The sequence below is a fragment of the Oncorhynchus keta genome, unplaced genomic scaffold (assembly GCF_023373465.1).
Source record: "Oncorhynchus keta strain PuntledgeMale-10-30-2019 unplaced genomic scaffold, Oket_V2 Un_contig_4700_pilon_pilon, whole genome shotgun sequence".
Lineage (NCBI taxonomy): Eukaryota > Metazoa > Chordata > Actinopteri > Salmoniformes > Salmonidae > Oncorhynchus > Oncorhynchus keta.
This window is the reverse complement of record NW_026287905.1, coordinates 425,145-484,819: the sequence shown is the minus strand read 5'-3', so window position 1 is coordinate 484,819 and position 59,675 is coordinate 425,145. Positions and strand designations below refer to the sequence as shown.

Genomic DNA, 59,675 nt, shown 5'->3' with positions numbered 1-59,675 from the left:
TCTAAGAATATGTAAGGAATCCAGATAAATCTAAGAATGTGTAATGATTCCAGGTAAATCTAAGAATGTGTAATGATTCCAGATAAATCTAAGAATATGTAATGATTCCAGATAAATCTAAGAATATGTAATGATTCCAGATAAATCTAAGAATGTGTAATGATTAATCTAAGAATATGTAATGATTCCAGATAAATCTAAGAATATGTAATGATTCCAGATAAATCTAAGAATGTGTAATGATTCCAGATAAATCTAAGAATATGTAATGATTCCAGATAAATCTAAGAATATGTAAGGAATCCAGATAAATCTAAGAATGTGTAATGATTCCAGATAAATCTAAGAATATGTAATGATTAATCTAAGAATATGTAATGATTCCAGATAAATCTAAGAATGTGTAATGATTCCAGATAAATCTAAGAATATGTAAGGAATCCAGATAAATCTAAGAATGTGTAATGATTCCAGATAAATCTAAGAATATGTAATGATTCCAGATAAATCTAAGAATATGTAAGGAATCCAGATAAATCTAAGAATATGTAAGGAATCCAGATAAATCTAAGAATATGTAATGATTCCAGATAAATCTAAGAATGTGTAATGATTCCAGATAAATCTAAGAATATGTAATGATTCCAGATAAATCTAAGAATATGTAATGATTCCAGATAAATCTAAGAATATGTAATGATTCCAGATAAATCTAAGAATATGTAATGATTCCAGATAAATCTAAGAATATGTAATGATTCCAGGTAAATCTAAGAATGTGTAATGATTAATCTAAGAATATGTAATGATTCCAGATAAATCTAAGAATATGTAATGATTCCAGATAAATCTAAGAATGTGTAATGATTCCAGGTAAATCTAAGAATGTGTAATGATTCCAGATAAATCTAAGAATATGTAATGATTCCAGATAAATCTAAGAATATGTAATGATTCCAGATAAATCTAAGAATGTGTAATGATTAATCTAAGAATATGTAATGATTAATCTAAGAATATGTAATGATTCCAGATAAATCTAAGAATATGTAATGATTAATCTAAGAATATGTAATGATTCCAGGTAAATCTAAGAATGTGTAATGATTCCAGATAAATCTAAGAATATGTAAGGAATCCAGATAAATCTAAGAATATGTAATGATTAATCTAAGAATGTGTAATGATTCCAGATAAATCTAAGAATGTGTAATGATTCCAGATAAATCTAAGAATATGTAAGGAATCCAGATAAATCTAAGAATATGTAATGATTCCAGATAAATCTAAGAATATGTAATGATTCCAGGTAAATCTAAGAATGTGTAATGATTAATCTAAGAATATGTAATGATTCCAGATAAATCTAAGAATATGTAATGATTCCAGATAAATCTAAGAATGTGTAATGATTAATCTAAGAATATGTAATGATTCCAGATAAATCTAAGAATATGTAATGATTCCAGATAAATCTAAGAATGTGTAATGATTCCAGGTAAATCTAAGAATATGTAATGATTCCAGATAAATCTAAGAATATGTAATGAATCCAGATAAATCTAAGAATATGTAAGGAATCCAGATAAATCTAAGAATATGTAATGATTCCAGATAAATCTAAGAATATGTAATGATTCCAGATAAATCTAAGAATATGTAATGATTCCAGATAAATCTAAGAATATGTAAGGAATCCAGATAAATCTAAGAATGTGTAATGATTCCAGATAAATCTAAGAATATGTAATGATTAATCTAAGAATATGTAATGATTCCAGGTAAATCTAAGAATGTGTAATGATTCCAGATAAATCTAAGAATATGTAAGGAATCCAGATAAATCTAAGAATATGTAATGATTCCAGGTAAATCTAAGAATATGTAATGATTCCAGATAAATCTAAGAATATGTAAGGAATCCAGATAAATCTAAGAATGTGTAATGCTGCTCTGCCATTATCAATGTCATGTCCCCCATCCTTGACTTTTCCTAAATAGCAGTCGTTAGAATTTGAGTATCACAAAGCAGTTTGTTATAAGAAGTTTGAGGATGTCACTTTTCCCCCCCTTATCCCCTTCACCAGTTGGCTGCCATCTGACAATGGCCCATCCCTCTTCAATGGCTGTGTGAAGTTACTGGACATTGGCAGGAACTGGAACACGCTGTCGTACACACAGATCCAGAGCATCCAAAACATGCTCAAGGGGCAGGATTGGGGAGTAACGGATTGCATGTAATCTGTTACATGTACGGGATTACAAAAAACATGAACTGTAATCCATTACTTTACCAGCAAAAACATTAATCAGATTAGATTACTTCAGAAAAGCTAGATGATTACATTTAAATTCAGAAAGGATGTTTGTGAAAATATTATTTGACACCTGTTTTCTCAATGATATTCAGTATTGACAAAAGGCGCAGGTTTAAATATGTTCCACCTGAGCGAGTCTGACCACCAATCAGAGACCACTATGACGACACATCAAATGACCAATCACAGACCACTATGATGACACACCAAATGACCAATCACAGACCACTATGACGGCACGCCAAATGGGTTTGATGGATCGCAACAGCTGCATAGTGCGAATCCCAGCCTATGAAACAAGTGGGGCCTTTAATGCTCAATCTAATTCATGTTGATAAAATAATCCATAGGCCTAATGGACACAAGCTAAAACTCACACTTGATACTCACATCCATTTTTGGACCTAAAAAGTATATTTACAGTACCAGTCAAAAGTTTAGACACTACTCATTCCAGGGTTTTATTTTACTACAGAATCAAAACTATGAAATAACACATGAAATCATGTAGTAACCCCCCAAAAAAACCCAAATCAAAATATATTTTACTTTTCAGATTATTCAAAGTAGCCACCATTCGCCTTGATGACAGCTTTGCACTCTCTCAACCAGATTCTTGAGGTAGTCACGTGGAAGGCATTTCAATTAACAGATGTGCCTTGTCAAAAGTTAATTTGAGTAATTTCTTTCCATCATGCGTTTGAGGCAATCAGTGGTGTTGTGACAAGGTAGAGGTGGTATACAGAAGATTACCTTGTCACAACACAAATGATTGGTTGAGGTGGTATACAGAATAAAGCCCTATTTGGTAAAAGACCCAAGTGCATATGATGGCAAGAACAGCTCAAATGAGCTGTTGACAGGCAGTGTGGACGGAACGTTTTATCAACAGGTGGGAGTAAATTGGACACCGCTGGCACATTCAACGTGTCCGGGTGTATGGTTGAGTAGATACATCTAAAAAAATAAAAGACCTTGAAGCTCGTGGGACTTTTGTGTTTTTATTGACATGGTATTAAACAGCGGATCTATTTGCCCTTCTTGGCCTTGATCTTCCTCAGGTAGAACTCCAGCTCCTTGCCCTCCAAAATGTAGCCATCCACCCTGCCGCACTGGCCGGGCTTGGAGGCAATGCAGGCTGGGAGAGAGAGAGAGAGAGAACAATCATTACCGAGTCAGAGAAGAAACACCAATTAGAAGTTAACAGAAGTCCAATCAGAAAATTGACAATGGGATTTTGTCGTTGAGGATTCAGATGTCATGAATACATTGACCATCACGTTTTAATGCAGTGTTCCTTACATCTGTTTGTTAACAAGCCCAGCACCACACAACTCAGCTGAGGGAAGTTCGGTCAATAAGGTGTTAGTGCTGGGGAGGAACGATTCAGACATTTCTGACCAAGACTAAAAAGCATTATTAGATACCCCTCACGAGTGTTTCTGCATGTCTGGGAAACTAAGCCTGCATACGCTGTGAGTACCCAGATGAAAACCACAATAACTAGTACCTGGAGTATATGTATCAAGCACTTCAGACTAGGAGCGCTGATACAAGTCACCTTTGACCTTTAAAACCAGCACAGTGCTTGCTGCCCAGTAGAAACAGAGGTCGGAGACTCACCGAGGAGTTTCCCCTGCATGAACTGTTCTTCCAGGAGAGGGCTGATCTTGCAGTTCTTCTTACGCTCGTCAAACTTCTTCTGAATCTTCTTCGACCTCTTCTTGTTGATCACCTCTTCCTCCTCGGGAGTCTAAAAAACAGGAAATCAAAGACGTTAGGCGATTAATGATGGGCACCAATGGAACACCAGTACGATTTCAAGTACATTGTACTGCACCGTTGAGTCTGCACGAAAACATTTCACAGAACCGTTTATACCTGCAGTTGAACCCCGGCCTGCTAACACCACAATTTGTCTCCAAAATTAAATCTCCAGTATATTTAGTTTCACTCAGTTCTGGTAATAAAACCCAAGGTCATTCAGTAGCAGAAATGGACAACTGCATCTCCATCAAAATACCAGAGATTATAAACACATTGACAATGTTTAACAAAACAAATAACAAGGGAATAGTGGCTTTGGGACTCAGCTGTCAGCTAGTGTCTGTTAGTGAAAGCAGTACTCTTTTGGGACTCAGCTGTCAGCTAGTGTCTGTTAGTGAAAGTAGTACTCTTTTGGGACTCAGCTGTCAGCTAGTGTCTGTTAGTGAAAGTAGTACTCTTTTGGGACTCAGCTGTCAGCTAGTGTCTGTTAGTGAAAGCAGTACTCTTTTGGGACTCAGCTGTCAGCTAGTGTCCGTTAGTGAAAGTAGTACTCTTTTGGGACTCAGCTGTCAGCTAGTGTCTGTTAGTGAAAGTAGTACTCTTTTGGGACTCAGCTGTCAGCTAGTGTCTGTTAGTGAAAGTAGTACTCTTTTGGGACTCAGCTGTCAGCTAGTGTCTGTTAGTGAAAGTAGTACTCTTTTGGGACTCAGCTGTCAGCTAGTGTCTGTTAGTGAAAGTAGTACTCTTTTGGGACTCAGCTGTCAGCTAGTGTCTGTTAGTGAAAGTAGTACTCTTTTGGGACTCAGCTGTCAGCTAGTGTCTGTTAGTGAAAGTAGTACTCTTTTGGGACTCAGCTGTCAGCTAGTGTCTGTTAGTGAAAGTAGTACTCTTTTGGGACTCAGCTGTCAGGTGTCGCCAGGTGTTAGTGGATACCGACGCTGTGGCCAAAAGCCGCACATTTAAAGGAATTAGATTGCCATTTGGGACAACAGCAAGCTGTCAACTGTTCTACGCAATATAGAAACGGAACATCCATTTTTACTAAGATGACAGTTCATAAGGAAATCAGTCAATTGAAATGAATTCATTGGGCCCCAATCTATGGATTTCACATGACTGGGAATACAGATACCTTAATAAAGAGGTAGGGTCTGGATCAGAACCAGTCAGTATCTGGTCTGGATCAGAACCAGTCAGTATCTGGTCTGGATCAGAACCAGTCAGTATCTGGTCTGGATCAGAACCAGTCAGTATCTGGTCTGAATCAGAACCAGTCAGTATCTGGTCTGAATCAGAACCAGTCAGTATCTGGTCTGGATCAGAACCAGTCAGTATCTGGTCTGGATCAGAACCAGTCAGTATCTGGTCTGGATCAGAACCAGTCAGTATCTGGTCTGGATCAGAACCAGTCAGTATCTGGTGGGACCATTTTCCTGATGCAGCACGACACATCTCCTTCACATGGAGTTGATCAGGCTGCTGATTGTGTCCTGTGGAATGTTTTCCTACTCCTCTTCAAAGTCTGTGTGAAGTTGCTGGATATTGGCGTGCTTCTACACCTGCATTGCTTGTTGCCGTTTGGGGTTTTAGGCTGGGTTTCTGTACATCACTTTGAGATATCAGCTGATGTACGAAGGGCTACATAAATACATTTGATTGGCGGGAACTGGAACATGTGGTACAAGTCGACCCAGAGCATCCCAAACATGCTCAATGGGTGACACGTCGGAGGAGACGTCGGCGGAAGAATGGCACGACGACGGGCCTCGGGAGCTTGTCACGTTATCTGTGCATTCAAATGGCAGCCAATAAAATGTAGTAGCTTATGCCTGCCCCATACCATAACCCCACCACGGGGAACTCTGTTCACAACGGCGACATCAGCACACCGCTCACCCACACGACAATACACGCTCGGCCCGGTGCAGTTGAAACACAGGATTCATCCGTAAAGATGCCAGTTGTCGTCAAAGGTGAGCACTTACCTACCGAAACCCCTTATGATAGAGAAATGAACATTACATGCCCTGGTGGATATTCTTGCAGTCAGCACCCTCCCTCAACTGGAAACACCTGGCGTTGTGTTGACGACACTGTACATTTTAGAGAACCCTTTTATTGTCCACAGCACAAGGTGTACCTGTGTAATGATCACGCTGCTTGATATTCCACACCTGTCAGGTGTCAGATCTTGGCAAATGAGAAATGCTCACTAACAGGGATGTAAAGGATTGTGAACAAAATTGAGGGAAGGTACCTTTTATTTCAGCTCATTAACTTCTTTGGGGTACACACCCCCTTCTAAATCTCCACCTAAAGACATACCCTAATCTAACAGCCTGTAGCTCAGGCCCAGAAGCAAGGATATGCATATTCTTTGTATCATTTGAAAGGAAAGACAATTTTGTAGAAATGTGAATTGAATGCAGGAGAATATAACAGATCAGGTAGAAGAAAAATAAATATACGTTTTCTGTTTTTTTGTTGCTGCATCATGTCTCAGCCAAACATACTCATAGGATGCTGGGGATGGTTTGAATGAAGAACACAAGATGGCAACAAAAGCTGAGCAAAGTTTTAGACAGATAAACTTCAAAAATGAGCGAGCTACATGATATTGAGCGTGAAGTCACCCAGGTGTCCCACACAAATGCACTCAAGTGGCTGAATTGGTACAGCGATAAATGTTTAAGGAAAGTTCTATATACAAAATACAGCTATTCTAACAAACAAAATATTTAAAAAATAATAAATAAAAACAAACACAGGTAACTATGGCCCATAGCAGTCTCCTGCTGTAAAGCAGAGGCTTACTGAACAGGTCAGGTGATGGGGGCATTTCCTGTGACAAAGGTCACGTGATCAGTAGTCATTGGGCCAAAATAAGTGAATCAACGATAGACCGGTACTACCATTGGTGCGCAACAAGGTCACTGATTGGTGTCTTCAAATCGGCTTGTTCAATACGTCCCGGGAAAAGAACCATCAAGTATGGTTGTTAGTAACAACCAGAGGACTGCAACGAAACCAACCGTGACTGGATAAACGGTTGTTTAGTGTGTGTTATTATCACGAACGCGTCGTCCAAAGTTGAATGAGACAGAAATCACAGTGTTTTACAAATATTTTGTGTTAGGCTATAAAAATGGTTTTATCAAACAAAACAAAGTTTTGTAGTTAGGACACTTGTCATTGCCACCAGACAAAGATCTTAAAATTTATTTAATTGTTATTTCTGACTTTCATGACGCTAATGCTTGGTTGGAAAATGCTAGTAATACTTGTGTGCGTGGTGCTGCCCTCGGAAAATCACATGGTTTGCTTTCGCAGTAAAGCCTTTTTGAAATCTGACACGTTCATCTTTTAAACGATGTAAGATACATGTATTTCCCAGAATGTTTAAAACAACGAACGTTAGCGCTCTGCAGTGTCACCGCACGTTGGCCTGGTGGGACGTTAGCGTCTCACCTACCCTACAGAGGTTAAAACATTGAACCAACACTTTACATGTTGCAGTTATACACCTTTGTTCAATTCAAACCCGGTGCACTACCCAGGAGCCACTTGGGTCTTTGGTACGTACCAGCTTGGCTCCCTTCTTGCGTCCCAGAGGAGTGGCGAAGTGGGCCTCATACCACTGCCTGTAAGGCAGGCTGTCGACGAGAACGATGCAGTTCTTCACCAAGGTCTTGGTTCTCACCAACTCGTTGTTGGAGGCGTTGTACACCACATCAATGAGCCTGGTCTTACGAGTGCAGCCTGCAAAATGAACACAAGGCCGCATCAATATCAACATTCCCACCTGTGTGTAGTGGTAATATTACTGCAGTGATGAAACAGGGGTTCAAGCACAGTCTAAGTCTGTAGAAATAAACAGACCCATGAGCATTTTTAAGTAGCTTTAAAATGGCAAAATTTACAAACGCAACGTGTTGGTCATGTTTCAGTAACTTAAATATAATCTGTATAACCCTAAAATTTTTAAGGTATCTGTATTCCCAGTTGTGTGAAATCAATCGATCAGGGCCTAATTAATTAATTTCAATTGCAAGTTTATTTTTACTCAGTAAAATATTGGAAATTGTTACATGTTATGTTCAGTTTACATTTCAAAAGTAGCATTATGGCCAAATGCACACATGTAGGTGGTAAATCAAATGAAAATTAATAGGAGCTCTCAAAACACATTGCGTTTCATGAGTGAACCTAGCTTCTGTCTTTCTCAGAGTCACAAATATCGTCACAAACATTCAGTAGCAGAACTGGACATGAATATCGTCATTGAAAGACTCACGACACCCTTACAGATTTAACCAGTGTGTACAGCTGAGACCCATAGCAGAACAACCGTATGGAAACTTACACTCAGAGCCCCAGGAGAAGTTACCCACGTCGACCCTCAGAGCGCGGTACTTCTTGTTGCCACCGCGGGTCCTCACCGTGTGAATACGGCGAGGTCCAATCTAGAAGAGAAGCATTTTTCTTTAGTGGAAACCAACTAAATCACGAGTGATTGCATTATGTATAGGGATACCTGGTGGCCACATGTGCCCCATTGTTTGGCATAGGTGTGTCAGTGTAACTATGACAGTCCGGGTCATTGGTAGGTCCTTAAACTTGAACCAAAACGGTCAAAACAGACCTACCTATGGTCAATTTGTAATCATCCACACCACAAACAATCAAACCCTTTTTTTACTAGCTACTGTCCACAATACCGATACACGTGGTCAGCGTCTTCACCTTTGTGTTTGCAGGGGGGCGACCCAGTTCATACTTCCTCTTCTTGTGGTAGGGTTTGCGTTTGCCGCCGGTCTTGCGGCGTTTATGCCAGTTGTCCCTAGAGATACCTGGGCCACAGAAACAAGACAAGAGTGAGAAAGATGCGAACTCTGCAACAAACAAAAAGCACTAAAGTCTAAGGAAGCCATTGTGTTAGCGAGTGTCAGTTCTCCAAGGTGGTTATCCGCACAGTAATCTCGGAAACCTAATTGTCATCATATTCACTCAAACACAAAGCTTCTCCGAATAGAGTGCACCACTACCTAGGTACCGCTAGCACGTTAGCACAGTACTAAGAGTAACGTTATCCCGTTAAATCACCGATCATAGTCCTGTAGATACACATTTCTTCGTAAGCATGCAAAGATTTAGTCGATATATAGATCAATTAGTAAAAGAGGTACTAAATTGAGAATGTAAAAAAATATAAACGTATCCAGAGGCCTAACGCTAGCTTACAACTAAAATCCCGAGGAAGACTTGGCAGCAAAATGTCTACCAAAACGCAACATGGCCATGTGTATTAGGTTTAAGGTACACCAAACTAGGTAACTACTAAAACAAGCGAAAGTGCAATTTGAGAACTATCCGCAAACGCTCACTTGCAAGTCAGCAAGACTAGCCCATGAGAGCAGCCATCTTGTAACATGACATCCTTTTACAATAATTCAGTGAAAAACAATGCTCTATGGTGATATTGGTGCAATTCAACAACATTCCAGTAAGATATTCAAATAAAAAGTAATCTGCCAAACCATTATAGTTATATTCCTGATGTAAAACAAGTGATGGACAAGGATTCTCTCAGCGACCGGAGGATGAAAACACGTACCCATTCTCAGGCGACGGCTGGAAAGAGAACACGCAAAGGTTCATGGGGAAGTTTGAAGGTGTCAGATATCGCGAGACTGTACGATAACTCTAGAAATCCATGAGCGCAAACTGAAACGTTGACTGCCGCCATCTGTGAGTGTCCACCACCCAGGATAAACTAGAAAGCCCCAAAACTATTACTGCAGAGATTTATACTTCGAGTACCAGTCAAAAGGTTGGACAAGCCTCAATCCAGAGTTTAGTTTTGACTATTTTCTACATTGTACAATAATATGGAAGGCATCAAAACTATGAAATAACATAGAATCATGTTGTAACCAAAAAAAAGTGCCAAATCAAAATATATTTGAGATTTGAGATTCTTCAATGAAGCCCCCATTTACCTTGATGACAGCTTTGCACACACTCGTCATTCTCTCAACCACCTTAAGTTAACCCTAATTATTCCTAAAACTAATAGCATTGTATTTTGGACAAATCATACACTAAACCTCAACTACATCTTGTAATAAATAATGTGGATATTTAGCAAGTTGAGATGACTAAACTGCTTGGAGTAACAAGTATGTAACCATGGTTATGCGAGCTATATGGATCACTCCAATATATTGGTATCACTCCGCGGCGGAGGGATACAGCCGACGTGAGGATTTACAGATTTACTCCAGTGTGCACCTGTGTCACTGCTGGGGTCCGCCCCTATACATAGACCCAATGGCCGCGACACACGTTCGCTACATCATTTCCCTCTAGCACCGTAGAGGAGAAGCAGCAGAGGCAGGAAAAGGGTGTGCCAGGGGTCCTGCCGGGGCCCGCCTTTCGTCTGGCGGTGACGGTTGACAGGTTGTCGTTCCTCAGCACGAGGCGAAGGGGCAGGAGGGGACCCCACTGTCGTTCCTCAGCACGAGGCGAAGGGGCAGGAGGGGGACCCCACCGTCGTTCCTCAGCACGAGGCGAAGGGGCAGGAGGGGGACCCCACCGTCGTTCCTCAGCACGAGGCGAAGGGGCAGGAGGGGACCCCACCGTCGTTCCTCAGCACGAGGCGAAGGGGCAGGAGGGGGACCCCACCGTCGTTCCTCAGCACGAGGCGAAGGGGCAGGAGGGGACCCCACTGTCGTTCCTCAGCACGAGGCGAAGGGGCAGGAGGGGGACCCCACCGTCGTCCGTCTGCCTTGGACCCAGGGCCTGAGGTGGAGGCATGAACCATCTCAGAGTCTCCCTACGAACCTCATCAGTCCGCTCCAGAATGTCATTAACCCCTGTGCCAAAAGGTCAGCACTGGGGTGATGGGGAGAGTGGAACATATGCCATGGAGAGCAGTTGGCAGAAGGGATTGTGGGCCAGCCAGAGATGGCGCCGGTAGGTAACCACCTGCATCATGGCCCGCTCCCCTCTGCCCAGGCACGAGGTATGAAGAGCCCCAGGGGGGATGCCACCATCACACCTGTCACAAAGGGAAGCAATAATAAACCCAGCCAAGCCAGGGAGGCCACGGAGCAGAGGTACAACGCCCTGGGAGAGTTTTGTCATGACCCACTTGGAGGGATAGGAGCCCAGTGAGGGATACATTACCCAGTACCTCTGCAAAAATGGGGAAGTCCTTGTGGGAAAAACAGGCAGACAAAACAGCAACCAGGTAATGGATCTAATACGCGAGTTTAAAATTATAATTTGTTGACGCCAACTGTAATATTACCTCGCTGGTTTAATATCCAAGCAGTAGAAACAGCACCATATGATGGAGTAACTCTGTTAAGGAACTCCAAACGTAATGTCTCAATGTAGTGGAAGTCCACCACGACACTCTTACAATATGTATGTGGGGGGGGAAAAAACTTTAGGGCAATTAGCAGATAACCCAACAGCATGTTAGGCAATTCACAACACAAGCCAGGAGGCACACGGAGTCGTAGTGTAACGTTAACGAAACACAAGCACGACAAACCACGGACGGAAGATACAGATCAACCGCTCGCAGCTGAGTGCAGCCTCTCAAGAGGAGGGGCTTGACCATGTGGCCAGCTGAGTATACGTCCACGCAAGATATTACACTTACCAAGCGAACTTCATAACGTTTGAACCTCAAACCATACGGACGTCCGCTGAGAACATTAAAGAGAACATGTTTCGCGGCCATGGGGTCTATTTATAGGGGCGGACCCCAGCCGTGACACAGGTGTACATGGGAATAAATCTGTACATCCTTACGTCAGATGTATCCCTCCGCCGCGGAGTGATACCAATATATTGGAGCGATCCAACATAGTGAAACGTAACCCTGGATTGTAAACTGTCATGGTCAAAACATATTGATACAACAGTAGCTAAAATACGAAGAAGTCTGTCCATAATAAAGCGCCGCTCTGCCCTAACAATATCAACAAGACGACAAAAAAAATATTTAAAAAACACCTTACAGCGAGGACTGTGAAGCAAAACATACATAGGCATAGACACATACATACACACACGATAACACACGAACTATACAAACACATATTTAGTACTGTAGATGTGGTAGTGGTGGAGTAGGGGCCTGAGGGCATAATGTTTTTAAAATTGTATAACAACTGCCTTAATTTTGCTGGACCCCAGGAAGAGTAGCTGCTGCCTTGGCAGGAACTAATGGGGATCCACAATAAACCCCAGGAAGAGTAGCTGCTGCCTTGGCAGGATCTAATGGGGATCCATAATAAACCCCAGGAAGAGTAGCGGCTGCCTTGGCAGGAACTAATGGGGATCCATAATAAACCCCAGGAAGAGTAGCTGCTGCCTTGGCAGGAACTAATGGGGATCCATAATAAACCCCAGGAAGAGTAGCTGCTGCCTTGGCAGGAACTAATGGGGATCCATAATAAACCCCAGGAAGAGCAGCTGCTGCCTTGGCAGGAACTAATGGGGATCCATAATAAACACCAGGAAGAGTAGCTGCTGCCTTGGCAGGAACTAATGGGGATCCATAATAAATACAAATTATGTAGTCACCTGGAATGCATTTCAATTAACAGGTGTGCCTTGTTAAAAGTTCATGTGTAATTTCTTTCCTTCTTAATGCGTTTGAGCCAATCAGTTGTGTTGTGGCAAGGTAGGGGTGGTATACAGAAGATAGTCCATATGTCAAGAACAGCTCAAATAAGCAAAGAAAAATGACAGTCCATCATTACTTTAAGACATGAAGGTCAGTCAATACAACAGTCCATCATTACTTTAAGGTCAGTCAATACAACAGTCCATCATTACTTTAAGGTCAGTCAATATGGAACATTTCAAGAACCTTTAAAGTTTCTTCAAGTGCAGTCGTGAAAACCATCAAGCGTTATGATGAAACTGGCTCTCATGAGGACCGCCACAGAAAAGGAAGACCCAGAGTTACCTCTGCTGCAGAGGATACGTTCATTAGAGTTAACTGGCTCTCATGAGGACCGCCACAGGACAGGAAGACCCAGAGTTACCTCTGCTGCAGAGGATACGTTCATTAGAGTTAACTGGCTCTCATGAGGACCGCCACAGGACAGTAAGACCCAGAGTTACCTCTGCTGCAGAGGATACGTTCATTAGAGTTAACTGGCTCTCATGAGGACCGCCACAGGACAGTAAGTCCCAGAGTTACCTCTGCTGCAGAGGATACGTTCATTAGAGTTAACTGGCTCTCATGAGGACCGCCACAGGACAGTAAGACCCAGAGTTCCCTCTGCTGCAGAGGATACGTTCATTAGAGTTAACTGGCTCTCATGAGGACCCCACAGGACAGGAAGACCCAGAGTTACCTCTGCTGCAGAGGATACGTTCATTAGAGTTAACTGGCTCTCATGAGGACCGCCACAGGACAGTAAGACCCAGAGTTCCCTCTGCTGCAGAGGATACGTTCATTAGGTTAACTGGCTCTCATGAGGACCGCCACAGGACAGGAAGACCCAGAGTTACCTCTGCTGCAGAGGATACGTTCATTAGAGTTAACTGGCTCTCATGAGGACCGCCACAGGACAGGAAGACCCAGAGTTACCTCTGCTGCAGAGGATACGTTCATTAGAGTTAACTGGCTCTCATGAGGACCGCCACAGGACAGGAAGATGAGTTACCTCTGCTACAGAGGATACGTTCATTAGAGTTAACTGGCTCTCATGGGGACCGCCACAGGAAAGGAAGACCCAGAGTTACCCTGCTGCAGAGGATACGTTCATTAGAGTTAACTGGCTCTCATGAGGACCGCCACAGGACAGGAAGACCCAGAGTTACCTCTGCTGCAGAGGATACGTTCATTAGAGTTAACTGGCTCTCATGAGGACCGCCACAGGACAGTAAGACCCAGAGTTCCCTCTGCTGCAGAGGATACGTTCATTAGAGTTAACTGGCTCTCATGAGGACCGCCACAGGACAGGAAGACCCAGAGTTACCTCTGCTGCAGAGGATACGTTCATTAGAGTTAACTGGCTCTCATGAGGACCGCCACAGGACAGGAAGACCCAGAGTTACCTCTGCTGCAGAGGATACGTTCATTAGAGTTAACTGGCTCTCATGAGGACCGCCACAGGACAGGAAGATGAGTTACCTCTGCTACAGAGGATACGTTCATTAGAGTTAACTGGCTCTCATGGGGACCGCCACAGGAAAGGAAGACCCAGAGTTACCTCAACTGGCTCTAATGAGGACCGCCACAGGAAAGGAAGACCCAGAGTTACCTCTGCTGCAGAGGATACGTTCATTAGAGTTAACTGGCTCTCATGAGGACCGCCACAGGAAAGGAAGACCCAGAGTTACCTCTGCTGCAGAGGATAAGTTCATTAGAGTTAACTGGCTCTCATGAGGACCGCCACAGAAAAGGAAGACCCAGAGTTACCTCTGCTGCAGAGGATACGTTCATTAGAGTTAACTGGCTCTCATGAGGACCGCCACAGGACAGGAAGACCCAGAGTTACCTCTGCTGCAGAGGATACGTTCATTAGAGTTAACTGGCTCTCATGAGGACCGCCACAGAAAAGGAAGACCCAGAGTTACCTCTGCTGCAGAGGATACGTTCATTAGAGTTAACTGGCTCTCATGAGGACCGCCACAGAAAAGGAAGACCCAGAGTTACCTCTGCTGCAGAGGATACGTTCATTAGAGTTAACTGGCTCTCATGAGGACCGCCACAGAAAAGGAAGACCCAGAGTTACCTCTGCTGCAGAGGATACGTTCATTAGAGTTAACTGGCTCTCATGAGGACCGCCACAGAAAAGGAAGACCCAGAGTTACCTCTGCTGCAGAGGACAAGTTCATTAGAGTTACCAGCCTCAGAAAATTGCAGCTCAAATAAATGCTTCACAGAGTTCAAGTAACAGACTTTTGACTGTTTCAAACATTGGAATATTCCCCATATTATGAAAAGTAAAACACCAGAAGTCATGTTTCTTCCACATTAGTTTATTATATACAGTACAGCTGTAAATAGTTGGCACCGTTGTAGATATGGTATACTTAAGCAATAAGGCCCGAGGGAGGGGGTGTGGTATATGGCCAATATTCCACAGCTTAGGGCTGTTCTTAGACACGACGTGACACAGCCCTTAACTGAAGTATATTGGCCATAAATCACAACCCCCCACCCCCCGAATTGCCTTATTGCTATTATAAACTGGTTACCAACATAATTAGATCAGTAAAAATCTGTTTTGTCATACCCATGGTATACAGTTGGATATACCACAGCTTTCAGCCAATCAGCATTCAGAGCTCAAACCACCCAGTTTATAAATGATAATAGGCTTGGCAGCAGCTTCAGATAGTGATGCTAATGCTGCGTTCATTACATTAGCCAATCAGCGGTCTCGGTAAGTTCAAAGCACATGAATGCACACAACTTGTTGCTCCCAGTTTACAAGTACTATTTTCGGCATTCCCCCCCCCCCACTTGTAATAAATGCTGCATAAACACAGGTGGGCGTGGCATAAAACTGATATATGGGGCGTGGCAGGGGGCGTGGTCACTCCTCCCAGGGACTCATGTCAGTGTCAATGGCAACACAGTTGTAGGCAGCATAGCGCAGCTTGTCCTCACACACTTTTGCACTGCAGGGGACACAAAGTTAGGGAATTAGCTTTTACTAGAGAATGTGGAAGAGTATAACCATTGCACTTTCATATCTACAATCTCCGTTATATGGAACCAAAGAAACCACTTTCCTTCTAAATATTCTGATAACAGTAGAGAGAATTGCCATTAAAACTCACCTGGGGTAGTTGGGTAGATACAGGGTACTGGAGCAGGTGGAGGACTGTGGCAACGCATCTGTAGTCTCAGAGCTAGAGGTCAGGGAAACCAAAGACGTTATATTGCATCTGTAGTCTCAGAGCTAGAGGTCAGGGAAACCAAAGACGTTATAATGCATCTGTAGTCTCAGAGCTAGAGGTCAGGGAAACCAAAGACGTTATAATGCATCTGTAGTCTCAGAGCTAGAGGTCAGGGAAACCAAAGACGTTATAATGCATCTGTAGTCTCAGAGCTAGAGGTCAGGGAAACCAAAGACGTTATAATGCATCTGTAGTCTCAGAGCTAGAGGTCAGGGAAACCAAAGACGTTATAATGCATCTGTAGTCTCAGAGCTAGAGGTCAGGGAAACCAAAGATGTTATAATGCATCTGTAGTCTCAGAGCTAGAGGTCAGGGAAACCAAAGATGTTATAATGCATCTGTAGTCTCAGAGCTAAAGGTCAGGGAAACCAAAGACGTTATAATGCATCTGTAGTCTCAGAGCTAGAGGTCAGGGAAACCAAAGATGTTATAATGCATCTGTAGTCTCAGAGCTAGAGGTCAGGGAAACCAAAGACGTTATAATGCATCTGTAGTCTCAGAGCTAGAGGTCAGGGAAACCAAAGATGTTATAATGCATCTGTAGTCTCAGAGCTAGAGGTCAGGGAAACCAAAGACGTTATAATGCATCTGTAGTCTCAGAGCTAGAGGTCAGGGAAACCAAAGACGTTATAATGCATCTGTAGTCTCAGAGCTAGAGGTCAGGGAAACCAAAGATGTTATAATGCATCTGTAGTCTCAGAGCTAGAGGTCAGGGAAACCAAAGACGTTATAATGCATCTGTAGTCTCAGAGCTAGAGGTCAGGGAAACCAAAGATGTTATAATGCATCTGTAGTCTCAGAGCTAAAGGTCAGGGAAACCAAAGACGTTATAATGCATCTGTAGTCTCAGAGCTAGAGGTCAGGGAAACCAAAGATGTTATAATGCATCTGTAGTCTCAGAGCTAGAGGTCAGGGAAACCAAAGATGTTATAATGCATCTGTAGTCTCAGAGCTAAAGGTCAGGGAAACCAAAGACGTTATAATGCATCTGTAGTCTCAGAGCTAAAGGTCAGGGAAACCAAAGATGTTATAATGCATCTGTAGTCTCAGAGCTAGAGGTCAGGGAAACCAAAGACGTTATAATGCATCTGTAGTCTCAGAGCTAGAGGTCAGAGAAACCAAAGATGTTATAATGCATCTGTAGTCTCAGAGCTAGAGGTCAGGGAAACCAAAGACGTTATAATGCATCTGTAGTCTCAGAGCTAGAGGTCAGGGAAACCAAAGACGTTATAATGCATCTGTAGTCTCAGAGCTAGAGGTCAGAGAAACCAAAGATGTTATAATGCATCTGTAGTCTCAGAGCTAAAGGTCAGGGAAACCAAAGACGTTATAATGCATCTGTAGTCTCAGAGCTAGAGGTCAGAGAAACCAAAGATGTTATAATGCATCTGTAGTCTCAGAGCTAGAGGTCAGGGAAACCAAAGATGTTATAATGCATCTGTAGTCTCAGAGCTAGAGGTCAGGGAAACCAAAGATGTTATAATGCATCTGTAGTCTCAGAGCTAGAGGTCAGGGAAACCAAAGATGTTATAATGCATCTGTAGTCTCAGAGCTAGAGGTCAGGGAAACCAAAGATGTTATAATGCATCTGTAGTCTCAGAGCTAGAGGTCAGGGAAACCAAAGACGTTATAATGCATCTGTAGTCTCAGAGCTAAAGGTCAGGGAAACCAAAGACGTTATAATGCATCTGTAGTCTCAGAGCTAGAGGTCAGGGAAACCAAAGACGTTATAATGCATCTGTAGTCTCAGAGCTAGAGGTCAGGGAAACCAAAGATGTTATAATGCATCTGTAGTCTCAGAGCTAGAGGTCAGAGAAACCAAAGATGTTATAATGCATCTGTAGTCTCAGAGCTAAAGGTCAGGGAAACCAAAGATGTTATAATGCATCTGTAGTCTCAGAGCTAGAGGTCAGAGAAACCAAAGATGTTATAATGCATCTGTAGTCTCAGAGCCAAAGGTCAGGGAAACCAAAGATGTTATAATGCATCTGTAGTCTCAGAGCTAGAGGTCAGGGAAACCAAAGACGTTATAATGCATCTGTAGTCTCAGAGCTAGAGGTCAGGGAAACCAAAGACGTTATAATGCATCTGTAGTCTCAGAGCTAGAGGTCAGGGAAACCAAAGATGTTATAATGCATCTGTAGTCTCAGAGCTAAAGGTCAGGGAAACCAAAGACGTTATAATGCATCTGTAGTCTCAGAGCTAGAGGTCAGGGAAACCAAAGACGTTATAATGCATCTGTAGTCTCAGAGCTAGAGGTCAGGGAAACCAAAGATGTTATAATGCATCTGTAGTCTCAGAGCTAGAGGTCAGGGAAACCAAAGACGTTATAATGCATCTGTAGTCTCAGAGCTAAAGGTCAGGGAAACCAAAGATGTTATAATGCATCTGTAGTCTTAGAGCTAGAGGTCAGGGAAACCAAAGATGTTATAATGCATCTGTAGTCTCAGAGCTAGAGGTCAGGGAAACCAAAGATGTTATAATGCATCTGTAGTCTCAGAGCTAAAGGTCAGGGAAACCAAAGATGTTATAATGCATCTGTAGTCTTAGAGCTAGAGGTCAGGGAAACCAAAGACGTTATAATGCATCTGTAGTCTCAGAGCTAACAGTCAGGGAAACCAAAGATGTTATAATGCATCTGTAGTCTCAGAGCTAGAGGTCAGGGAAAGACGTTATAATTCAAAAGGCATCTGTAGTCTCAGAGCTAGAGGGTCAGGGAAACCAAAGACGTTATAATGCATCTGTAGTCTCAGAGCTAACAGTCAGGGAAACCAAAGATGTTATAATGCATCTGTAGTCTCAGAGCTAGAGGTCAGGGAAAGACGTTATAATTCATCTGTAGTCTCAGAGCTAGAGGTCAGGGAAACCAAAGACGTTATAATGCATCTGTAGTCTCAGAGCTAAAGGTCAGGGAAACCAAAGATGTTATAATGCATCTGTAGTCTCAGAGCTAGAGGTCAGGGAAACCAAAGACGTTATAATGCATCTGTAGTCTCAGAGCTAGAGGTCAGGGAAACCAAAGACGTTATAATGCATCTGTAGTCTCAGAGCTAGAGGTCAGGGAAACCAAAGACGTTATAATGCATCTGTAGTCTCAGAGCTAGAGGTCAGGGAAAGACGTTATAAAAAGTGAAATAACATCAGCATCTTATAAGGTATTTGCTTTGGGATTGCATCCCACTAACGTAGGCTAAAAAGCATCCCACTAACGTACGCTAAAAGGCATCCCACTAACGTAGGCCAAAAGGCATCCCACTAACGTACGCCAAAAGGCGCCCTACCAACGTACAGTAAAAGGAGCCCTACCAACATACGGTAAAAGGAGTCCTACCAACATACGGTAAAAGGAGCCCTACCAACATACGGTAAAAGGAGCCCTACCAACATACGGTAAAAGGAGCCCTACCAACATACGGTAAAAGGAGTCCTACCAACATACGGTAAAAGGCTCCCTACCAACATACGGTAAAAGGAGCCCTACCAACATACGGTAAAAGGCTCCCTACCAACATACGGTAAAAGGCTCCCTACCAACATACGGTAAAAGGAGTCCTACCAACATACGGTAAAAGGCGCCCTACCAACATACGGTAAAAGGAGCCCTACCAACATACGGTAAAAGGAGTCCTACCAACATACGGTAAAAGGAGTCCTACCAACATACGGTAAAAGGCGCCCTACCAACATACGGTAAAAGGAGTCCTACCAACATACGGTAAAAGGAGTCCTACCAACATACGGTAAAAGGAGTCCTACCAACATACGGTAAAAGGAGTCCTACCAACATACGGTAAAAGGAGTCCTACCAACATACGGTAAAAGGCTCCCTACCAACATACGGTAAAAGGCTCCCTACCAACATACGGTAAAAGGCTCCCTACCAACATACGGTAAAAGGAGTCCTACCAACATACGGTAAAAGGCGCCCTACCAACATACGGTAAAAGGAGTCCTACCAACATACGGTAAAAGGAGTCCTACCAACATACGGTAAAAGGAGCCCTACCAACATACGGTAAAAGGAGTCCTACCAACATACGGTAAAAGGAGTCCTACCAACATACGGTAAAAGGCTCCCTACCAACATACGGTAAAAGGCTCCCTACCAACATACGGTAAAAGGCTCCCTACCAACATACGGTAAAAGGCTCCCTACCAACATACGGTAAAAGGCTCCCTACCAACATACGGTAAAAGGCGCCCTACCAACATACGGTAAAAGGCTCCCATACCAACATACGGTAAAAGGCTCCCTACCAACATACGGTAAAAGGCTCCCTACCAACATACGGTAAAAGGCTCCCTACCAACATACGGTAAAAGGCTCCCTACCAACATACGGTAAAAGGCTCCCTACCAACATACGGTAAAAGGCTCCCTACCAACATACGGTAAAAGGAGTCCTACCAACATACGGTAAAAGGAGTCCTACCAACATACGGTAAAAGGAGCCCTACCAACATACGGTAAAAGGCGCCCTACCAACATACCCTTGTTTGTCAGGGAAGATGTAGATGGGAGCAGGAAGACGGCTCCTCCCCGTCACAAACCTCAGGAACCGGCTGCGGTCCTCTGGAAGAGGGGGGAACAGTCAGAGAGTTAGTGAGTGAAGAGAGGACAGAAGATAGAGCCACAGAGACAAAAAGAAGACGGTTTTAACTGACCGTTAGTGAAGTTCATGAGAGCTTCCCACAGGTACTGTACCCTGACATCAGTCTGCTCCAAGTCCTCATATCGAGCTGTAGGAGAGAGAGAGACAACACTAGGGTTTATCATCAACCTGATGTGGAGAGAGAGAGAGACAACACTAGGGTTTATAATCAACCTGATGTGGAGAGACACAACACTAGGGTTTATTATCAACCTGATGTGGAGAGAGAGAGAGACAACACTAGGGTTTATAATCAACCTGATGTGGAGAGACACAACACTAGGGTTTATTATCAACCTGATGTGGAGAGAGACAACACTAGGGTTTATAATCAACCTGATGTGGAGAGAGAGAGAGACAACACTAGGGTTTATAATCAACCTGATGTGGAGAGAGAGAGACAACACTAGGGTTTATAATCAACCTGATGTGGAGAGAGACAACACTAGGGTTTATAATCGACCTGATGTAGAGAGAGAGACAACACTAGGGTTTATAATCAACCTGATGTGGAGAGAGAGAGAGAGAGACAACACTAGGGTTTATTATCAACCTGATGTAGAGAGAGAGAGACAACACTAGGGTTTATAATCAACCTGATGTGGAGAGAGAGAGAGAGAGACAACACTAGGGTTTATTATCGACCTGATGTGGAGAGAGAGACAACACTAGGGTTTATAATCGACCTGATGTGGAGAGAGACAACACTAGGGTTTATTATCAACCTGATGTTGAGAGAGAGACAACACTAGGGTTTATTATCAACCTGATGTGGAGAGAGACAACACTAGGGTTTATTATCAACCTGATGTGGAGAGAGAGACAACACTAGGGTTTATAATCAACCTGATGTGGAGAGAGAGAGAGACAACACTAGGGTTTATTATCAACCTGATGTGGAGAGAGAGAGACAACACTAGGGTTTATTATCAACCTGATGTGGAGAGAGACAACACTAGGGTTTATAATCAACCTGATGTGGAGAGAGACAACACTAGGGTTTATAATCAACCTGATGTGGAGAGAGAGAGAGAGAGACAACACTAGGGTTTATTATCAACCTGATGTGGAGAGAGACAACACTAGGGTTTATTATCAACCTGATGTGGAGAGAGAGACAACACTAGGGTTTATTATCAACCTGATGTGGAGAGAGAGACAACACTAGGGTTTATTATCAACCTGATGTGGAGAGAGAGACAACACTAGGGTTTATAATCAACCTGATGTGGAGAGAGAGAGAGAGACAACACTAGGGTTTATAATCAACCTGATGTGGAGAGAGACAACACTAGGGTTTATAATCAACCTGATGTGGAGAGAGAGACAACACTAGGGTTTATTATCAACCTGATGTAGAGAGAGAGACAACACTAGGGTTTATAATCAACCTGATGTGGAGAGAGACAACACTAGGGTTTATAATCAACCTGATGTGGAGAGAGACAACACTAGGGTTTATAATCAACCTGATGTAGAGAGAGAGACAACACTAGGGTTTATTATCAACCTGATGTGGAGAGAGACAACACTAGGGTTTATAATCAACCTGATGTGGAGAGAGAGACAACACTAGGGTTTATTATCAACCTGATGTGGAGAGAGACAACACTAGGGTTTATAATCAACCTGATGTGGAGAGAGACAACACTAGGGTTTATAATCGACCTGATGTGGAGAGAGAGACAACACTAGGGTTTATAATCAACCTGATGTGGAGAGAGAGACAACACTAGGGTTTATAATCGACCTGATGTGGAGAGAGAGACAACACTAGGGTTTATAATCAACCTGATGTGGAGAGAGACAACACTAGGGTTTATTATCAACCTGATGTGGAGAGAGACAACACTAGGGTTTATAGTCGACCTGATGTGGAGAGAGACAACACTAGGGTTTATTATCAACCTGATGTGGAGAGAGAGACAACACTAGGGTTTATAATCAACCTGATGTGGAGAGAGAGACAACACTAGGGTTTATAATCGACCTGATGTGGAGAGAGAGACAACACTAGGGTTTATAATCAACCTGATGTGGAGAGAGACAACACTAGGGTTTATAATCGACCTGATGTGGAGAGAGAGACAACACTAGGGTTTATAATCAACCTGATGTGGAGAGAGACAACACTAGGGTTTATAATCGACCTGATGTGGAGAGAGAGACAACACTAGGGTTTATTATCAACCTGATGTGGAGAGAGACAACACTAGGGTTTATAATCAACCTGATGTGGAGAGAGACAACACTAGGGTTTATAATCGACCTGATGTGGAGAGAGAGACAACAGTAGGGTTTATAATCAACCTGATGTGGAGAGAGACAACACTAGGGTTTATAATCAACCTGATGTGGAGAGAGACAACACTAGGGTTTATAATGGACCTGATGTGGAGAGAGACAACACTAGGGTTTATTATCGACCTGATGTGGAGAGAGAGACAACACTAGGGTTTATAATCAACCTGATGTGGAGAGAGACAACACTAGGGTTTATAATCAACCTGATGTGGAGAGAGACAACACTAGGGTTTATTATCGACCTGATGTGGAGAGAGACAATACTAGGGTTTATAATCAACCTGATGTAGAGAGAGAGACAACACTAGGGTTTATAATCAACCTGATGTGGAGAGAGACAACACTAGGGTTTATAATCAACCTGATGTGGAGAGAGACAACACTAGGGTTTATAATCAACCTGATGTGGAGAGAGACAACACTAGGGTTTATTATCGACCTGATGTGGAGAGAGACAATACTAGGGTTTATAATCAACCTGATGTAGAGAGAGAGACAACACTAGGGTTTATAATCAACCTGATGTGGAGAGAGACAACACTAGGGTTTATAATGGACCTGATGTGGAGAGAGAGACAACACTAGGGTTTATAATGGACCTGATGTGGAGAGAGAGACAACACTAGGGTTTATAATCAACCTGATGTGGAGAGAGACAACACTAGGGTTTATAATCAACCTGATGTGGAGAGAGAGACAACACTAGGGTTTATAATCAACCTGATGTGGAGAGAGACAACACTAGGGTTTATAATCAACCTGATGTGGAGAGAGACAACACTAGGGTTTATAATCAACCTGATGTGGAGAGAGACAACACTAGGGTTTATTATCAACCTGATGTGGAGAGAGACAACACTAGGGTTTATAATCAACCTGATGTAGAGAGAGAGACAACACTAGGGTTTATAATCAACCTGATGTGGAGAGAGACAACACTAGGGTTTATAATCAACCTGATGTGGAGAGAGACAACACTAGGGTTTATATTGATGTGTGAGAGAGACAACACTAGGGTTTATATTGATGTGTGAGAGAGAGACAACACTAGGGTTTATATTGATGTGAGAGAGAGAGACAACACTAGGGTTTATATTGATGTGGAGAGAGAGAGACAACACTAGGGTTTATATTGATGTGGAGAGAGAGAGACAACACTAGGGTTTATAATCAACCTGATGTGGAGAGAGAGACAACACTAGGGTTTATAATCAACCTGATGTGGAGAGAGACAACACTAGGGTTTATAATCAACCTGATGTAGAGAGAGAGACAACACTAGGGTTTATAATCAACCTGATGTGGAGAGAGAGAGACAACACTAGGGTTTATAATGATGTGGAGAGAGAGACATAAGATGGGGCCACATGTGATGGTACTGAGTCAGTCTGGGACTACAGCCTGGCGATCTTCAACCACATCAAGGTCCGTCTGATTACTCACTGAGTCGTTTGAGTGCCTCCACGGTGATCTCCGGGTCTCCACAGACCTTCTTCTCCACCTCCTGCCAGGTTAGCAGATCCAGCACGGCCTGAGGCACTACCTTCACCAGCCCCGCCTGCATAGCACAGACCTGGAACAGACACACGCATGGTTACAGCATCTCCCTCCACATGAGACAACCCAGACCGACTTGAAGGCCATCTGAAAACCCCTTCCCACCTGGTGTCTGCTCTCCTCCAGGCGTGCCTTCTGGACCAGGTGAATGAACTCCCTGCGGTCTTGGTACCGTACCACCTGATTGCTGCCGCCTGGTAGCAGCTCTACCAGTCTGCCGTCACTCAGCAGGGTAGTGTACACCAACTCCTCCCCAAATTTAAAGTCAAATGTCTCCTGGTCCATGACCTCCATGGCCTCCAGCAGCTTGACCTGTAGAGAGACAGAACAGAAGCAAACTAACATTTTAAAACAGACGGGAAATCACATTATCCAATGCTTTGCAGAATATTGCAACGAGCGATTGTATCGCCTATAAAAACAGAACAGACACAAGCTTCAATAAGTTTGCCAAGGTTGAAAACGTCAGTGGACTGAATCCTAACTTGAGTTCTGCCATTTTCACAGTGGTCGTCTTTTACTTCGATGTATGATTAACGCTGATGTGACGTTAGATGTGACAACCGCGCAGTGCTCACCAGGACAGAGTCAACAGCAGGGAAGTCTTTGCTCCAGCTGACAGCCTCCCCTGTTAACTGTTTCCACACCAGACCAGGCAGAGCCAGCACCAGGAAGTCTTTTCCTCGGAGAGCGGCTCCCATCAGCTGTCCGATCCACTCAAACTTGTGGAACTCTCTGCAGGACGGGTTGGGAACATAGTGGTCTCTGGCCTCGCCTGTTCCCTGGGAGCAGAAACTAACTGTTAGTTAAAGAGGTAGAGGTTAGGTTAGGTAGAGGTTAGGTAGAGGTCAGGGGTAGTTACCTGGTTAGATGTTAAAGAGGTAGAGGTTAGGTAGAGGTTAGGGTTTAGTTACCTGGTTAGATGTTAAAGAGGTAGAGGTTAGGTTAGGTAGAGGTTAGGGTTTAGTTACCTGGTTAGATGTTAAAGAGGTAGAGGTTAGGTAGAGGTTAGGGTTTAGTTACCTGGTTAGATGTTAAAGAGGTAGAGGTTAGGTTAGGTAGAGGTTAGGGTTTAGTTACCTGGTTAGATGTTAAAGAGGTAGAGGTTAGGGTTTAGTTACCTGGTTAGATGTTAAAGAGGTAGAGGTTAGGGTTTAGTTACCTGGTTAGATGTTAAAGAGGTAGAGGCTAGGTTAGGTAGAGGTTAGGGTTTAGTTACCTGGTTAGATGTTAAAGAGGTAGAGGTTAGGTAGAGGTTAGGGGTAGTTACCTGGTTAGATGTTAAAGAGGTAGAGGTTAGGGTTTAGTTACCTGGTTACATGTTAAAGATGTAGAGGTTAGGGTTTAGTTACCTGGTTACATGTTAAAGAGGTAGAGGTTAGGTTAGGTAGAGGTTAGGTAGAGGTTAGGGGTAGTTACCTGGTTACATGTTAAAGAGGTAGAGGTTAGGTTAGGTAGAGGTCAGGGGTAGTTACCTGGTTAGACGTTAAAGAGGTAGAGGTTAGGTTAGGTAGAGGTTAGGGGTAGTTACCTGGTTAGATGCTAATGAGGTAGAGGTTAGGGTTTAGTTACCTGGTTAGATGTTAAAGAGGTAGAGGTTAGGTAAGGTAGAGGTTAGGGGTAATTACATGTTAAAGAGGTAGAGGTTAGGTAGAGGTTAGGGGTAGTTACCTGGTTAGATGTTAAAGTAGAGGCTAGGTTAGGTAGAGGTCAGGGGTAGTTACCTGGTTAGATGTTAAAGAGGTAGAGGTTAGGTTAGGTAGAGGTTAGGGGTAGTTACCTGGTTAGATGTTAAAGAGGTAGAGGTTAGGTAGAGGTTAGGTAGAGGTCAGGTAGAGGTCAGGGGTAGTTACCTGGTTAGAGGTTAGGTAGAGGTAGAGGTTAGGTAGAGGTTAGGTAGAGGTCAGGTAGAGGTCAGGGGTAGTTACCTGGTTAGATGTCCTGTTGAAGAAGGGTAAAGGCAGGAGGCATTCTGCTGAACTGGGACACAGCTCTTCAGACATGTCTGCCAGACTGTCTCTAAAACCACCTCCTTGGTCGATGATGCCCTCTGCTATGAATTTACACTCCCACCACTGGTCGTAACGCGCCGGCCATCTGATCAACAATAACATAATCACTGCTACTTTCCTCTGTTATGATAACAGTCTGATCAATAACATAATCACTGCTACTTTCCTCTGTTATGATAACAGTCTGATCAATAACATAATCACTGCTACTTTCCTCTGTTATGATAAGTCTGATCAATAACATATTAACTGCTACTTTCCTTTCAAGTCTGTTATGATAAGTTTATTATTAACCCACTCACTTCCCCATCTGTTAGATAACAAATCCAGCTTCCTGAGAATGACCGCGAAGTAAATGTGATGGTCAATAAGGATGCTGGGGAGAGAGATTACTATACCTGTAGTCCAAAATCTTCTCAAACTTATCGGATGGCTTCAGACCCTCGTAGACCTGCATGGGTTAAAGCCAGATGTCTAAAATCATATAGCTACAACACACACACACACATATTCCCCCTCCCACCCCAACACACCCCCTCCACTACCTGTGTGAAGACCGCGTTCTTAGCAGTAGGGTCCAGTGAGGGGTTGTCTCTGTGCTCCATGGCCAGTCTACGGTTGATATAGAGCCGGGGCATAAAGTTAGGCTTGCTGGTCTCGGAGTCCTTCAGACACTGGGTGATCAGGGCCGAGCGACGCTTGGACAGCAGCAGGAACGGCTTGATACTCTAGGGGGCAGCAGAGAACACAACGGTCAATGTTACTGGACGTGATAATGCATTTTTTTTTAAAGGGACACTGCAAGATTTAGGTAGTTGATCTACTTTCTCAGAGTCAGACCAACTCATGGAGACTATTTTATGTCTCTGCGTGCAGTTTGGAGATGATCGATGTTAGCTTAGCACAATTTTCTGGAAGTCTCCAGGTACAGTAGCCAGCTCCTCTCAGAAAGCAGGGGAATAAACGTTCTACTCCAAAAATGTGTGGTTGGCCATTTATAGTCTTCAAATACATCGTCATCGACATGTTATAACATGCGTTAATTTCACTGATAATCAAAAGAAACCAGATTATATCCACTTCCTCATTCTCTCCCGGTCGTCTTAGAGATGGTAACGTTGCATCCGGCTCATAGAGATGCCCGTGCGCTCACAGATGATGTAACGGGACAGGTACAGCATTGTAATCTCTATACAAAATGGCATCCATGAGTTGGCCCAACTCTGGGTAAGTAGGTCAACGAAAATCTGGCACCGTCCGTTTAAAGATGAAAGGAAAAGGGAGGACAGTGAAGTTTTTTTTTTTTTTTTTTTTTTTTTTTTTACACCAACAGATCAGACATCTGTGGTGTGTCCCTCTCAACCAGTGGCCTCCAACCCTGGTCCAGGGGAGCTAGTGCAGGTCTTTGTTCCAGCCCAGCAACTAGACGTACCTTGATGTGGTTGAAGGTGGCCAGGCTGTAGTCCCAGGCTGGAACCAGGTGGGGCAGGAGACTGTCCAGCAGTGAGATGAACCTGAGGACACACAAGCTGAGTCACGACACCGACTGACCAGACTGGGGAAGAGCACCACAGACCAGCATTCATCTTGGTAGTATAGGAGGAGTGTTTCATGATGATCACGACAAGCTCCATGTTCACCGTCAGGCAGTGTCTTACCTCTGTATAACCAGGGCCCTGTGGTAGAGGACATCAGGTAGTGTCTTACCTCTGTATAACCAGGGCCCTGTGGTAGAGGACAACAGGTAGTGTCTTACCTCTGTATAACCAGGGCCCTGTGGTAGAGGACATCAGGTAGTGTCTTACCTCTGTATAACCAGGGCCCTGTGGTAGAGGACATCAGGTAGGGTCTTACCTCTGTATAACCAGGGCCCTCATCAGGTAGTGTCTTACCTCTGTATAACCAGGGCCCTGTGGTAGAGGACATCAGGTAGTGTCTTACCTCTGTATAACCAGGGCCCTGTGGTAGAGGACATCAGGTAGTGTCTTACCTCTGTATAACCAGGGCCCTGTGGTAGAGGACATCAGGTAGTGTCTTACCTCTGTATAACCAGGGCCCTGTGGTAGAGGACATCAGGTAGTGTCTTACCTCTGTATAACCAGGGCCCTGTGGTAGAGGACATCAGGTAGTGTCTTACCTCTGTATAACCAGGGCCCTGTGGTAGAGGACATCAGGTAGTGTCTTACCTCTGTATAACCAGGGCCCTGTGGTAGAGGACAACAGGTAGTGTCTTACCTCTGTATAACCAGGGCCCTGTGGTAGAGGACATCAGGTAGTGTCTTACCTCTGTATAACCAGGGCCCTGTGGTAGAGGACATCAGGTAGTGTCTTACCTCTGTATAACCAGGGCCCTGTGGTAGAGGACATCAGGTAGTGTCTACCTCTGTATAACCAGGGCCCTGTGGTAGAGGACATCAGGTAGTGTCTTACCTCTGTATAACCAGGGCCCTGTGGTAGAGGACATCAGGTAGTGTCATTAGTGTCTTACTCTGTATAACATCAGGGCCCTGTGGGCCCTAGAGGACATCAGGTAGTGTCTTACCTCTGTATAACCAGGGCCCTGTGGTAGAGGACATCAGGTAGTGTCTTACCTCTGTATAACCAGGGCCCTGTGGTAGAGGACATCAGGTAGTGTCTTACCTCTGTATAACCAGGGCCCTGTGGTAGAGGACATCAGGTAGTGTCTTACCTCTGTATAACCAGGGCCCTGTGGTAGAGGACATCAGGTAGTGTCTTACCTCTGTATAACCAGGGCCCTGTGGTAGAGGACATCAGGTAGTGTCTTACCTCTGTATAACCAGGGCCCTGTGGTAGAGGACATCAGGTAGTGTCTTACCTCTGTATAACCAGGGCCCTGTGGTAGAGGACATCAGGTAGTGTCTTACCTCTGTATAACCAGGGCCCTGTGGTAGAGGACATCAGGTAGTGTCTTACCTCTGTATAACCAGGGCCCTGTGGTAGAGGACATCAGGTAGTGTCTTACCTCTGTATAACCAGGGCCCTGTGGTAGAGGACATCAGGTAGTGTCTTACCTCTGTATAACCAGGGCCCTGTGGTAGAGGACATCAGGTAGTGTCTTACCTCTGTATAACCAGGGCCCTGTGGTAGAGGACATCAGGTAGTGTCTTACCTCTGTATAACCAGGGCCCTGTGGTAGAGGACATCAGGTAGTGTCTTACCTCTGTATAACCAGGGCCCTGTGGTAGAGGACATGTGGTAGTGTCTTACCTCTGTATAACCAGGGCCCTGTGGTAGAGGACATCAGGTAGTGTCTTACCTCTGTATAACCAGGGCCCTGTGGTAGAGGACATCAGGTAGTGTCTTACCTCTGTATAACCAGGGCCCTGTGGTAGAGGACATCAGGTAGTGTCTTACCTCTGTATAACCAGGGCCCTGTGGTAGAGGACATCAGGTAGTGTCTTACCTAACTGTATCAGGTAGTGTCTTACCTCTGTAGGGCCCTGTGGTAGAGGACATCAGGTAGTGTCTTACCTCTGTATAACCAGGGCCCTGTATCAGGTAGTGTCTTACCTCTGTATAACCAGGGCCCTGTGGTAGAGGACATCAGGTAGTGTCTTACCTCTGTATAACCAGGGCCCTGTGGTAGAGGACATCAGGTAGTGTCTTACCTCTGTATAACCAGGGCCCTGTGGTAGAGGACATCAGGTAGTGTCTTACCTCTGTATAACCAGGGCCCTGTGGTAGAGGACATCAGGTAGTGTCTTACCTCTGTATAACCAGGGCCCTGTGGTAGAGGACATCAGGTAGTGTCTTACCTCTGTATAACCAGGGCCCTGTGGTAGAGGACATCAGGTAGTGTCTTACCTCTGTAGGGCCCTGTGGTAGAGGACATCAGGTAGTGTCTTACCTCTGTATAACCAGGGCCCTGTGGTAGAGGACATCAGGTAGTGTCTTACCTCTGTATAACCAGGGCCCTGTGGTAGAGGACATCAGGTAGTGTCTTACCTCTGTATAACCAGGGCCCTGTGGTAGAGGACATCAGGTAGTGTCTTACCTCTGTATAACCAGGGCCCTGTGGTAGAGGACATCAGGTAGTGTCTTACCTCTGTATAACCAGGGCCCTGTGGTAGAGGACATCAGGTAGTGTCTTACCTCTGTATAACCAGGGCCCTGTGGTAGAGGACATCAGGTAGTGTCTTACCTCTGTATAACCAGGGCCCTGTGGTAGAGGACATCAGGTAGTGTCTTACCTCTGTATAACCAGGGCCCTGTGGTAGAGGACATCAGGTAGTGTCTTACCTCTGTATAACCAGGGCCCTGTGGTAGAGGACATCAGGTAGTGTCTTACCTCTGTATAACCAGGGCCCTGTGGTAGAGGACATCAGGTAGTGTCTTACCTCTGTATAACCAGGGCCCTGTGGTAGAGGACATCAGGTAGTGTCTTACCTCTGTATGTGGTAACATCAGGGCCCTGTGGTAGAGGACATCAGGTAGTGTCTTACCTCTGTATAACCAGGGCCCTGTGGTAGAGGACATCAGGTAGTGTCTTACCTCTGTATAACCAGGGCCCTGTGGTAGAGGACATCAGGTAGTGTCTTACCTCTGTATAACCAGGGCCCTGTGGTAGAGGACATCAGGTAGTGTCTTACCTCTGTATAACCAGGGCCCTGTGGTAGAGGACATCAGGTAGTGTCTTACCTCTGTAGGGCCCTGTGGTAGAGGACATCAGGTAGTGTCTTACCTCTAACCAGGGCCCTGTGGTAGAGGACATCAGGTAGTGTCTTACTCTGTAACCAGGGCCCTGTGGTAGAGGACATCAGGTAGTGTCTTACCTCTGTATAACCAGGGCCCTGTGGTAGAGGACATCAGGTAGTGTCTTACCTCTGTATAACCAGGGCCCTGTGGTAGAGGACATCAGGTAGTGTCTTACCTGTGGTAGAGGACATCAGGTATAACCAGGGCCCTGTGGTAGAGGACATCAGGTAGTGTCTTACCTCTGTATAACCAGGGCCCTGTGGTAGAGGACATCAGGTAGTGTCTTACCTCTGTATAACCAGGGCCCTGTGGTAGAGGACATCAGGTAGTGTCTTACCTCTGTATAACCAGGGGTAGAGGACCTGTGGTAGAGGCCCTGTGGTACATCAGGTAGTGTCTTACCTCTGTATAACCAGGGCCCTGTGGTAGAGGACATCAGGTAGTGTCTTACCTCTGTATAACCAGGGCCCTGTGGTAGAGGACATCAGGTAGTGTCTTACCTCTGTATAACCAGGGCCCTGTGGTAGAGGACATCAGGTAGTGTCTTACCTCTGTATAACCAGGGCCCTGTGGTAGAGGACATCAGGTAGTGTCTTACCTCTGTATAACCAGGGCCCTGTGGTAGAGGACATCAGGTAGTGTCTTACCTCTGTATAACCAGGGCCCTGTGGTAGAGGACATCAGGTAGTGTCTTACCTCTGTATAACCAGGGCCCTGTGGTAGAGGACATCAGGTATACCTCTGTATAACCAGGGCCCTGTGGTAGAGGACATCAGGTAGTGTCTTACCTCTGTATAACCAGGGCCCTGTGGTAGAGGACATCAGGTAGTGTCTTACCTCTGTATAACCAGGGCCCTGTGGTAGAGGACATCAGGTAGTGTCTTACCTCTGTATAACCAGGGCCCTGTGGTAGAGGACATCAGGTCTTACCTCTGTATAACCAGGGCCCTGTCTCAGGTAGTGTCTTACCTCTGGGCCCTGTGGTATAACCAGGGCCCTGTGGTAGAGGACATCAGGTAGTGTCTTACCTCTGTATAACCAGGGCCCTGTGGTAGAGGACATCAGGTAGTGTCTTACCTCTGTATAACCAGGGCCCTGTGGTAGAGGACATCAGGTAGTGTCTTACCTCTGTATAACCAGGGCCCTGTGGTAGAGGACATCAGGTAGTGTCTTACCTCTGTATAACCAGGGCCCTGTGGTAGAGGACATCAGGTAGTGTCTTACCTCTGTATAACCAGGGCCCTGTGGTAGAGGACATCAGGTAGTGTCTTACCTCTGTATAACCAGGGCCCTGTGGTAGAGGACATCAGGTAGTGTCTTACCTCTGTGTAACATCAGGGCCCTGTGGTGTGGAGGACATCAGGTAGTGTCTTACCTCTGTATAACCAGGGCCCTGTGGTAGAGGACATCAGGTAGTGTCTTACCTCTGTATAACCAGGGCCCTGTGGTAGAGGACATCAGGTAGTGTCTTACCTCTGTATAACCAGGGCCCTGTGGTAGAGGACATCAGGTAGTGTCTTACCTCTGTATAGACCATCAGGGCCCTGTATAACCAGGGCCCTGTGGTAGGACATCAGGTAGTGTCTTACCTCTGTATAACCAGGGCCCTGTGGTAGAGGACATCAGGTAGTGTCTTACCTCTGTATAACCAGGGCCCTGTGGTAGAGGACATCAGGTAGTGTCTTACCTCTGTATAACCAGGGCCCTGTGGTAGAGGACATCAGGTAGTGTCTTACCTCTGTATAACCAGGGCCCTGTGGTAGAGGACATCAGGTAGTGTCTTACCTCTGTATAACCAGGGCCCTGTGGTAGAGGACATCAGGTAGTGTCTTACCTCTGTATAACCAGGGCCCTGTGGTAGAGGACATCAGGTAGTGTCTTACCTCTCTTACCATCAGGTGTGTCTTACCTAACCAGGGCCCTGTGGTAGAGGACATCAGGTAGTGTCTTACCTCTGTATAACCAGGGCCCTGTGGTAGAGGACATCAGGTAGTGTCTTACCTCTGTATAACCAGGGCCCTGTGGTAGAGGACATCAGGTAGGGTCTTACCTCTGTATAACCAGGGCCCTGTGGTAGAGGACATCAGGTAGTGTCTTACCTCTGTATAACCAGGGCCCTGTGGTAGAGGACATCAGGTAGTGTCTTACCTCTGTATAACCAGGGCCCTGTGGTAGAGGACATCAGGTAGTGTCTTACCTCTGTATAACCAGGGCCCTGTGGTAGAGGACATCAGGTAGGGTCTTACCTCTGTATAACCAGGGCCCTGTGGTAGAGGACATCAGGTGTGGTAGTGTCTTACCTCTGTATAACCAGGGCCCTGTGGTAGAGGACATCAGGTAGTGTCTTACCTCTGTATAACCAGGGCCCTGTGGTAGAGGACATCAGGTAGTGTCTTACCTCTGTATGTGGTAAGGACATCAGGTAGCCCTGTGGGGCCCTAGAGGACATCAGGTAGTGTCTTACCTCTGTATAACCAGGGCCCTGTGGTAGAGGACATCAGGTAGTGTCTTACCTCTGTCTGTGGTAGAAGGACATCAGGTAGTGTCTTACCTCTGTATAACCAGGGCCTCTGGTAGTGTATAGACATCAGGGCCCTGTGGTGTGGTAGAGGACATCAGGTAGTGTCTTACCTCTGTATAACCAGGGCCCTGTGGTAGAGGACATCAGGTAGTGTCTTACCTCTGTATAACCAGGGCCCTGTGGTAGAGGACATCAGGTAGTGTCTTACCTCTGTATAACCAGGGCCCTGTGGTAGAGGACATCAGGTAGTGTCTTACCTCTGTATAACCAGGGCCCTGTGGTAGAGGACATCAGGTAGTGTCTTACCTCTGTATAACCAGGGCCCTGTGGTCAGGTAGGACATCAGGTGTGGTAGAGGACATGGTCTTACCTCTGTATAACCAGGGCCCTGTGGTAGAGACATCAGGACATCAGGTAGAGGACATGGTCTTACCTCTGTATAACCAGGGCCCTGTGGTAGAGGACATCAGGTAGTGTCTTACCTCTGTATAACCAGGGCCCTGTGGTAGAGGACATCAGGTAGTGTCTTACCTCTGTATAACCAGGGCCCTGTGGTAGAGGACATCAGGTAGTGTCTTACCTCTGTATAACCAGGGCCCTGTGGTAGAGGACATCAGGTAGTGTCTTACCTCTGTATAACCAGGGCCCTGTGGTAGAGGACATCAGGTAGTGTCTTACCTCTGTATAACCAGGGCCCTGTGGTAGAGGACATCAGGTAGGGTCTTACCTCTGTATAACCAGGGCCCTGTGGTAGAGGACATCAGGTAGTGTCTTACCTCTGTATAACCAGGGCCCTGTGGTAGAGGACATCAGGTAGTGTCTTACCTCTGTATAACCAGGGCCCTGTGGTAGAGGACATCAGGTAGTGTCTTACCTCTGTATAACCAGGGCCCTGTGGTAGAGGACATCAGGTAGTGTCTTACCTCTGTATAACCAGGGCCCTGTGGTAGAGGACATCAGGTAGTGTCTTACCTCTGTATAACCAGGGCCCTGTGGTAGAGGACATCAGGTAGGTAGGGCCCTGTGGTAGAGGACATCAGGTAGGGTCTTACCTCTGTATAACCAGGGCCCTGTGGTAGAGGACATCAGGTAGTGTCTTACCTCTGTATAACCAGGGCCCTGTGGTACCAGGGCCCTGTGGTAGAGGACATCAGGTAGTGTCTTACCTCTGTATAACCAGGGCCCTGTGGTAGAGGACATCAGGTAGTGTCTTACCTCTGTATAACCAGGGCCCTGTGGTAGAGGACATCAGGTAGTGTCTTACCTCTGGTATAACCAGGGCCCTGTGGTAGAGGACATCAGGTAGTGTCTTACCTCTGTATAACCAGGGCCCTGTGGTAGAGGACATCAGGTAGTGTCTTACCTCTGTATAACCAGGGCCCTGTGGTAGAGGACATCAGGTAGGGTCTTACCTCTGTATAACCAGGGCCCTGTGGTAGAGGACATCAGGTAGGGTCTTACCTCTGTATAACCAGGGCCCTGTGGTAGAGGACATCAGGTAGTGTCTTACCTCTGTATAACCAGGGCCCTGTGGTAGAGGACATCAGGTAGTGTCTTACCTCTGTATAACCAGGGCCCTGTGGTAGAGGACATCAGGTAGTGTCTTACCTCTGTATAACCAGGGCCCTGTGGTAGAGGACATCAGGTAGTGTCTTACCTCTGTATAACCAGGGCCCTGTGGTAGAGGACATCAGGTAGTGTCTTACCTCTGTATAACCAGGGCCCTGTGGTAGAGGACATCAGGTAGTGTCTTACCTCTGTATAACCAGGGCCCTGTGGTAGAGGACATCAGGTAGTGTCTTACCTCTGTATAACCAGGGCCCTGTGGTAGAGGACATCAGGTAGTGTCTTACCTCTGTATAACCAGGGCCCTGTGGTAGAGGACACCTCAGGTGTGGTAGAGGACATCAGGTCTTACCTCTGTATAACCAGGGCCCTGTGGTAGAGGACATCAGGTAGGGTCTTACCTCTGTATAACCAGGGCCCTGTGGTAGAGGACATCAGGTAGTGTCTTACCTCTGTATAACCAGGGCCCTGTGGTAGAGGACATCAGGTAGGGTCTTACATCAGGGCCCTGTGGTAGAGGACATCAGGTAGGGTCTTACCTCTGTATAACCAGGGCCCTGTGGTAGAGGACATCAGGTAGTGTCTTACCTCTGTATAACCAGGGCCCTGTGGTAGAGGACATCAGGTAGTGTCTTACCTCTGTATAACCAGGGCCCTGTGGTAGAGGACATCAGGTAGTGTCTTACCTCTGTATAACCAGGGCCCTGTGGTAGAGGACATCAGGTAGTGTCTTACCTCTGTATAACCAGGGCCCTGTGGTAGAGGACATCAGGTAGTGTCTTACCTCTGTATAACCAGGGCCCTGTGGTAGAGGACATCAGGTAGGGTCTTACCTCTGTATAACCAGGGCCCTGTGGTAGAGGACATCAGGTAGGGTCTTACCTCTGTATAACCAGGGCCCTGTGGTAGAGGACATCAGGTAGTGTCTTACCTCTGTATAACCAGGGCCCTGTGGTAGAGGACATCAGGTAGTGTCTTACCTCTGTATAACCAGGGCCCTGTGGTAGAGGACATCAGGTAGGGTCTTACCTCTGGGGCCCTGTGGTAGTGTCTTACCTCTGTATAACCAGGGCCCTGTGGTAGAGGACATCAGGTAGTGTCTTACCTCTGTATAACCAGGGCCCTGTGGTAGAGGACATCAGGTAGTGTCTTACCTCTGTATAACCAGGGCCCTGTGGTAGAGGACATCAGGTAGGGTCTTACCTCTGTATAACCAGGGCCCTGTGGTAGAGGACATCAGGTAGTGTCTTACCTCTGTATAACCAGGGCCCTGTGGTAGAGGACATCAGGTAGGGTCTTACCTCTGTATAACCAGGGCCCTGTGGTAGAGGACATCAGGTAGGGTCTTACCTCTGTATAACCAGGGCCCTGTGGTAGAGGACATCAGGTAGGGTCTTACCTCTGTATAACCAGGGCCCTGTGGTAGAGGACATCAGGTAGGGTCTTACCTCTGTATAACCAGGGCCCTGTGGTAGAGGACATCAGGTAGGGTCTTACCTCTGTATAACCAGGGCCCTGTGGTAGAGGACATCAGGTAGTGTCTTACCTCTGTATAACCAGGGCCCTGTGGTAGAGGACATCAGGTAGTGTCTTACCTCTGTATAACCAGGGCCCTGTGGTAGAGGACATCAGGTAGTGTCTTACCTCTGTATAACCAGGGCCCTGTGGTAGAGGACATCAGGTAGTGTCTTACCTCTGTATAACCAGGGCCCTGTGGTAGAGGACATCAGGTAGTGTCTTACCTCTGTATAACCAGGGCCCTGTGGTAGAGGACATCAGGTAGGGTCTTACCTCTGTATAACCAGGGCCCTGTGGTAGAGGACATCAGGTAGTCTTACCTCTGTATAACCAGGGCCCTGTCTTGTGGTAGAGGACATCAGGTAGTGTCTTACCTCTGTATAACCAGGGCCCTGTGGTAGAGGACATCAGGTAGGGTCTTACCTCTGTATAACCAGGGCCCTGTGGTAGAGGACATCAGGTAGGGTCTTACCTCTGTATAACCAGGGCCCTGTGGTAGAGGACATCAGGTAGTGTCTTACCTCTGTATAACCAGGGCCCTGTGGTAGAGGACATCAGGTAGTGTCTTACCTCTGTATAACCAGGGCCCTGTGGTAGAGGACATCAGGTAGGGTCTTACCTCTGTATAACCAGGGCCCTGTGGTAGAGGACATCAGGTAGGGTCTTACCTCTGTATAACCAGGGCCCTGTGGTAGAGGACATCAGGTAGTGTCTTACCTCTGTATAACCAGGGCCCTGTGGTAGAGGACATCAGGTAGGGTCTTACCTCTGTATAACCAGGGCCCTGTGGTAGAGGACATCAGGTAGGGTCTTACCTCTGTATAACCAGGGCCCTGTGGTAGAGGACATCAGGTAGGGTCCCCTCCAGTCGAGGATAACGCACTAGGTTCGGAGACTGGAACATGTCGGCGTTGAGCCCCAGGTCTCTCTCACACGACGACTTGATCTTCAGCCCTCTGATCCGAACGTCTATCCCCTCGTCTGAGACAGGAAGACAAAAGCCAGAGAGACAGGTCAGGAAGAGGTTGAGTCCATTTCAATTAAAGAAAAAAGGTGTTATTCATTTTCAACTAGAATGTTTTATTGTTTTATTCACTGATAGGACATGATGTTAAGGTCCTGACAGGAGGGGATAAGCCTGGGATTGATACAGTATTTAATTCAAGGCACATTTCTATATCTCCAAAGTCCAAGCTGATATCTACAGTGTGCCAACAAAGACACTGAGCCACTCCCAGATAAGGTGACAGGGTAGAGCTAAAGTCCGTCAGCTGGACAGGATGTGATGTCTGTCAAGGCTCGACAACTTTGATCAGAGCCCTGTATTCAGAGTGCTGATCTAGGATCAGGTCTCTTCCCCTGTCCATATGTAATTCATTATTATTAAAACATTTTTAAAAAAAAAGGCCAAACTGATCCTAAACCAGCACTCCCGCCGTAAATGATTAGTACAGTTGTGTGTATATTAATGATTCAATGTGTAGCCACCATTCTCACCCCTGCACTCCTCGATGCGAACCTCAATGACGGGCAGGTGGGCCGTCATGTCTTCCAGCACACACACCTCACCAATCAGATTGCTGAGGGACAGAGAAATAAACAAACGCACAGTTACACGTGGCACCTCCCGATGTTTCAAAAACCCTTTTTCTATTCCGTTTGCTCTGCTGAGTACGGCCCAGGTGTTCTTTCGGAGTAACTTACTCGTCTATGGTGACGTCGCTGAGCTTCTTCAGATTGTCTCCTTCCCCGCCGAACACAGTCACTCTTTTAGGCATGTAGTTGTCATCGGTTGAGTCAACCGTCAAGATCAGCTTACTGCCGGACAAGACACAAAAACAATACAAATTCATGTTTATTCTTCAGGTCTTCCTAAGACTTGACCAAAGTCATGGTTTTGGTGGGCTAGTGGTCATCTGATGATGTACTGTCCCCAAGGGAGTGTCCCCAGGTTCCATACTAGGCCCCACACTGTTCTCCACCTGTCCCCAAGGGAGTGCCCCCAGGTTCCATACTAGGCCCCACACTGTTCTCCACCTGTCCCCAAGGGAGTGCCCCCAGGTTCCATACAAGGCCCCACACTGTTCTCCACCTGTCCCCAAGGGAGTGCCCCCAGGTTCCATACTAGGCCCCACACTGTTCTCCACCTACATAAATCCCAGGTTTGCCATGGCAGTGACAGGACTGTATGACAGTACCACTTACTTGACTACGGTGCCTCTCTTCATGTGCAGTCTGATCCAGTGTTGTCCCTGCATCCCATCACTCTCCCAGTAGGTCTCTGTGTCTCCATCTGTCAGGCAACCTGACCCACCACTAGGGTCCTCCTGACACACACACACACACACACACACACACACACACACACGTTCATTTTATCACCCATTTTTGTTTTAAAATACCTTTTAGTCTAAGTCCCATTTTATTATTTTCTTAGTTATCAGTTGACTAAAACTCTGGATAATTTTAGTCTAGTTTTAGGTCGGCCATTTCAGTCAGTGCATTTTTCTGTTAAATGATGAATGTTTAGGCTACCTCTAACTTCCATCATGTGCACATTCAGATAGCCTTGTCCAACTAGGTCTACTATCCCCTCATATACCTTAGCTGGCAACACTGATATTGTGTCAGATTGTAACCAATGACAGCCATAATAACCATATATGCTAATTGCGTCAGATTGTAACCAATGACAGCCATAATAACCATATATGCTAATTGCGTCGGATTGTAACCAATGACAGCTATAATAACCATATATGCTAATTGTGTCAGATTGTAACCAATGACAGCCATAATAACCATATATGCTAATTGCGTCAGATTGTAACCAATGACAGCCATAATAACCATATATGCTAATTGTGTAATTGTAACCAATGTAATAACGCTAATTGTGTCAGATTGTAACCAATGACAGCCATAATAACCATATATGCTAATTGTGTCCAATGACAGCCATAATAACCATATATGCTAATTGTGTTGTAACCAATGACAGCCATAATAACCATTGTAACCAATGACAGCCATAATAACCATATATGCTAATTGTGTCAGATTGTAACCAATGACAGCCATAATAACCATATATGTAACCAGATTGTAACAGCCCATAATAACCATATATGCTAATTGCGTCAGATTGTAACCAATGACAGCCATAATAACCATATATGCTAATTGTGTCAGATTGTAACCAATGACAGCCATAATAACCATATGCTAATTGCGTCGGATTGTAACCAATGACAGCCATAATAACCATATATGCTAATTGCGTCAGATTGTAACCAATGACAGCCATAATAACCATATATGCTAATTGCGTCAGATTGCAACCAATGACAGCCATAATAACCATATATGCTAATTGCGTCAGATTGTAACCAATGACAGCCATAATAACCAAATATGCTAATTGTGTCAGATTGTAACCAATGACAGCCATAATAACCATACAGGTAAAACATTCTCACAGCTCTGATTTTGTCCCCATCATAACCGTCATGGGGGTAAATAATAGTGGTTTTCCTTAATAGTCAACAAATTTCCCCATAGGAAAAAAAATCAACCGCAACTCACATCTGTGAACCGCGACGTGGCAACACTGATGAATAAATAACAGACGAATAAATAGACCTTCTGATGTGATCAAAGCAAAAATAGCCCCCATGAAAGTGAGCGAGAGAGTAAAAACGGTTTCTAGTTGAGGTTAGTTAGTGTCCTGGCTTCATATCAGTTCAAGAGAGTGACTGAAGAGACCTCCTGTGTGCTGGGCAGATCAGGCCAATCACAGACCTCCTGGGAGCTATGTGCTGGGCAGATCAAGCCAATCACAGACCTCCTGGGAGCTATGTGCTGGGCAGATCAGGCCAATCACAGACCTCCTGGGAGCTATGTGCTGGGCAGATCAGGCCAATCACAGACCTCCTGGGAGCTATGTGCTGGGCAGATCAGGCCAATCACAGACCTCCTGGGAGCTATGTGCTGGGCAGATCAAGCCAATCAGACAGCACAACTGAAAGATATTAATTCTGTCCAATGAGAGGATTGCATGTAAATATTCCGCATGCATATGGAGCTTCATGTCAAATGTCCATTAGTCTCACATGGAATTCTCATCTCCTCAGATTTCCGTTGACTAAAATTTGAAATTATTTTAATAGTTATTGTTTTATTCCAGGGCATCCTAGTTTTAGTCAGGAAAAATAGGTTGTTGACGAGTATTTTTTCATCATATTTATTGTTGACGAAATTAACACTGACACACACACACAAACTCACTGAGCAGGAGGACACATCAATGCTGGTGACACACTGTTTGACACTGCCCAGGTTCTCATCCTCCTTTCCGATGTGGTCGTAGAAGTAATGCACCAGATCCTCGTCATATTCAAATGTCCAGGTGGGAGGAACATATCTGGACAACAGAGAAGGGAACAGTACTGTTGGTTAGACCAGGCCACCTTAACTTCATTCACTTTTTACAGAAAGTGTCCAAACTGCCTCAATATCTGCTGTAGCTCATCAGAGCCTGCTATCACCCATGGACCAGGGCTTAAACAGGTAGCTGTGTAGCTCATCAGAGCCTGTTATCACCCATGGACCAGGGCTTAAACAGGTAGCTGTGTAGCTCATCAGAGCCTGTTATCACCCATGGACCAGGGCTTAAACAGGTAGCTATGTAGCTCATCAGAGCCTGTTATCACCCATGGACTAGGGCTTAAACAGGTAGCTGTGTAGCTCATCAGAGCCTGTTATCACCCATGGACCAGGGCTTAAACAGGTAGCTATGTAGCTCATCAGAGCCTGCTATCACCCATGGACCAGGGTTTGAACAGGTAGTTCATCAGAGCCTGCTATCACCCATCACCGACCAGGGCTTGACCAGGAGCTGGCTTCGCCTCCAAACACACTGACCTGAGCTTCTGAACAGCTGCTTCATCACGCTCCGCGACCTTGGGTTTAGAGCCGATGTGAAGAGAACTCTCTACATCCACCACTTGCTCCCACCTGACAGAGAGCAGACCGTGTTAAACTGCTGAGCTAAAGCATCAAGCAGAGCCATTTACAAGTCTTCAGATCTCAAACCAAGTTAGTCACCACCTCTGTTACACACACACACACACACACACACACACACACACACACACCTGTCACAGGGCTTGTGGTCATATCCAAAGAGCTGCTGGTGTCTGCCGAGTGTCTCAGGTGATTCAACAGGTACCAGTCGATCTCCTCCCTCCGTGTGTTTACAGACCAAGACCCAGCCCTCCTCACACTCCTGACCCATGCGGTGCTCCTCCAACTGATCCTATAAAACACACAGAGAGAAGCAGACAGACACACAGAGATAGACAAGAGGGTTAAAAGGAGAACTGCCTCAAAATGTTTACTGAGCAAAGGTGATCAGTCCTGTAACAAGAATTGGAGACGTGACTTCATGACTAACCAGGAAGTGTGTAAAGCAATTAATCATTCAACTCTTTCTTACCTTGTTCATTTTAACCCACAGGCCGTGGCTGTTGCAATACTCTTCCCCTGTTGTCCGAATACATGTCCCTTTCTTTGGTTCGATGTTGCACTTGCATAGCTTCTTACTGTGGAGAGCTTGATGGGGGCTCTCCCAAACTGAAACCAGGGTCTTACCGACGGATGAGTTGGCGGTGGACGTACTAGACGAAGCGGTTGAATTGGATGACGAATCTTTGCAGATTTTATAACATACCTCTTTTGGGACGAAACATATGCACTCGGGCACAGCTTCGCTCTTCCTGAAACAATCTATGCATTTGTTCAGAAACCGAATCCTTCCTAGTAAAACGTGAGGGTTGTCGCCCGGTGACATGTCTTTTTCCGTGTTGTTGTTTTTTTTTAAAAGCTAGGTTGGTTAAAGCTAAGGAAGTTGAAGCTGGCCAGGCACACCAGTCCGTCGCAGGGCTAGTTAACTATCACGTCACAGTCAACACACATTTCAACGGTGGACGTCACCTGACATTTCAGTTTTTCCGTTTACTTCTCCCTTTGTTTGTCCAGGATTTTTCTCGTGGACAAAGCTTCTATATTTGAACAAAAAAAAAAAAAACACAAAGCTATTCATCCACCAGCCCGTTTCAAACGAAACGGTACATTCTCATCCGGTGTCACCGCTTTCTGCTACCTGACAGCTAGCAGACACTTTCCGTAGCTCTCACCGGTGGCACTTAATCGGATCTGAAAAAGGGCGAACCGCCCATAACTTCAGCTAGCTTTCAATACGACAAGTTATGTGACCGTGTCGGCTTCCGTCTACCTAGTAGCCTAGCAAGCTAGCTTACACCAACCAGTTTTTACACGGCTAAAGCATCGGCAGGATGTTAAACATGTTAGCTAGCCTTCTATTATAGCATGCTAGTTAGCTAGCCTTCTATTATAGCATGCTAGTTAGCTAGCCTTCTATTATAGCATGCTAGTTAGCTAACATGTTAGCTAGCCTTCTATTATAGCATGCTAGTTAGCTAGCCTTCTATTATAGCATGCTAGCAACGTGTTTTCATTCCATGACAGTCAATAGCTATCGACATTTTAGTGCTTTTTATTTCAACAGTCCTAATGAGACCAAAAAAGCCCTGCATCTTACAAATTATACAACACAATTACGTAAGAAATACACCAGAAAGTAAACAATACAAGAGAATACAAAAACAAAAAAAATATGAAATATGAAAAACAATCACACCTTTATTCCTTACACACGTATGTCAGTCTTGGCAGATTGGTTCACAACCTACAGTATATTCATTTATGTAGATAAACTAATTTAGTTCTTGAAATCAATCTACAATGTTCTATCATGGAATCAGGCTTCAAAGTTAAAAGTCATGCATCACTGCCACAGCTGTTTAATTGAATGGTTTTTATATTCTTTATAAAAATAAGAATTAATGTTTTTCAAAATCATTTTTTAATAACCAGGATTACAAACAATCTAAACATGATTGTAGAAGACATTTCACACAATCATTGACACACAGGTGCATGGAAAATGCATGAATTATCCCCCCCAAAATCAACAAAACCCATAAACGAGTTGCGCAGATCTTTCAACAAGAGCTCTGCTCATTGTCGTTGGCTTGGATGAGTTCCACAGCCACCTTGAACTGCCCCTCCCCCCGTTCTGTCTGAAGATGAGACACCTTCAGCTGTTTGTCTCTCACTAAAGACACATCCTTCACGTCCACATCACCACACTCATCCTTATAGACAAAGGGCATGGAGACGGCCTGACCAGATTCAAAGCTGCCCAAATGAATCAATGAATTAACAAACATAGAAATGAATGAATTAACAATCAAACGCATGAACAAATGAATCACAGTCATTGTAGGCTACCTTATGTCATATGTTGAGCCCATGAAGGTAGGTCTGAGGGTCTCAGTAGCAGTAGAGTAGGGGACAGAGAAGTATCTCTCCACCCAGAACTTGTCTTTCTCTGTTGGGGGCAGGTTCTGGTGCATGTCATCCACAGCCAGCATAGACACCTGGGAAGAAACGTGAGGGGGAGAAAGACAGCAGATCTATCACTCTTTCTGGATAACACCCCAACAGTCCACAAGGTCAGACGATACTTTATCGGAGATGGTAAAGGATTGGTTCAGGAAAGTGAACTGGGATTTTTCTTTTTAAACTGAAAATACAGCATTGGCACAAATGCTCAGATAATCAACTTCATCACTCAGCAGTCGATGGTCATTGATGGCCTAAATTCAATGGAAGTGAGATGAACACACCTGAATATTTCGGTCAATTAGTTGGTTGGTTTCAAAGTCGTCATCGTCCTCTCCGAAAGGATTGATGATCAGTTCCCCCACCTAGGAAACAGACAGAAGGAAGGACAGTCAAGGACTTCAGCATAACTAGGGCCTAGATTTGTTCATGACCATGTCTCAGCCAAAATAAACTCAGCCAAAATAAACGGAATGTACTTGACTGTACATTCTGCATAATTCAGACTGCAAGCAACAATGAAAACCAATCAATCAATTAACCACCCAATCAATATTAAATAAACCAATTAACCAACCAATCAATATCCAATCAATCAATTAACCAATACATCAACACCCAATCAATCAATTAACCAGCAAATCAACACCCAATCAATCAATTAACCAGCAAATCAACATCCAATCAATCAATTAACCAATCAATTAACCAATCAATTAACCAACCAATCAAATCAATCGATAAGGAACTCACCTTGAGCCAGCCGGCATAGAAGAAGAACTGAAGCAGGGTGAAGACAGGGACGTACAAATCCAGCTGGTGACCTTTATACCCCTTCTCAGGGTTCAGGAACTGCCGACTGATCAGACAGAAGCCGAAGAACGAGTACACAGCCAGGGTCACTACCTTGTGTTGAGGGACGTAATCACATCCAATTATACAGGCAGCAGTTTGGAAATTAAAAAAGGTAAAGCAGACATCCACCTCAAACAGTAGCAGGCAGTAGTTTGGTGTTATACAGGCAGTAGTTTGGTATTATACAGGCAGTAGTTTGGTGTTATACAGGCAGTAGTTTGGTGTTATACAGGTAGTAGTTTGGTGTTATACAGGTAGAAGTGTATTATACAGGCAGTAGTTTGGTGTTATACAGGCAGTAGTTTGGTATTATACAGGCAGTAGTTTGGTATTATACAGGCAGTAGTTTGGTGTTATACAGGCAGTAGTTTGGTATTATACAGGCAGTAGTTTGGTATTATACAGGCAGTAGTTTGGTGTTATACAGGCAGTAGTTTGGTGTTATACAGGCAGTAGTTTGGTATTATACAGGCAGTAGTTTGGTATTATACAGGCAGTAGTTTGGTATTATACAGGCAGTAGTTTGGTATACACCTATAAAGGCTGATAAATTTGGCTGATAAATAACAGGCTGATAAGTTTGGTGATAAGTAACCTTGGCTGATAAATTTGGTATTATACAGGCAGTAGTTTGGTATTATACCTTGGCTGATAAGTTTGGTATTATAACCTTGGCTGATAGTTTGGCTGATAAATAACAGGCTGATAGTTTGGTATAATACAGGCTGATAGTTTGGTGATTATACAGGCTGATAGTTTGGTGATAAATAACAGGCTGATAGTTTGGCTGTTATACACCTTGGCTGATAAAACCTAACCTTGGCTGATAAGTAACCTTGGCTGATAAATAACCTTGGCTGATAAATAACCTTGGCTGATAAGTAACCTTGGCTGATAAGTAACCTTGGCTGATAAGTAACCTTGGCTGATAAATAACCTTGGCTGATAAATAACCTTGGCTGATAAATAACCTTGGCTGATAAATAACCTTGGCTGATAAATAACCTTGGCTGATAAATAACCTTGGCTGATAAATAACCTTGGCTGATAAATAACCTTGGCTGATAAGTAACCTTGGCTGATAAGTAACCTTGGCTGATAAATAACCTTGGCTGATAAATAACCTTGGCTGATAAGTAACCTTGGCTGATAAGTAACCTTGGCTGATAAGTAACCTTGGCTGATAAGTGACCTTGGCTGATAAATAACCTTGGCTGATAAATAACCTTGGCTGATAAATAACCTTGGCTGAGACCTGACGACTTGTGTTAGCTCCCTTAGCTCACCTAAGATTAGCTCAGTGGGGTTTTGGGGTTTGGGGCCTGTAACATTTACCTGGGTGTAGACCAGAGGTTTAGGGGTTAGAGGTTAGGGGTCAGAGGTTAGGGTTACCTGAGTGTAGACCAGAGGTTTAGGGGTTAGGGGTCAGAAGGTAGGGTTACCTGAGTGTAGACCAGAGGTTTAGAGGTTAGGGGTCAGAGGGTAGGGTTACCTGAGTGTAGACCAGAGGTTTAGGGGTTAGGGGTCAGAAGGTAGGGTTACCTGAGTGTAGACCAGAGGTTTAGAGGTTAGGGGTCAGAGGGTAGGGTTACCTGAGTGTAGACCAGAGGTTTAGGGGTTAGAGGTTAGGGGTCAGAGGGTAGGGTTACCTCAGTGTAGACCAGAGGTTTAGGGGTCAGAGATTAGGGGTCAGAGGGTAGGGTTACCTGAGTGTAGACCAGAGGAATACTGATCCAGTCATAATGAAACAGCAGGCTGCACTTTCCTCTGTAGTTATTCAGCTCCTACGGACAGGAGGACAAAAAGGGCTTCACAGTTAGGGCCAGGAGAGTCACCTGACCATGTGAACTGACCAGAAAGAACTCCTGGCCGTTAGGTCCGGATTTATACTATTGTCTGGATGTGCAAAGTCAGTCAAATGAAATCCTGTGGATGGAGACGGGTCCATGTCAGCAACGAGGGGGGTCTCTGACGTTTTGTCTCCTTCGGACAGTTTATAGGTCAATTCACAGGTTCAGTATTGTGAGAAAAGCACTCACATCCATGAGAAGTCGTAGAGCGACGTCGTCTCTGATCCGGCCCTCCTGTCTGGCCCGTGATGCCAGGTTAGTGAACCACGTCAGAGGCATCCAGTACTTGTTGAAGTCAGAGTACAGACCATCCAGCTGGCGATGCTCCAGTGGTGTCATAAATCCTGCACCAGGAGATAAGAGGAACGACCGTCTGTAAATACAGCCTAACTCAGGCAGCCCTAAATCTGATCTCTTTTGGCCAATCAGATCTTTTGACAATAATTTGGGTAAAAGGATGAGAATTGGGCTGCCTGTGTAAACGCAGTCATAGAGATGTGTAGCCTATGCATTATCCATGGGACGTGAAAGCACACACACACACACACACACACACACACACACACACACACACACACCTCCCCACCTGCATCCACCACCTGCTCCATGGTTGGGAACCTCCTGCGTACTCTAGTGCTGATGGATCGCAGGATGAGGACAGAGGAGAGGTTAGCATATCTCATGAGGGTGCGTCGGAGCAGCCGGCCCCTCTCGTCGAGCCCGTGGACGTTCCCTGACACCACCATCATCAGGTTATCAGGCAGGGGGAAGCTGGTGTACTGACCCCACCAACGGTTGAACGCCAGGGTTACATAGAAACCTGACAGGAAAATATGACATGCACATCAAATCAAAGATTATTGGTCACCTGCACAGTTTAGCAGGTCTTACTACAGGTGCAGCGAAATGCTTGTATTGCCAGCTCCCTCAACAGGCAAAAACATGTCCTCATTAACATCCTTCATTGCAGCAAATGACTTGTTCATAACAAAACCCTGTGATATTAACAACCACTTTCATAACTTATTTTTTTGTTGGCAAGATTCGCAAACTTAGACATGACAATACAAACAACAAATACTGAGCTTTCAAATTAATGCGTAATGGATCAAATAATGAAAGACAAGCAGAGTGTAGTTCTGAGTTCCGCAAAGTGAGTGTGGAAGAAGTGAAAACATTTGTTGATATCTATAAATAAGGACAAACCACCTGGTTCCCGACAACCTGGACGGTACATTACTAAGGTCGGTAGAGGAATACATTGTGACTCCTGTTTACCACATCTTCAATTTAAGCCTAGAAGACGGTGTGCCCTCAGACATGGAGGGAGTCAAAGGTCATTCAGCTGCCCAAGAATAGCAGAGCACCCTCTAATGGTTCAAACAGCCGACCAATCAGAGCACCCTCTAATGGTTCAAACAGCCGTCCAATCAGAGCACCCTCTAATGGTTCAAACAGCTGACCAATCAGAGCACCCTCTAAGGTTTCAAACAGCTGACCAATCAGAGCACCCTCTAATGGTTCAAACAGCCGACCAATCAGAGCACCCTCTGATGGTTCAAACAGCTGACCAATCAGAGCACCCTCTAATGGTTCAAACAGCTGACCAATCAGAGCACCCTCTAAGGTTTCAAACAGCTGACCAATCAGAGCACCCTCTAATGGTTCAAACAGCTGACCAATCAGAGCACCCTCTAATGGTTCAAACAGCTGACCAATCAGAGCACCCTCTAATGGTTCAAACAGCTGACCAATCAGAGCACCCTCTAATGGTTCAAACAGCTGACCAATCAGAGCACCCTCTAATGATTCAAACAGCTGACCAATCAGACTGTTACAAAGTGCTTAGCAAACTTTTGAAAAAAATGGTGTTTGATAAAATACAAAGTTATTTTACAGATAACAAATTAACAACACACTTGCAGCATGCTTATACAGAAGGGCACTGAACATGCTCGGCACTGACACAAATTACTGGCGATTGGCTGAAAGAAATTGATAATAAGAAGATTGTGGGAGCTGTTTTGTTAGACTTCAGTGCAGCTTTTGATGGGGGGTTAGGGGTTAGGGATGAGGTTAGGGGAGGGGTTAGGGGTGGGTTCGGGGTGGGGGTGAGGTTAGGGTTAGGAGTGGATATGGGGTTAGGGATGTGGGTGGGACAGGATATGAACCGGGGTTAGGGTAAGGGTTAAGGGTCAGGAGCAGGGTGCAAACCCAGTAAGGGTTTGGACAATCGGCAGAGTAAATTCAAATATCATTTCATTTAACACTCGTGACAGACAAGGGATGTTTAGGATTTTTTTCTTTGTAAATGTGCGTGCCTACATGTGGGGGCAGAAAGGGCTGTATCAGGTGACAGACTGATCTGGTGTCTAGCTGCTCAGGTGCTCATCAGTAGCTATGACAACCAGTAATGTAGCATTCTCATAGTATTCTCCCTTGAGATCATTTGGCCCAGATAAGTACAAATTTAGGATCTTAATTTGAGCCAGTTTGCTACGGCAGGAAAATAATCCTGCAGCAACAGGAAATGTGAATTATTATGTGGATTATAATTAATGGACATTTCTCGTAAGGAAAAATCAAGTCTGAAATTTCAAAGTGGAAATTTAACTATAGAAGCCTTTTTAAACCTCAAATACACTACACATTTGAAATGTCCTGCATTGCCGGAAAGTTCTCCTGCAACCGGGTGATCACATTAACATCCTACATCTGTACAATAAAGCATTACAAATCCCACCTCATAGGTTTTGAATTACCCAGCACAAAGGACATTGGTATAAAGTTGACTTACCCAGCACAAAGGACATTGGTATAAAGTTGACTTACCCAACACAAAGGACATTGGTATAAAGTTGACTTACCCAACACAAAGGATATTGGTATAAAGTTGACTTACCCAACACAAAGAACATTGGTATAAAGTTGACTTACCCAACACAAAGGATATTGGTATAAAGTTGATATTGGTATAAAGTTGACTTATAAAGTTGACCCAACACAAAGGACATTGGTATAAAGTTGACTTACCCAACACAAAGGATATTGGTATAAAGTTGACTTACCCAACACAAAGGATATTGGTATAAAGTTGACTTACCCAACACAAAGGACATTGGTATAAAGTTGACTTACCCAACACAAAGGACATTGGTATAAAGTTGACTTACCCAACACAAAGGACATTGGTATAAAGTTGACTTACCCAACACAAAGGACATTGGTATAAAGTTGACTTACCCAACACAAAGGACATTGGTATAAAGTTGACTTACCCAACACAAAGGATATTGGTATAAAGTTGACTTACCCAACACAAAGGATATTGGTATAAAGTTGACTTACCCAACACAAAGGATATTGGTATAAAGTTGACTTACCCAACACAAAGGACATTGGTATAAAGTTGACTTACCCAACACAAAGGACATTGGTATAAAGTTGACTTACCCAACATAAAGGTGACTTACAATAAAGTTGACATTGGTATAAAGTTGACTTACCCAACACAAAGGACATTGGTATAAAGTTGACTTACCCAACACAAAGGACATTGGTATAAAGTTGACTTACCCAACACAAAGGACATTGGTATAAAGTTGACTTACCCAACACAAAGGACATTGGTATAAAGTTGACTTACCCAACACAAAGGACATTGGTATAAAGTTGACTTACCCAACACAAAGGACATTGGTATAAAGTTGACTTACCCAACACAAAGGATATTGGTATAAAGTTGACTTACCCAACACAAAGGACATTGGTATAAAGTTGACTTACCCAACACAAAGGACATTGGTATAAAGTTGACTTACCCAACACAAAGGATATTGGTATAAAGTTGACTTACCCAACACAAAGGATATTGGTATAAAGTTGACTTACCCAACACAAAGGATATTGGTATAAAGTTGACAAACACAAAGAACATTGGTATAAAGTTGACTTACCCAACACAAAGGACATTGGTATAAAGTTGACTTACCCAACACAAAGGACATTGGTATAAAGTTGACTTACCCAACACAAAGGACATTGGTATAAAGTTGACTTACCCAACACAAAGGACATTGGTATAAAGTTGGTAAACTGGTCGCAGTAAAGGGCGACATTTTCAAACAACATCTGTTGTTTCTCAGTGAGGAAGAACCTGCAAAGGAATCATATTTAAAACATAATATATCCAATCCAAGATAACTGATTATTGATACCAAACATACATTGTTCTGCTAGTAACTCCCACCCTTAAAGGTCCTGAACAGTTTTTCATGAAATTTGATGATATTTGGATGAAACCAGATCAAAGAAGAAACATGACTGTTGATCACATTTCATCATAAAGTTGGTTGTCCCCTTCCTCGTGTCAAACACTTCCTCGTGTCAAACACTTCCTCGTGTCAAACACTTCCTCGTGTCAAACACTTCCTCGTGTCAAACACTTCCTCGTGTCAAACACTTCCTCGTGTCAAACACTTCCTCGTGTCAAACACTTCCTCGTGTCAAACACATCCTCGTGTCACACACTTCCTCGTGTCAAACACTTCCTCGTGTCACACACTTCCTCGTGTCAAACACTTCCTCGTGTCAAACACTTCCTCGTGTCAAACACTTCCTCGTGTCAAACACTTCCTCGTGTCAAACACATCCTCGTGTCAAACACTTCCTCGTGTCAAACACTTCCTCGTGTCAAACACTTCCTCGTGTCAAACACTTCCTCGTGTCAAACACTTCCTCGTGTCAAACACTTCCTCGTGTCAAACACTTCCTCGTGTCAAACACTTCCTCGGTCAAACACTTCCTCGTGTCAAACACTTCCTCATGTCAAACACTTCCTCCTGTCAAACATTTCCTCGTGTCAAACACTTCCTCGTGTCAAACACTTCCTCGTGTCAAACACTTCCTCGTGTCAAACACTTCCTCGTGTCAAACACTTCCTCGTGTCAAACACTTCCTCGTGTCACACACTTCCTCGTGTCAAACACTTCCTCGTGTCAAACACTTCCTCGTGTCAAACACTTCCTCGTGTCAAACACTTCCTCGTGTCAAACACTTCCTCGTGTCAAACACTTCCTCGTGTCAAACACTTCCTCGTGTCAAACACTTCCTCATGTCACACACTTCGTTGTGTCACACACTTCCTCGTGTCAAACACTTCCTCGTGTCAAACACTTCCTCGTGTCAAACACTTCCTCGTGTCAAACACATCCTCGTGTCAAACACATCCTCGTGTCAAACACATCCTCGTGTCAAACACTTCCTCGTGTCAAACACTTCCTCGTGTCAAACACTTCCTCGTGTCAAACACTTCCTCGTGTCACACACTTCCTCGTGTCAAACACTTCCTCGTGTCACACACTTCCTCGTGTCAAACACTTCCTCGTGTCAAACACTTCCTCGTGTCAAACACTTCCTCGTGTCAAACACTTCCTCGTGTCAAACACTTCCTCGTGTCAAACACATCCTCGTGTCAAACACTTCCTCGTGTCAAACACTTCCTCGTGTCAAACACTTCCTCGTGTCACACACTTCCTCGTGTCAAACACTTCCTCGTGTCAAACACTTCCTCATGTCAAACACTTCCTCATGTCAAACACTTCCTCGTGTCAAACACTTCCTCGTGTCAAACACTTCCTCGTGTCAAACACTTCCTCGTGTCAAACACTTCCTCGTGTCAAACACTTCCTCATGTCACACACTTCCTCATGTCACACACTTCGTTGTGTCACACACTTCCTCGTGTCAAACACTTCCTCGTGTCAAACACATCCTACGTGTCAAACACATCCTCGTGTCAAACACTTCCTCATGTCAAACACATCCTCGTGTCAAACACTTCCTCGTGTCAAACACTTCCTCGTGTCAAACACTTCCTCGTGTCAAACACTTCCTCGTGTCAAACACTTCCTCATGTCAAACACTTCCTCGTGTCAAACACTTCCTCATGTCAAACACTTCCTCATGTCAAACACTTCCTCATGTCAAACACTTCCTCATGTCACACACTTCCTCATGTCAAACACTTCCTCATGTCAAACACTTCCTCATGTCAAACACTTCCTCATGTCTACTAGCTCCCTGACCACTCAGTCTACTAGCTCCCTGTCCACTCAGTCTACTAGCTCCCTGTCCACTCAGCCTACTAGGTCCCTGTCCACTCAGTCTACTAGCTCCCTGTCCACTCAGTCTACTAGCTCCCTGTCCACTCAGCCTACTAGGTCCCTGTCCACTCAGTCTACTAGCTCCCTGTCTACTCAGTCTACTAGCTCCCTGTCCACTCAGTCTGTCTTGTCAGACTTCCTGGTAGTTTGACATGAGAGAAAAATATATTAATTAATTAATATTATTAATATATTTACCCCCAATAAAAGACATTGAAGGCAGCTGCTCATCATACCTGTAGAAAACACTGAAGAAGCTGTACAGCAGACAGAACACCAGGAACTCTTTATACAACAGCTTGTAGATGCTTCCCCTCCACCTGAAGAGCAGCTTGGAAAACCCTCCAAACTTGGCATTGGCCACTTCTAGGGTGTAGGAGACCGTCATCGTTATGTCGTTGTGGAGAACCTGTCAAATAGACAGGGAAATTGCAGTTGTCCATTACACGTAGCTGCCATAATGTCAAATGTTAGATTTGTTTTCTCCGAGCATTTTAAAGGCCATGTCCCCTCTTACCTGTAAAGACTGCTGAAACACCTGTACTCCTGTATCCAGTCACTCTGTCCCGAGAAAGATCATCACTTCCCTCTCCTCTCGTTTGAAACTTCTACTGTGTGTGTCATCCTGTCAGAATTCATCATCATCATGTGAGATAAAGGATGCTGATCCTCCTGAGATTTATAGGCTGGGAAACCATGTGTAAAAGAAGTGGCCTGCCGACAAAACAAGTCAAGTTCACCTTTGGGCCCACGTGAGATAAAAATAGAGGAAGTACAAACGAGCATTAAAGAATGACTGGCCCCTTTAAAAAAAACTAAACAACGAATCCCTTTGAAAACGGCCTGTGGCATCAATATGAGTCAGAAACATTTATTATCGTGTCAAAATTGACGACAAAGTGTAAATGGGATAATTTTGATCATAAAGTCAGTCTGGTCTAAAACAGAGTTTGGAACCTCAGTGAGTCACAATGAGTAAATTTAGATTATAATGTCAGAAAATCATGCCCCCCTTTCTCCAATCTCCAAGTGCAAATCATGCCCCCCTTTCTCCAATCTCCAAGTGCAAATCATGCCCCCCTTTCTCCAATCTCCAAGTGCAAATCATGCCCCCCTTTCTCCAATCTCCAAGTGCAAATCATGCCCCCCTTTCTCCAATCTCCAAGTGCAAATCATGCCCCCCTTTCTCCAATCTCCAAGTGTAAATCATGGCCCCCTTTCTCCAAGTTCAAATCGCCCCTCACACTTCTCTTCCCTTCATTGAATGGGGCTCCGTTGTCATTTCATCATGGCTGTTTGAGACTGAAAAGCCCTATTCACCATGCCTCCAGCAGGATACACAGCCAACTATGGTTTGCCTTGCTGAAGGACCCCACTGTGCAGAATAAGTGGTTGTAAGACCATAGCTAGACCATAGACGGATGGTTAGTGATCCGGTTATGTATATTTTGATCATCATCAAAATATATGGTGATCAGGCTGGTTTCCACCAGGCTAGGTTATACCCTGGTCATTATATGGTGATCAGGCTGGTTCCCACCAGGCTAGGTTATACCCTGGACATTATATGGTGATCAGGCTGGTTCCACCAGGCTAGGTTATACCCTGGACATTATATGGTGATCAGGCTGGTTCCCACCAGGCTAGGTTATACCCTGGACATTATATAGTGATCAGGCTGGTTCCCACCAGGCTAGGTTATACCCTGGACATTATATGGTGATCAGGCTGGTACCCACCAGGCTAGGTTATACCCTGGACATTATATGGTGATCAGGCTGGTCCCACCAGGCTAGGTTATACCCTGGTCATTATATGGTGAGCACAGTTATCAGGCTGGTTCCCACCAGGCTAGGTTATACCCTGGACATTATATGGTGATCAGGCTTGTTCCCACCAGGCTAGGTTATACCCTGGACATTATATAGTGATCAGGCTTGTTCCCACCAGGCTAGGTTATACCCTGGACATTATATAGTGAACACAGTGATCAGGCTGGTTCCCACCAGGCTAGGTTATACCCTGGACATTATATGGTGATCAGGCTGGTTCCCAACCGGCTAGGTTATACCCTGGACATTATATGGTGAGCACAGTGATCAGGCTGGTTCCCAAGAGGCTACGTTATACCCTGGTCATTATATGGTGATCAGGCTGGTTCCACCAGGCTAGGTTATACCCTGGACATTATATAGTGATCAGGCTGGTTCCACCAGGCTAGGTTATACCCTGGACATTATATAGTGATCAGGCTGGTTCCCACCAGGCTAGGTTATACCCTGGACATTATATGGTGATCAGGCTGGTTCCCACCAGGCTAGGTTATACCCTGGACATTATATGGTGATCAGGCTGATCAGGCTGGTTCCCACCAGGCTAGGTTATACCCTGGACATTATATAGTGAACACAGTGATCAGGCTGGTTCCCACCAGGCTAGGTTATACCCTGGACATTATATGGTGATCAGGCTGGTTCCCAACCAGGCTAGGTTATACCCTGGACATTATATGGTGAGCACTGTGATCAGGCTGGTTCCCAAGAGGCTAGGTTATACCCTGGTCATTATATGGTGATCAGGCTGGTTCCACCAGGCTAGGTTATACCCTGGACATTATATAGTGATCAGGCTGGTTCCACCAGGCTAGGTTATACCCTGGACATTATATAGTGATCAGGCTGGTTCCCACCAGGCTAGGTTATACCCTGGACATTATATGGTGATCAGGCTGGTTCCCACCAGGCTAGGTTATACCCTGGACATTATATGGATCAGATCAGGCTGGTTCCCACCAGGCTAGGTTATACCCTGGACATTATATGGTGATCAGGCTGGTTCCACCAGGCTAGGTTATACCCTGGACTGGATCATTTCCATATACCCTGGACATTATATAGTGATCAGGCTGGTTCCCACCAGGCTAGGTTATACCCTGGACATTATATGGTGATCAGGCTGGTTCCACCAGGCTAGGTTATACCCTGGACATTATATGGTGATGGTTCCCAGGGCTGGATCCATCAGGCTGGTTCTACCAGAATTATACCCTGGACATTATATAGTGATCAGGCTGGTTCCCACCAGGCTAGGTTATACCCTGGACATTATATAGTGATCAGGCTGGTTCCCACCAGGCTAGGTTATACCCTGGACATTATATGGTGATCAGGCTGGTTCCACCAGGCTAGGTTATACCCTGGACATTATATGGTGATCAGGCTGGTTCCCACCAGGCTAGGTTATACCCTGGACATTATATAGTGATCAGGCTGTGGCTAATATGGTGATCAGGCTGGTTCCACCAGGCTAGGTTATACCCTGGACATTATATAGTGATCAGGCTGGTTCCCAACAGGCTAGGTTATACCCTGGACATTATATGGTGATCAGGCTGGTTCCAACCAGGCTATGGATTTGGTACATTGCCTGGTCTCTCACCTGTGACAGGTTTGATTTGTAGCCTATTATGAATATTTCACAAGCTAATATAAGTCTTCCATCTTTGCACTGTTAGGGTCAGACACACCGATAAATGGGACTGCCAGTAGATACTTAGTTCACTTTTTGTTGTTCACACAGGACAGTTTTACCTCTGATTTGTTTAAACATATTTATTTTACCTTTATTTAACTGGGCAAGTCAGATAAGAACAAATTCTTATTTTCAATGACAGCCTAGGAACATTGGGTTTAACTGCCTGTTCAGGGGCAGAATGACCTTGTCAGCTCGGGGATTCGATCTTGCAACCTTTCGGTTACTAGTCCAACGCTCTAACCACTAGGCTACGCCGCCGCCCAAATACTCCAGGCCACAAAGATGCAGTAACTTGTTTGGCTTCTGCCTGCTGTAGCTAATGTAAGCTAATCATAGAGATAGATAGAGGACTTTGTATCAGTGCCCTTATAGAGAGCCATAGTAATGGTGTGTTTTTCTAGGCACTAACTCTGTCATTGTTCATTTGTCTATGTGGAAAATTAATGGTTTTTGGAGAAACACTGAAAATAAGGTCTGTGGTAAATACAGGCTTAGGGAGATCTGATACATTTTGTTCTCTGAGATAATCTTCATCAGCTAACGTCACCTTTTGTGAATTTTGAAGCATTTATGTAATTAAAGTTCATAATTCATAAAGGCCATGTTACCTGACTGATATTATCATAGAACAAAACATGTAAGATCTAATCCTGTGTTTACCTCAGACCTTGTATTTATCCCAAAACCCCATTCTTTACCCATTCAATTTCCCCATAGGAGTGGTTGAACGAACCAGAGGTACCTCATTTCCCCATAGGAGTGGTTGAACGAACCAGAGGTACCTCATTTCCCCATAGGAGTGGTTGAACGAACCAGAGGTATCTAATTTCCCCATAGGAGTGGCTGAATGAACCAGAGGTACCTCATTTCCCCATAAGAGTAGCTGAATGAACCAGAGGTACCTCATTTCCCCATAGGAGTGGCTGAACGAACCAGAGGTATCTCATTTCCCCATAGGAGTGGCTGAACGAACCAGAGGTACCTCATTTCCCCATAGGAGTGGCTGAACGAACCAGAGGTACCTCATTTCCCCATAGGAGTGGCTGAACGAACCAGAGGTACCTCATTTCCCCATAGGAGTGGCTGAACGAACCAGAGGTACCTCATTTCCCCATAGGAGTGGCTGAACGAACCAGAGGTACCTCATTTCCCCATAGGAGTGGCTGAACGAACCAGAGGTACCTCATTTCCCCATAGGAGTGGCTGAACGAACCAGAGGTATCTCATTTCCCCATAGGAGTGGCTGAACGAACCAGAGGTACCTCATTTCCCCATAGGAGTGGCTGAACGAACCAGAGGTACCTCATTTCCCCATAGGAGTGGCTGAACGAACCAGAGGTACCTCATTTCCCCATAGGAGTGGCTGAACGAACCAGAGGTACCTCATTTCCCCATAGGAGTGGCTGAACGAACCAGAGGTACCTCATTTCCCCATAAGAGTGGCTGAACGAACCAGAGGTACCTCATTTCCCCATAAGAGTGGCTGAACGAACCAGAGGTACCTCATTTCCCCATAGGAGTGGCTGAACGAACCAGAGGTACCTCATTTCCCCATAGGAGTGGCTGAACGAACCAGAGGTATCTCATTTCCCCATAAGAGTGGCTGAACGAACCAGAGGTACCTCATTTCCCCATAGGAGTGGCTGAACGAACCAGAGGTATCTCATTTCCCCATAGGAGTGACTGAACGAACCGGAGGTACCTCATTTCCCCATAGGAGTGGCTGAACGAACCAGAGGTACCTCATTTCCCCATAGGAGTGACTGAACGAACCAGAGGTACCTCATTTCCCCATAGGAGTGGCTGAACGAACCAGAGGTATCTCATTTCCCCATAGGAGTGGCTGAATGAACCAGAGGTACCTCATTTCCCCATAAGAGTGGCTGAACGAACCAGAGGTACCTCATTTCCCCATAGGAGTGGCTGAACGAACCAGAGGTACCTCATTTCCCCATAGGAGTGGCTGAACGAACCAGAGGTATCTCATTTCCCCATAGGAGTGGCTGAACGAACCAGAGGTACCTCATTTCCCCATAGGAGTGGCTGAACGAACCAGAGGTACCTCATTTCCCCATAGGAGTGGCTGAACGAACCAGAGGTATCTCATTTCCCCATAGGAGTGGCTGAACGAACCAGAGGTACCTCATTTCCCCATAGGAGTGGCTGAACGAACCAGAGGTACCTCATTTCCCCATAGGAGTGGCTGAACGAACCAGAGGTACCTCATTTCCCCATAGGAGTGGCTGAACGAACCAGAGGTATCTCATTTCCCCATAGGAGTGGCTGAACGAACCAGAGGTACCTCATTTCCCCATAGAGAGAACCAGGCTGAAGATAGCTGAACCAGAGGTATCTCATTTTCCCAGGTTTTGAAACCTGCAGAGTAGAGCAGAACCAGGCTGAAGATAGCTGAATAGAGTAGAGCCAGGCTGAAGCCTACAGAGTAGAGCAGAACCAGGCTGAAGTTAGCTGAATAGAGTAGAACCAGGCTGAAGCCTACAGAGTAGAGCCAGGCTGAAGCCTACAGAGTAGAACCAGGCTGAAGCCTAAGAGTAGAACCAGGCTGAAGCCTACAGAGAGACCAGGCTGAAGCCTACAGAGTAGAGCAGAACCAGGCTGAAGCCTACAGAGTAGAACCAGGCTGAAGCCTAGAGTAGAACCAGGCTGAAGCCTACAGAGTAGAACCAGGCTGAAGCCTAAGAGTAGAACCAGGCTGAAGCCTACAGAGTAGAACCAGGCTGAAGCCTACAGAGTAGAGCAGAACCAGGCTGAAGCCTACAGAGTAGAGCAGAACCAGGCTGAAGCCTACAGAGTAGAACCAGGCTGAAGCCTACAGAGTAGAACCAGGCTGAAGCTGAAGCTGAATAGAGTAGAGCCAGGCTGAAGCCTAAGCCAGAACCAGGCCCTAGAT

General features: G+C 45.0%; 3 protein-coding genes, 3 long non-coding RNA genes and 3 other non-coding genes across 67 annotated transcripts; 2 read left to right on the top strand and 7 right to left on the bottom strand.

Annotated features, from left to right (window-relative positions):
* Positions 1–2,765: 2,765 nt before the first annotated feature.
* On the bottom strand, positions 2,766–9,813 carry rps8a (ribosomal protein S8a). The gene is made up of 6 exons (XM_035763689.2): positions 9,700–9,813; positions 8,829–8,935; positions 8,449–8,548; positions 7,669–7,844; positions 3,942–4,071; positions 2,766–3,456 (listed from the first exon to the last, which is right to left on the bottom strand). Exons 1-6 carry the CDS (start codon positions 9,701–9,703, stop codon positions 3,347–3,349), a joined length of 627 nt encoding a protein of 208 aa, XP_035619582.1. The 5' UTR covers positions 9,704–9,813; the 3' UTR covers positions 2,766–3,346.
* Positions 8,304–8,372, bottom strand: LOC118376884 (small nucleolar RNA SNORD38). Its single transcript, XR_004824117.1, has one exon. It is a non-coding gene; the product is annotated as a small nucleolar RNA SNORD38 (small nucleolar RNA).
* On the bottom strand, positions 8,653–8,759 carry LOC118376886 (small nucleolar RNA SNORD46). The gene has a single exon (XR_004824118.1). It is a non-coding gene; the product is annotated as a small nucleolar RNA SNORD46 (small nucleolar RNA).
* On the bottom strand, positions 9,023–9,093 carry LOC118376883 (small nucleolar RNA SNORD55/SNORD39). The gene has a single exon (XR_004824116.1). It is a non-coding gene; the product is annotated as a small nucleolar RNA SNORD55/SNORD39 (small nucleolar RNA).
* A 5,272-nt stretch (positions 9,814–15,085) lies between the features above and the next one.
* On the bottom strand, positions 15,086–43,145 carry hectd3 (HECT domain containing 3). Of its 2 annotated transcripts, none has more exons than XM_052509562.1 (19): positions 42,371–43,145; positions 42,030–42,190; positions 41,797–41,889; positions 41,161–41,296; positions 39,079–39,200; positions 38,578–38,691; positions 38,362–38,453; positions 37,689–37,854; positions 27,985–28,066; positions 27,098–27,280; positions 26,951–27,003; positions 26,469–26,637; positions 25,119–25,322; positions 24,646–24,852; positions 24,427–24,556; positions 20,693–20,767; positions 20,519–20,600; positions 15,909–15,980; positions 15,086–15,746 (listed from the first exon to the last, which is right to left on the bottom strand). In XM_052509562.1, exons 1-19 carry the CDS (start codon positions 42,722–42,724, stop codon positions 15,662–15,664), a joined length of 2,580 nt encoding a protein of 859 aa, XP_052365522.1. In that variant the 5' UTR covers positions 42,725–43,145; the 3' UTR covers positions 15,086–15,661. The 2 variants fall into 2 exon arrangements, with proteins under 2 accessions (XP_052365522.1, XP_052365523.1); XM_052509563.1 differs by having other exon boundaries at positions 38,371–38,453; positions 42,371–43,133.
* Positions 15,870–20,232, top strand: LOC127924886 (uncharacterized). Of its 50 annotated transcripts, XR_008119159.1 has the most exons (11): positions 15,891–15,986; positions 16,087–16,286; positions 16,337–16,436; positions 16,487–16,536; positions 16,587–16,686; positions 16,737–16,886; positions 17,187–17,286; positions 17,637–17,786; positions 18,037–18,286; positions 18,337–18,386; positions 18,985–20,232. It is a non-coding gene; the product is annotated as an uncharacterized LOC127924886 (long non-coding RNA). The 50 variants fall into 50 exon arrangements; XR_008119156.1 differs by lacking the exons at positions 16,087–16,286; positions 16,487–16,536 and adding an exon at positions 16,037–16,086 and having other exon boundaries at positions 15,870–15,986; XR_008119142.1 differs by lacking the exon at positions 16,487–16,536 and having other exon boundaries at positions 16,137–16,286.
* Positions 33,236–37,636, top strand: LOC127924887 (uncharacterized). 9 transcript variants are annotated; one of them, XR_008119186.1, is made up of 5 exons: positions 33,236–33,355; positions 35,883–36,225; positions 36,890–37,183; positions 37,383–37,529; positions 37,579–37,636. It is a non-coding gene; the product is annotated as an uncharacterized LOC127924887 (long non-coding RNA). The 9 variants fall into 9 exon arrangements; XR_008119185.1 differs by lacking the exon at positions 33,236–33,355 and adding an exon at positions 33,405–33,551 and having other exon boundaries at positions 35,932–36,225; XR_008119187.1 differs by lacking the exon at positions 33,236–33,355 and adding an exon at positions 33,432–33,551.
* A 289-nt stretch (positions 43,146–43,434) lies between the features above and the next one.
* best4 (bestrophin 4) lies at positions 43,435–53,957 on the bottom strand. Its single transcript, XM_052509564.1, has 10 exons — positions 53,748–53,957; positions 53,467–53,639; positions 51,128–51,222; positions 47,653–47,886; positions 47,256–47,410; positions 46,923–47,000; positions 45,115–45,267; positions 44,646–44,726; positions 44,248–44,396; positions 43,435–44,154 (listed from the first exon to the last, which is right to left on the bottom strand). Exons 2-10 carry the CDS (start codon positions 53,616–53,618, stop codon positions 43,959–43,961), a joined length of 1,293 nt encoding a protein of 430 aa, XP_052365524.1. The 5' UTR covers positions 53,619–53,639; positions 53,748–53,957; the 3' UTR covers positions 43,435–43,958.
* On the bottom strand, positions 46,045–46,453 carry LOC127924888 (uncharacterized). Its single transcript, XR_008119189.1, has 3 exons — positions 46,426–46,453; positions 46,341–46,391; positions 46,045–46,204 (listed from the first exon to the last, which is right to left on the bottom strand). It is a non-coding gene; the product is annotated as an uncharacterized LOC127924888 (long non-coding RNA).
* Positions 53,958–59,675: the final 5,718 nt, after the last annotated feature.

Bases quoted from the DNA above. Each gene is read 5' to 3' on its own strand.
- best4 (XM_052509564.1), bottom strand. From the start codon at position 53,618: ATGACGGTCTCCTACACCCTAGAAGTGGCCAATGCCAAGTTTGGAGGG. The intron at 51,223-53,466 runs GTATGATGAGCA...ATTCCTTTGCAG, and splicing joins TTCTTCAGTGTTTTCTACAG to GTTCTTCCTCACTGAGAAAC. The intron at 44,727-45,114 runs GTGAGTTCCTTA...TCTGTTTCCTAG, and splicing joins TCTATGCCGGCTGGCTCAAG to GTGGGGGAACTGATCATCAA.
- hectd3 (XM_052509562.1), bottom strand. From the start codon at position 42,724: ATGTCACCGGGCGACAACCCTCACGTTTTACTAGGAAGGATTCGGTTT. The intron at 41,297-41,796 runs GTCAGTGTGTTT...TCTGTTGTCCAG, and splicing joins GCAGCTGTTCAGAAGCTCAG to ATATGTTCCTCCCACCTGGA. The intron at 15,747-15,908 runs GTGAGTTTTAAT...TGTCCCCTGCAG, and splicing joins TATCTACCCAACTACCCCAG to TGCAAAAGTGTGTGAGGACA.
- rps8a (XM_035763689.2), bottom strand. The intron at 8,549-8,828 runs GTGAAGACGCTG...CTTCTCTTCTAG, and splicing joins GCCCCCCTGCAAACACAAAG to ATTGGACCTCGCCGTATTCA. The intron at 3,457-3,941 runs GTGAGTCTCCGA...TCTCTCTCCCAG, and splicing joins CATGCAGGGGAAACTCCTCG to CCTGCATTGCCTCCAAGCCC.